Genomic DNA, 72,089 nt, shown 5'->3' on the forward strand with positions numbered 1-72,089 from the left:
CTCCTCGTCCGTGCCGTGGCCTCTTATTGTGTCGTCACCTCCACGGTCTTCCCTACCCGTGGGTATCGGGGGATGGCAGCATTGATGCCTGAACCTGGCGACGCCCACACATGGCGACGCCCACACTTGGCGATGCCCACACCTGGCGATGCCCACACCTGGCGACGCCCACACCTAGCGATGCCCAAAGCGGTCAACTCTGACTTTCCTCCCTGGAGCCCCCCTTGGTGGGTCCCGCCATATTGAGCTGACAACTGTTTTCAGCGAAAAGACTAAGGCCTCGCCCTACCGTCCACGTGGCGTTCTGATGACGTGACATTCTCTAAGCTGGTGACGTGACACTCTCTGCTGGTGATGTGACACCTTAAGTCATGCCTTAATCTCCTGACACGTGGCTCAATCTCACGGCCACAACTTAATGTCTCTCGCACTCTTCAAGTTTATGTTAAGTCTTTCAAAATCGCGCGCTTCAGTTACTGTTTTATCACTTTTCGCATTCCTCAACATTGTTCATCTTCTTGAAGCTTTCTCTGCGTTCTCTCTTCACACCTCAAGCCTTCATCATCCCGATCATTCAAAGGTATGATTTTTCTCCTTCGATGGCTCTTTCTCTTGACTTTTTGTGTTAATATTATTGCCTGGGTCTATTTATTTTCTTTGCACTCGCACTTTTCCTTCCTCATTTCTATGTTTCCCCTCTTCTCAATCTCTCACGTGGGTAGGGTTTTTCCTAGGGTTTCTTCCCCTTTTTCGCCTTAACTCTCATTTGCTAAACCTTTATTCTTCTTCATTCTTCAGTTTCCTTCATGGCGCGTACTAAAACGACTGCCAACCCTCCACCTCCACGGGTCAACTACAGAGCCCTATACCCTTGGGCCCCCGATGAGTTGTTCTCTGAGTGCTCAAGCTTAACCTCCCTGAAGGATTGGCGGGACCACGTAGGCGACCCAAACGTCTACCAGTTTAGTGCCTTCGCTAGGAGGCACGACGCATACATCTCTGTGCAGCACTACACTCCAGGCGAGCCTGTCTGCGTAGACGATAGGTCAAACAATGGGGTGCCCTTCTTCTTCTACCAAACGGTGTTCAAACGCATTGGAATGCGTTTTCCCTTTTCTGGATTCGAGAGGGAGCCTTTGACTGAGATCAACGTCGCCCCTGCCCAGCTACACCCAAATAGCTGGGCCTTCGTCAAGGCGTTTGGAATCCTTTACAGATACTTTGGCCAGCCCCCCTTCGTGGACATCTTCCTCCACTTCTTCGAGGTTAACAAGCAAGGGAAAAGCCTATGGGTGAGCTTCAGCGGTATTGCTGGAAGAGTTCTTCTTTCCCTGTTCCAGCAATCCTACAAAGGATGGAGGAGAAAATTCTTCAGGGTGTGCTGCACCGAGCATGACAGCGCCGCGTGTACCGCTCATCCCCGCACACCGGCTCCCCTGGGGTGCAAGGAAGCATTGCGATATCATCGTCGTGCCTTTTCGCGAAGGCATGGTGATCATAGGTGCTTGGGTCCCATACATGGTCCCTCCATGCTTTGGTAGAAACTAGACTCGAGCACTCGTCAAGTAGTTCCTCCGGAGCCCATGCTTAAAGGTCCCTATGATTAACTCCGGAGGAAGGAGGGTTGGCAGTCATCTTGGCACGCGCTGTCAACGAAGAAACTGAAGGTTGAAGAATAGAAGAAGATTCAGCAATACGGTAAAGGAAAAAGAATCGTCAAAGAAGAAAGCTATACCTTTAGGAGGTCGGGACAATGAAAGTTGAAGGTGCGAGGAGAGAATGCAGAGAAAGTTCTTTGGAAAGGAAGAAGAACAGTATGAAAAATGCGAAAGAATGAAAATAGAAAGTGGAGCGCGGGATTTCAAGGACTCAAATGTTGCAACTGAAGCGCAATGGACGCCGAATGGGCACTGTGCGATTGAGCCACGTGTCAGGAGATTAATGTACGACCCAAGACGTCACTTTTCTCGCTCAGAAAGTGTCGCGTTATCAGGGTCCTTGAAGGTACGTCGCGTCGGCGGCGCAGAGAATGTCACATCAACCGGTCAGAAAGTGACACGTCATCAAAATGTCACGAGGACAATAGAGCGAGGCCTTAGTCTTTTCGCTGAAACAAGTGTCAGCTCAAGACTGGGGGGCTTGTGTACCGTCCCGTCCCCGGGCGTTGACCAAAAGTGGAAAGTCAACGTGTGGTAGGACCCCTTGTGGGACGCAAGGAAGAAAGTCAACAGATTGACCACCTGAGGCATCGCCGGGTTAATACGTCGCCAATAGAGGGCGTCGCCTTGACCAGGCATCGCCTGAGAAAGGCGTCGCCGGGTTAAAGCATCGCCGAGTAACGACGTCGCCGGGTTAAGGCGTCGCCAAGACAAAACACCAAGCTAAGACATTGCAAGGAGGCTTCGGGCCTTGATAGTTCAGAACAGTAGCAAAGAGGAGAGAAAGGTGGCCTCAGGGCCATAAGTTCTAGTACCAGTAGGGGGTAACCTGACTCGTGAAGTACCCACGCCACTTGATGGAGGAGGGCCAAGCTCACCCCACCATGGAAGCCAAGACCCAAGACTAGACCGTCTAGAACCATGTGAGGAGCGTCTAGACTCAAGAGGAGAGCGTCTAGCACATGATAAGGAGCGGCTACAAGAGGAGCGTATAGGAGGAAGCCTAGACCGTCTAGGACCTATCACTAGGTCCATGACCAAGTCCCTTCACGCACAAATGGGTCTAGCTACGGATTGGAGGGAGAAAAACCTATACATGTTACATGGAGGCCCATTAGGGGTGGCTTAGTAATTAGTGTAGTGTTAGAAAGCACAAACTTGTCTTATATGTGATTTTCCCTAGATTTTGTGCATATTCTAGAACCTTGTCTCACATGGCCGGCCATGTGGTCCATGTGCCATGTGCCTTCACATTTCCATTTCATTTTGATTACATTTCATGTGGAATTAGCTTAGGATTTACGACCTCCTTAGCCTATAAAAGGAGATGCCTAGCTCTTGTATTTTCAAGATTAATGAGAGTAAAGTTATGCTGCCAACATTGTGCCATACTTTGTTTTTCCCTAGTTTCTAGGATCTAATCTTCATCTTCATCACCTACCATAGAGCTGGCCGAACCTCCCTCTTTCCATACACATCATGCACCTTGAAGATCACCATAGCTCCTATGAGGATCTTGCACATCTCAATCCATAGCTTCCGCACCCATTGATCATGATTCCGAGAAGAGCTCCATGAATTTGCCATCACCACTGCTTGGAGACCCTGGGACAGATACGACCCATGAAAGGGCCACATCCAGGGGTGAACCACGTGCATGGTACGAGAGAAAGGCAGATACACCCCAGGGCGTGTGACTCGAGTCTGGGGCGCATGAGTTGGCGCCCAGAAAGTCACCCCACGCGCCAGATGCACCCCAAGGAAGGAGGACTCACACAATGGATTAACCCTAAGTTGGGTTACGGTGCTGTGAAGCCCTCCGCACAGAATGACGATCAACTTAGAAGGAGGGAGTTTTAACCTAATTCTCGCAGTTTTACACAAAGCACTAACCCTAGTTGTTCTCGCTGCGCACCCACTGTGAGCACAAGGCAATTAGGGCAACACAGTTCTAGTCACTCAGTTATTTCTGACCACCTTCAGAGGGTGTGTCACATTGATGTTTCTCGCTAGCTGACTTGATCATCGGAGTGCAAACGGCCGCGAGGGCGCCCCGTTGCTCACTTCTTTTCAGGTATCGCAAACGGAGCATAACGAAGGTGCCCTAGCTCGCGAGGACAAGCCACGCACAAAGACGATCCCGATCAGCCGGCCGGAACATTTGGCGCCCACCGTGGGGTCGATTTAAAACATCAGTCCCACTACACAAGTTTTTCAGTTCCAGTTCTCAAAGCCCAGATAAGTTAAGAGGATTTCCAGAAAGCCATGACCACCAGACCTGCACGCGCCAGGAGTGAGGAAATGACCATGCAACAACTCATGGGCATGATGCAAGGGCTGCAGGAAGCAATGACGGCGTCAAAAGCGGAGCAAGAGCGCATGCAGGCAGATCTCGCAGCATCTCAGGCGAGAAACGATGAGCTCCACCGCCCCAATGAGGAGTTACGTCGTGGCTGGCGCGATGTAGACGAAACTGAGACTGCCTCCCCACCCAGAGAATTCACCACACCGTTCTCACAGGCGATCCTAGAGATAGAAATCCCCAGTACGTTCACGGGGCCCAAGGTAACCTTCACAGGGATGGAGGATCCTGAGGCGCACCTCACAGCGTTCTACACACAGATGATGTTGGTTGGCGGTTCTGATGCCGTAAGGTGCAAGCTCTTTATGAGCACGTTGACTGGGATGGCTATGGATTGGTTCACTAGCCTCCCAGAGGGTCACATCACGTCCTTTGCACAGCTCTCGCGACTATTCAGGGAGCAATATCTAGCCAACAGGGCCCCAACCCCAGTTTCGTACGACCTTTTCGACGTAAAGCAGTATCAAGGGGAGACCCTGAAAGAGTACATAAGCCGTTTCGGGGCACAGGTGGTGAAAGTGGGTACCACAGACGAGCCCATGATCGTGTACGCCTTTATGAAGGGGGTGTGTCCTGGATCTTTTAGTAAATCGCTTAACCACAGCCGCCCCAAAACCTTTGCTGAAGTAAGGTGTCGAGCAGTAGAACACATTGCCTCAGAGGGCGAGGCGTACGAGAAATGCACGACTGTAGCACCTGCGCGACCAAGGGCGCAGATACGCACACAACCCGCTAGGATCCACGAGGCCGCCACAGAAAGAAGAAACCCAGACAGGAAGCGCACCTACGAGACAAGGAGGACCCAGTCTAAGGGCCAAGCAGAAGGAAGGAGAGAGGGAAATAGACCACTAAGGCACAACTTTGTGGTAGAACTCAAAGACCTCATCGTTGTGCCCAACATAGCTGACAGGTTGAGGCTACCAGTGAAGTCTGACAAGGTGCTGGGACCTCACAAGGAATTATGGTGCGAATTTCACGAGGCATTTGGGCACCATATTAACAACTGCTTAGCGCTGGGATATCAGTTGGATGAGCTTGTGAAGAAGGGTTTCCTGAAAGATTATCTCGCTGGGTCCACCACGACCACAGTCTCGGCAACGCCAGAGGAGGGCCAAGCACACGAGGTGCCAGTCCATGGGGAGTTTCACACCATCTCTGGTGGATTTTCTGAAGGAGGGCTGGCTGCCCCTCAACGAAAGGGGTACGTGAGGTCAGTGAGACCAGTAGCAGAGGAATTTTCGGACGACCCTTGGGAATCAGACCTCGTGTTCACGAGGGCAGGTCTATGCCCAGGGCAGTGACCTGCCCACAGGACGGGATGCCATCCCACGTACGGGATGTCATCCCACACGACAATGACCCCGTGGTCATCACAGTGGTCACAGCAGGAAGGAAGGTGCATAGAGTTCTCGTCGACCAGGGCAGTTCCGCAGATGTCATGTTCTGGACGACCTTTAACAAGCTACAGTTATCCCCTGGCCTCTTGAGACCCTATACTAGATGCTTTTATGGATTTGCAGATAACCCAGTAGAGGTACGTGGTTACTTTGAGCTGAGGACGACGTTCACTGATGGAACGGCGTCGCGTACCGAAAGCATCCGGTACTTGGTGGTTAACGTCGACTCAGCTTACGACATTTTGTTGGGCAGACCCGCCCTAAACAGATTGAGGGCAGTACCCTCCACTCGCCACATGAAGATGAAGTTGCCAGATCTTAGCGGCAAAGTGATAGTCATCAAGTCGGACCAGAAAGAAGCCCGAAAGTGTTATGAGAATAGTTTAAGAACAAAGAGAAGCGTGGTCATGGTGATTGAACGACCACCTGTCTCAGAATCGCCAGTAGAATTAGAATCATTGGAAGAGGCGACACCCGCAGAACCCACACCTGTCGATGCCTTACCTAGAGGGGTGATGCCCATGGAGGATGCGCGTACAGAAGGAAGATGTCGTGATGCTTCGCCCGCAGAAGAAGAGCCAGAGGAGGCGATGCCCGATGAATCCGTTGTGGCGACGCCTATGGAAGAGGATTCCCCGGACGAGTCTCTTGCAGAGAATGTGCAGAATGAGCAACCCCGACCAGAAGGTAACATAGTGGAAAGGCAAATAGGGGGCAAGGTGTTCAAATTAGGGCACTTGTTGAGCCAGGGGAGCAAGAAGAGGTAGCTGCAGTAATCTCGTGCCACTTAAATGCTTTCGCATGGACTGCGGCGAATATGCCGGGTATTGACCCAGACTTTTTGTGCCATCGCCTCACCATGGACGCAAAGGTTCGCCCTGTGAGACAAAGAAGGAGGAAGTTCAACGAAGAACGAAGCCTCGTCGTGAGGGAAGAAACACAGAAGCTGCTCAGTGCTGAACACATCAGGGAGATACAATACCCTGAGTGGTTAGCAAATGTAGTTTTAGTGAAGAAGGCGAATGGGAAGTGGAGAATGTGCGTTGACTTGACAGATTTGAACAAAGCATGCCCCAAAGATTCGTACCCACTGCCCAACATTGACGCATTAGTGGATAACGCCTCGGGTTGCAAGATGTTGAGCTTCTTGGATGCGTTCTCAGGTTACAACCAGATCAGGATGCATCCCAGGGACGAAAGCAAAACGGTGTTCATGACCGAGACGTGCAGCTACTGTTATAAGGTGATGTCGTTTGGTTTGAAAAATGCAAGCGCCACCTACCAAAGGTTGATGGACAAGGTCCTAACACCCATGCTGGGAAGGAACGTGCAGGCCTACGTAGATCACATGGTAGTAACTTCACACGAGATAGGACAGCACGCAGCTGATCTTGAAGAACTGTTTGCTACCATATCGAATTATCACCTCAAGCTAAACCCAGAAAAATGCGTTTTTGGTGTGGAGACAGGGAAGTTCTTAGGTTTCATGCTCACGGAAAAGGGGATAGAAGCAAATCCTGACAAGTGCGCGGCCATCATCGCCATGAGGAGTCCAACCTCAGTGAAAGAAGTTCAACAACTAACAGGGCGAATGGCAACATTATCGAGAATCGTATCAGCCGGGGGAGAGAAAGGCCACCCTTACTTCCAGTGCCTCAAAAGGAATAGCCGTTTCGCATGGATAGACGAGTGTGAAGCAGCGTTTCTCAAACAGAAGGAGTACTTGGCGACGCCACCTGTGCTTTGCAAGCCACACGTAGGCGTCCCCCTCCGCTTGTACTTTGCGGTGACTGAGTGGGCCATTAGCTCTATACTTGTCCGGGAACAAGACCAGGTACAGAAGCCCATCTACTTCGTGAGTAAGGCCCTACAAGGCCCAGAACTGAGGTACCAGTCACTAGAGAAGGCGGCGCTAGCAGTGGTGTTCTCGGCACGAAGGCTTCGCCACTATTTCCACAGCTTCACAGTGGTGGTAATGACAAACCTTCCCATCCAGAAGGTGCTCCAAAAGCCAGACGTGGCCGGGAGGATGGTTCGCTGGGTAGTAGAACTGTCGGAGTTTGACATTCGATACGAGCCCAAGGGATCCATCAAAGGGCAGGTCTATGCAGATTTCGTGGCAGAGCTATCACCAGGGGGAGACCCCCAAGAAGGGGAATTTGGGTCGCAGTGGATGCTCTCTGTTGATGGGTCCTCCAACCAGCAGGGGAGCGGTGCTGGGATCATCTTGGAGGGGCCTAACGGAGTGTTGATTGAGCAAGCTTTACGCTTCGCCTTCAAAGCAAGCAACAACCAAGTGGAGTACGAGGTGTTAATCGCTGGTATGCTTTTGGCCAAGGAGATGGGGGCGCAAAGCCTCCTGGCAAAGAGTGACTCCCAATTGGTCACAGGACAGGTAACAGGGGAGTATCAGGCGAATGACCCACAAATGGCCGCATACTTGAGGTACGTTGAGGTGTTGAAGAGAGCCTTCGCTGCGTTTGAGTTGGTGCATGTCCCTAGGGAACAAAATGCCAGAGTTGACCTGCTTGCCAAGCTGGCCAGCTCAGGCAAGGGGGGAAGGCAGAGGACCGTAATACAGGAGACCCTCAACGCGCCGCGAAAGTTCGTTGCAGACAACAGGGTGGACGTCCTTCATGTTAGTACAACAAGAGGAAAACCAAGGAGTCATCGCTCTCTGAGTGAAGATACGGCGAGGGCACCCTGCATCAGTACTTATGCTGCCTCGCCAGAAGAAGAAGGGGGCACACAGGTATGTGCTTTGGAGGAAGGCGACACATGGATGACCCCCTATAGGCGGTACCTAGTGGACGGAATTCTCCCAGCAGAACCAGAAGAGGGCAAGAAGATTAAGAGGAATGTCGCAAGGTACACCCTGGTAGACTGGACATTGTTCAGACATGGGTTTACGCACCCTATCTTGACATGTGTAAGCGGCGATGAGTGCACCAGGATAATGGTTGAGCTCCACGAAGGTATTTGTGGGAGCACGTGGGAGGAAGATCCTTGGCATCCAAGGTAATACGCGCAGGGTTTTTCTGGCGAACAGTAAGAGAGGATTGGGTGCGGCACGCCCAGCTTTGCAAGCAATGCCAGAGGCACGCTGATTGGAACAAAGCGCCGCCAGAAGAACTGAGATCCATATACAGCCCATGGCCTTTCCATACTTGGGGGATTGACATCCTAGGCCCATTCCCATTGGCGATAAGGCAGATGAAGTACTTGATCGTTGCCATCGAATACTTCACCAAGTGGATAGAAGTCGAACCAGTGACACAGATCACCGCGCACAAGGTACAACACTTTGTTTGGAAGAACATTGTGTGTCATTTCGGGGTACCAAGGCGTCTCATTTCAGACAATGGCACCCAGTTCGCGAGCCAACAGTTGGGGAAGCTATGTGCGGAAGTAGGAATCAAGCAGGTGTTTGCGTCGATCGAACACCCCCAGACAAATGGGCAGGTTGAGTCAGCAAACAGAGTTTTGTTGAGGGGTTTGAAACACAGATTAGAAAAGGCTAAAGGGGCGTGGGCAGATGAAGTACCAAGGATTGTATGGGCTTACCACACCACGCCTCAATCCTCCACCATGGAGACACCTTTCAGCCTAGTATATGGATCGAACGCCATGATCCCAGTAGAGATCCACGAGAGCTCGCCTCGTTTCCTGGGTTTCGTGGCGGAAGAGTCCAATGAAGAAAGGAGGGTGAACCTGGACCTGATAGATGAAGCTAGAGAAGAAGCGAAAATCAAAGCCGAGGCCGTAAAGAGAAGAGTGGAGCGTCTGTACACCTCCAAGGTAAAGCTGCGACAGTTCCAGGTTGGTGATCTGGTCATGAGGAAGGCCCACCCCTACGAATTAGAAAACAAGTTGTCTCCCAAGTGGACCGGACCGTTCAGGATAACCAAGGCCAAAGGGATGGTTCGTATAAGCTAGAGACTTTAGAAGGGGTCCCATCCCACATAGCTGGAATGCGGCGAATTAAAGTTTTATTTCAATTGATGTTATTCCAGTTGAAGTTTGTAAAGGGGACACTCTTTTTCCCTCCCGGGGGTTTTTTAAAGAGGTCACCCAAATAAAGAAAGGAGAAGTTTAAGATATTTTTGCTCTAGTTTTTCTCTTATCAGAATGTAAGGTCAAAGGTTAAAGAAACAAAGACGAAAACTTGGGGCACCATCGAGACGAGACGTCGCCAAGACAAGTTGTTGCTAGGATGAATCGTCGCCAAACCCAGTCGCCGCCCAGATAAGGCGATGCCAAGATAAGGCGCCGCCGAGATAAGGCGTTGCTAAGACAGGGCATCGCCAAGATAATGATGCCAAGAAAAGGTGTCACTAGAACAGGGCGTCGCCAGCACAAGGCATCGCCAGATAATCGAGCAGAAGACGAGTTCAAGGCGAGATAACAGGTATGTCTAGTACGAGTTAAAATCCGGGCGCTTAGTCCTTGATCAGGGGTTAAGGGATTCCTTCGAGGCACCCCCTCCTCAAGTATGAACAACTAGCCCCGGTATCAGATATTAGTATGAGTTAAAATCCGGGCGCTTAGTCCTTGATCAGGGGTTAAGGGATTCCTTCGGAGCACCCCCTCCTCAAGTATGAACAACTAGCCCCGGTATCAGATATCAGTATGAGTTAAAATCCGGGCGCTTAGTCCTTGATCAGGGGTTAAGGGATTCCTTCGGGGCACCCTCTCCTCGAGTATGAACAGCTAGCCCCGATATCAAATATCAGTACGAGTTAAAATCCGGGCGCTTAGTCCTTGATCAGGGGTTAAGGGATTCCTTCGAGACACCCCCTCCTCAAGTATGAACAGCTAGCCCCGGCACCAGAGAAATTTAGAAAAACATGTGGGTATCTAGTCCCTGAGCATGGGTTAAGGGATTCCTCCGGGACCCTTCCCCCCCCAAGTATGAACAGCTAGCCCCGGTATCTGGTGTTCTAGACACCCTAAGGACGGTATGGCGCTGCTGCAGTAGGCCTCTGCTCAGGTGTGGGCACCAAACGCAGAGAGATAAGGTGATGTGATTCCACTAGCACATTTTGAATGATTCTTCACATTCTTAGGAATCATCTTGAGTTGGATATGAGATAGGCACTTTAATATAGATGTACCATCCCACCCCCGGGCGTTGACTAAAGTCAAAGTCAAAGATACGGTGGGACCCATTGAGGGGACCAAGGGAGGAGGAAGAGGCGTCGCCAAGAAGAAGAGGCGTCGCCAGTACAAGACGTTGATGGCGTCGCCAGTATAAGACGCTGATGGCGTCGCCCCCTGATGCCCATGGGTAGAGAAGACTGTGGAGGGGGCGAAATCGCCAGAAGTCAAGTTGGAGGGGAGAAAAAGATGGCTTCAAGGCCATAGTTCCAATACCAGTGGGGAGCACACCGAATCGTGAAGCCCACGCCACCTCAGGGTGCTCCCTGGGATAGATACGACCCAAGAGAGGGTCATGCCCAGGGACGAACCAGGGGCGTGGTACGAGAGGAAGGTAGATACACTCCCAGGGTAAGTGACTGAAACCTGGGAAGCATGAGTTGGCACCCAGAATGTCACCCCCTGCGCCAGCGACACTTCGAGAAGGAGGGAACTCACGCGACAGAATGTTCCTAAGATTAGGATACAGCGCCACGAGGTCCCTCCGCATGTGATAGTAATCAAGTCAGAGAAAAGATCGTAAGTCAACGAGAAGTTAGCAGAAAAAGTAAATGAGGAAACTGTTCCGGCCGGTTGACCTGGGAGGTCTTTGTGCGCAACCTTGCCCGTCAGCTAGGGACACCTTCCCTCTGGCTACATTTGGACACCTGCAAAGAAGGACAAAAAGGGCGCCCTAGCGGCCGTTTGCACTCCGACGCTCAAGTCAGCTAGCAAGAAACACCAAAAACTCTGCACCTCCGTATCCGAGCACCGTGAATGGCACTCTGAAGGTGGTAAACGAAACTGTGTATTCTGTCTCTTTTCTCCTTCTGGCAAACAACCTTTTTCTAGTCCCTTGTGCGTAGCCTCAAGACTCGAGCAAGCAACTAGAGTGTATTCTGGGAAAATTTACCAAAAGTTCCTACCCCGTTTCCAACATCCAAGGTTCTATTTAAACGCCCCTAGCATTTAAAGCGTCTTAAAGCGCATTTAATTATGAAACGTTCAGCGCCTTTAACACGTTTAAACCGCCTGAAGCATTTAAAGTACCTTAAAACGCTCGAAACATAAATTTTAATTTAAATAGCTTTAATTACCTTGTACCTGACAAATTGATGTTTCTGTTCTGACTTGGCTGCTATTACACGTGGAGGGCCTCACAGCACCGTGACCCTACTTGGGGGTATTTCCTCGTGTGAGTCCTCCTTCCTGGGAGTGCATCTGCGCAAGGGGTGACTTTTTGGGTGCTAACTCATGCCTCCAAACCTCTAGTCACTCGCTTTGAGAGCGTGTCTACCTTCCTCTCGTACCCTGCACCTGGCTACCCCTGGGCGTGACCCTTCTCATGAGTTGTAACTATCCCAAGGGCCTCTCTGGGCGACATGGGCACTTCACGAGTCAGATTGCTCTCCACTGGCGCTAGTACTATGGCCTTGAAACCACCTTTCTTTTCCCTTTATTGCTACCCCGGGTTATCGGGGTTTGAGGCCTTCCCATGGCGTCACTCCCTCCACGGTCTTTCCTACCCATGGGTATCGAGGAGCAACACTGTGGTTGCCTTGCTCTTGTGACATTTTACCTTGGAGACGCCCTACCTTGGCGACGCCTGCTCTAGGCGACGTCTTCTCTTGGCGACGCTTCCTCTTGGCGACGCCTTGCCTTGGCGACGCTTGCACTTGGCGTCGCCTCACCTAGGCGACGCCTTATGTTGACTTTGACCTCGATGCTGACTTTGACCTTGACTTTGTCAACGCCCGGGTACGGGACGGTACACAAGCCCCCCAGTCTTAAGTTGATGACTTGTTTTCAGCGAAAAGACTAAGGCCTCGCCCACGCCATCCACGTGGTATCCTGGTGATGTGTCATTCTTGCTGACGTGACACTCCTCAAACTATTGACGTGACATTCTCTGAACCATTGGGGTGCTCTTAATGGCTGATTGGACATCCTCTGAAACGGGGAAAGCAACACTTTTTGGGGCCACGCTTAATCGCTTGCCACGTGGTTTATCACGCGGTCAGCCTCAACAGTCTCTTGCGCTCCCATTGAGCGCCTAATCCTACGACATGTGGCCTCATCGCACAATCACTATTTGTTGCCCCTCGCGCTCCTCTTAATGTTTAAGTTACCCAAACTCCGCGCTCGAAACCACTGTTTCATCCACTCTCTCTGCATTCTCGCACTGTTCATCTCCTTTGAGCTCTTTCTCTGCAATCCCTGCTCTCTCCTTCGCGCTTCCATTCCTCCCTTACTTCGACACTCAATGGTACGATTTTTCCTGCCCTTGCTGACTCTCCTTCTCCATTACATTGCATTGCTGTGTATGAACTGCCTGGGACTGTTTATTTTCTTGTGTTCTCGTGATGTTCGTGTGTTTCTTTGTTCCCCCTCGTTCTTCTTTTTTTACGTGGGTAGGGTTTGCCAAGGGTTATCCTTTTTTCCCCTTTTTCTTTTTCAAACCCCTTTTCGCTGAACCCTTTCTTTTTTCTTCACTCTTCAGCTTTCGATCAGATGGCGCGAGATAAAGCCACTGCCGATCCTCCGCCCCCCGTGTCCCACTACAAAGAGGAGTATGGATGGGCCTCCGATGGCCTCCTCGCGGAGTGCTCTACATTGAACTCCATCACAGACGTGGAGGCCCACACGGGAGACCCCCAGTTTACAATTTCAATGCTTTCCACAAAACCCACGATTCCCACGTCCTAGTGTGCCGTGTGAAATCGGGGGAGCCTATTTGCGTGGACTCGAGGGCCACCAGGGGAAGTCCCTTCTTCTTCCTCTACCAAATGGTATTCAAACGAGTGTGCTTGCGTCTCCCCTTCACTTCCTTCAAGAGGGAGCTGCTCACCGAAGTCAACACCGCCCCTGCCCAGCTCCATCCCAACAGCTGGGCCTTCGTGAGGGGTTTTCAAATTCTTTGCGGGTATTTGGGCATCCCCTCCTCCGTGGATGTCTTTCTTCATTTTTTCGAGGTGAAGAAACAAGGTAAAAGCCTTTGGATGAGCTTTTCTGGCGTCGTCGGGCGTATCATCCTCACCCTCTTCCAAAACTCATTCAAGGGGTGGAAGGGGAAGTTCTTCAAAGTGCGTGCGACCAAATACGACCCTAGTGCACTGGAGGGCTTCCCCCTGTACTGGACGGACAAACCCATAACGATCAAAGCCCTGGCTTTGGATCAACTCGCCCCTGCTGATCGGGACGTGTGCAAAGCTTTGGCTGGGCTCGGGGTGGTCTTTGACACCGCCAAGCTCATCGCCAATGAATTCAACGCAAGCAAGGTTTCAACACCTTGATGATCAAATTGAAAGAGTTCAAGCACAGCTTGCAGAGCTATACTACAAGGATTAGAAGTATTTTCATGCTTTCTTTATCAGTTTAAAATTCTGTAATGTTGAACAATTTGTCTTTATTTTTTGGACTATTATGGTTGTGTTTCTGGTTTATCTTCCCTTATGCTTAAATGCTGTTTGAGGAATCCAAAGGGGGAGAATAGCTCACCATGCTAGGTGAAGCTAGTTGAAACAGGAAGTTAAATTCTGCACCTTGAAACCATTTTACATGTTATGCAATGTTCTGTTTTTCTGGTTTAATATTTGGTGCAGTACAGGTTCTTAAAGGAACAGAGCTATGGAAATTTGTCTCCATCAAACAGGGGGAGATTGTTGAAGATGGTTGTTGCCCCTTCAAGACATGTGTTTGTTGAAGACTTTTATGTACAATTCATGTATATTTCCTTTTGCTTTAAGTGTGTCTTAGGTAGTATTTAGAGGTTGTTTAAGAGTAGGCTTTTTTGCTGAGTAACTCACCTCTGGACCACTGACCATGTGATAAGAGCAAGCACAAAATTTCTTAAACTGCTTTTCACATATTTTACAAAAAACACGTTTACTGCATAAAAATAAATCTGTTCTTTTCTAAATAAACAGATTCATTTTTAAACTGATGTCTTGGCTAAGTCTTGTGAAAATTAGATTTTGTGCATCAAGTATTTTGACTAAGTCTTCTACCTTTCAAAACGACTGTGTTTTAAATAGTTAAGCTTTTTCTGTTTTCGTTTTGAAAAATAAATCTGTTCATCTGTAAATGAATAGATTCTTTTTTACTCTGGTGCCATGGCTATCTTAAACGGTTTTCAGTTTTGTCCCTGCACCAGAATGGCTGACTAAGTCTCCTCACATAACAAATTCTCTAACTGTTTTTGAAAATAAATCTGTTCATTTTATTTTCAATCTGTTCATTTTATAACAGCTTTAACTGTTTTTCAAAAATCTGTTATAAGTTGGTTTTCTATAAAATGAAAACTTGTTTGAGTTTAAACAATCGATCATACAATTGAGAAAACAAGTTTTGCATCAGAGAATTAAAGTTTTACAAAGAATTAGCATTTATTCTTAAAAGATTTCGAAAATCAAAATGTGTTTATTCTTGTTTGGCTCTAAAAGCTTGGTGAGAGGTGTTGCTACTGTTCTAGCAATTTATTCTACTGGTTTAAGGCAGATTTCTGCATTCTCAATCAGGTGTAGTTGTTTCATATTTCTTTTTTTGTAAAAGTTTGGTTGTACACTCTTCTTGATAGGGTTTCTTGAAGAGTGTGTGTGCTGAAATAGGGTTTTTCAGCAAGTGTACCTAAGTTCTTGTAGGTTTCTAGAACAGTGGGATTTGTGTTTGTTTGAAGTGTGATTTAGTGAATTTCACCTTGGTTTAGGTGAAGACTGGATGTAGCTCAGTTGAGTGAACCAGTATAATTGCCTTGTGTTCGTTCTCCCTTAATCTCTGCACTTAAATTTCTGCATATGTGTTAAACTGTCAAGAAATAAATCTGTTCAATCAATAATAAATCTGTTCTTTCTGGGCTCGGTTCATAATGTTCTTAATTTCTGGAAAAACTGGTTGATTCTGAAAAGAAGATCTATAATCTATTAAAAGCCACTGGAACAAGTTGATTGTAATAGGTTTCTCAATTAAGTGTCAAGCTATCAATTGAACCTTAATCACTTGCTTAAAATTGAAGCTTGTTGTTTTGCTATTCACTGTTTTCTTCCTAATATCAGTGTGTGTGTGTGACTTCCAAATTAATATGCATAATCTTGTGATCAACTTGACTGTATAAACGTTTTTCAAACACAAACAGTGCCAAAATAAATCTGTTCAATTTCAAATAAATCTGATCCTGCCGGCAACTCAAACGTGGAGGAATCGCTTCGTGGCACTCTCTGCCCTGTCTTCGCGACTACGTCTCCTGAAGAATCACCCTCTGAACTTTTCTCTCAGATGTCTTCAAATGTGACCTGCAAAACACACAGACGGCGCCTCTAGCGGCCGTTTGCACTCCGACGATCAAGTTAGTCCAACAGAACCACCAGAAACTGGAAACTAGTAATGTGTGTGTGTGAAAAACTTGCACTCTGTTTTTCGTCTCTCTTTTTTCTCTCCCCCCTTCACTCTCCCTCTGATTCTGCCTTTTATCTCTCTTTTTCTGTTTCTGGGCATAACAGAATTCTGTTATGCTTTTCTGGCATGTGTCAGAACCCTGTCATGCTTTTCAGAGAAAGCGTACCTTCAGAATCAGCAATGGGGAGCGTGAGAGTCTGCGCATGTTTGCGCCTGTCTGTACCTTTAGCGGTACGGAGTGCTCTTTTGTCTGGACCGCACCCCTCTCAGATGATGACACGTGGAGGCCTGCAACTCACATCTAACCACACACGTGTCACTTACTGGAAGGGCTCTAGCGCCTCTCTTTGTCTGCCTAAGTTACGCCCTTGCGGAGTAACTTAGGATGCTTCTCTTATCTGGGTAAATTGCATACTCTTAGGAGAACGTCGGGTGTGGCTGGTCTAGGCGCCCTCACCAAACGTTACTCTCTGCGTAGGCGACTTACCCTTCAGGATGACACGCACGTAATGGGTTGAGGGAATCACCAATCACCGACTGGCTTACTAGTTCCTTCAGGCCACTCTCGTGCATGATTCCTTGAGGTGTGCTCGTGCGAGGTCCATGCGTAACGCTCTCGCTGGGAACCTTAGTCCCAGTTTAACTGCGCGTAACACGAGACCCCGATGACAATACACCCGATGACTGATCAGTGTTTATTCGCTACTCGCGCTCTGCCTCCAGGCGCGAGTCTGGGAACTGGTCTGCTGGTGGTCACTTGGCTACTGACCACCGATCACCATTCTGGGTGATCTATCCCCCGACCTCTCTGCCGCCTGATCTGTCGGTGGTAACTTGGTTACTGACCACCGATCACCTCTCTTGGCGATCGTCCCCCTACCTCTCTGCCACCTGGTCCACGTGTCACCCTGCGAGTGGTCCACGTGGTTCTCTGATGCTGACGTCATCGACTACCGATGACCGATCGGATCACAAGCCCCCCAGTCTCGAGTCGTGAACTCGTTCTCGGCGAAGAGACTAAGTGGTCGTGCCCTCAGTCCACGTGGCAAGTGGGACCGCATCACGTGCCACCTCTCTCGGGACATACACCAACTCAAACGCAACGATAGCTCCCCTCAACACTTCGACGTACCTCAGATACACAGCCATCTGCGGGTCATTTGCCTGATACTCCCCGGTCAGCTGCCCCGTGACCAGCTGCGAGTCACTCTTTGCTAAGAGGCTTTGCGCGCCCATCTCCTTGTCTAAGAGCATTCCGGCAATCAAAGCTTCGTACTCTGCCTGGTTATTGCTTGCCTTGAAGGCGAACCGCAGGGCTTCCTCGATCAACACCCCGTTGGGCCCTTTCGAGACTATCCCGGCACCACTTCCCTACTGATTGGAGGATCCATCCACTAAAAGCATCCACTGTGAATCTCGCTCCCCTTCCTGGGGGGCGCCTCCGGGTGAGAACTCTGCAACGAAGTCTGCATAAACCTGCCCTTTGATGGATCCCCTGGGCGCGTACTGAATATCGATCTCAGACAACTCTACCGCCCACCGAACCATCCTCCCAGCGACATCTGGCTTCTACAACACCTTCTAGATCGGGAGGTCCATCATCACCACCACCGTAAAACTATGGAAATAGTGACGGAGCCTCCGGGCTGAAAACAGCACCGCCAGAGCCGCCTTCTCCAGCGCTTGATATCTCGTCTTCGGGCCCTGCAAGGCCTTGCTCACGAAGTATATAGGCCTCTGCACCTGATCCTGCTCTTGAACCAGCACAGAGCTGATGGCCCACTCCGTCACTGCGAAGTACAAACGGAGGGGCTTGCCTACTCGCGGCTTGCACAGCACAGGAGGCATCGCCAGGTATTCCTTTAGCTTGAGGAAAGTTGTCTCGCATTCTTTTGTCCACACGAAACGGCTGTTCCTTTTCAGGCACTGGAAATATGGGTGGCCATTGTCTCCGCCAGCAGATACGAACCTTGACAAAGCCGTCATGCGCCCCGTCAACTGCTGCACTTCCTTCACTAAGGTTGGGCTTCGCATGGCGATGATTGCTGCACACTTGTCGGGGTTCGCCTCTATTCCCCGCTCAGTGAGCATGAATCCTGAGAACTTTCCCGCCTCGACCCCGAAAACGCACTTCTCCGGGTTCAGCTTGAGGCGGTACTTGGCTATCGTGGCGAACAACTCTTCTAAGTCAGCCGTGTGTCGCCCTCTCTCTTGGGAGGTCACCACCATGTCATCAACATAGGCCTGCACATTCCTACCCAGCATAGGTGTGAGGATCCTATCCATCAGTCTCTGGTAGGTGACGCCTGCGTTCTTCAGCCCAAATGGCATGACCTTGTAGCAGTAGCTACAAGTCTCGGTCATGAACGTCGTTTTTCTCTCATCGCGTGGATGCATCTTGATCTGATTGTACCCCGAGAATGCATCCAAGAAGCTCAGCATCTTGCAGCCCGAGGCGTTGTCCACCAACGCGTCGATGCTGGGCAGTGGATACGAATCTTTGGGGCACGCCTTGTTTATGTCTGTGAAGTTGACGCACATTCTCCACTTCCCATTCGCCTTCTTCACTAAGACGACGTTAGCCAGCCACTCAGGGTACTGGATCTCCCTGATGTGTCTGGCGCTTAGCAGCTTCTTCGTTTCTTCCTTCACGACGAGGCGCCTCTCTTCGTTGAACTTCCTCCTCCTCTGTCGTACAGGGCGAACCTTGGCGTCCATGGTAAGATGGTGGCACAAAAAATCTGGTTCGATGCCTGGCATGTCCGAGGAGGAGATTACCACCGCCACTTCGTCCTACTCTTCTTGACTCAGTAGTCGCCCCAACTTGAAAATCTTGCCACCAACCTGCCTCTCAACCACATTTTCAACCAGCTCGGGTCGCCTATCCCGAGCACTCTCAATCCGAGACTCGCTTATGCGGCCTTCTCTTCGAGGCGTTGCCTCGTCTGCCCCTTCCTCCATGGGTGAAGCCTCCTCGGATACTTCTTCCATGGGCGAGGCCTCCCCATACGCTTCTCCTAATGGTGCGGCCTCCCTGGGCGTTTCCTCCGCGGGTACAACCTCGACAGGCGTCTCCCCTGCGGGCATCGCCTCCTCCAGAGGCTCTACCTCCATAGGCGTATCTGAAACGGGCGGGCGTTCCATCACCATGATCACTCCCCTCTTTGTCTTTAAGCTATTCTCATAGCACTTCCGGGCCTCCTCCTGATCGGACTTGATCACGATCACCCGGCCACTAAGGTCTAGGAACTTCATCTTTATGTAGCGTGTGGAAGCCACTGCCCTTAGCCTATTTAGTGCAGGCCTTCCCAATAAAATGTTGTAGGCTGAATTGGCGTTCACGACTAAGTATTGGATGCTCTCGGTACGTGACATCGTCCCATCCGTAAACGTCGTCCTTAGCTCCAGGTAACCACGTACCTCCACTTGGTCCCATGCGAACCCATACAAACATCCAGTGTATGGCCTCAGCAAGTCAGGGGACAATTGTAGCTTGTTAAAGGTGGACCAGAACATTACATCTGCGGAACTGCCCTGGTCCACGAGAACTCGGTGCACCCTCCTCCCAGTGGTGACGACCGAAATGACCACGGGGTCATTATCGTGTGGGACGACATCACGTAGGTCAGCCTTTGTAAACACAAGGTCTGACTCCCACGGGTCATCCGAACCCTCCTCAGCTATTGAATTAACTGATCGCACATACCTCTTGCGCTAAGAGGCAGTGCATCCTCCTTTTGAGAAGCCACCAGAGATGGTGTGTACTTCTCCATGGATTGGCATCTCATGTGCCTGATCTTCCTCTGGTACCGCCAGGGCCGTGGCCGTAGAAGGTCCTGCCAGATAATCCTTCAGGAATCCGCTCTTTACTAGCTCGTCCAACTGATGGCCCAACGCCAAGCAGTTGTTGATGTGGTGCCCGAACGCCTGGTGGAACTCGCACCACGCGTCCTTGTGAGGTACCAACACTTTATCAGTCTTCACTGGGGGCCTCAGCCTGTCTGCTATGTTGGGCTCGGCGATAAGATCTTTCAACTCTACCATGAAATTGTGCCTCAGCGGCCTAACTCCCTCCCTTGCCGGCCTATTTCCCTCTGCTCGCCTCCTAGCCTGGGGCCTCCTCGCCTCGTATGGGCGCTTCCTATCCTGATTCTTCCTTCCAGTCGCAGCCTCGTTCACCCTAGCGGGTTGTGCACGCGATGACGCTCTTGGGCGTGCGGGTGCAACGCTTGTGCGCTTCTCGCACACCTCGCCCTCAGTGGCGATGTGCTCCACAGCGCGTCGCCTAATCTCAGCAAAAGTTCGGGGGCGGCTCCGGATGATTGACTCACAGAAAGGTCCAGGGCACATTCCTTTCCTGAACGCGTAGACGATCATCGGCTCCTCCGTGGTGCCAACCTTCACCACTTGGGCCCCGAAGTGATTGATGTATTCTTTCAAGGTTTCGCCTTGATGCTTTACATCGAATAAATCATACGATACTGGCGGCGGAGCCTTGTTCGCTATGTACTGTTCGCGAAACAACTGTGAGAGTTGTGCGAAGGACGTGACGTGGCCGTCTAGAAGGCTGATGAACCAGTCCATGGCCATTCCAGTCAGCGTGCTCATGAAGAGCTTGCACCTTACGACGTCGGAACCGCCTACCAACATCATCTGCGTGTGGAACGCAGTGAGATGCGCCTCGGGATCCTCCATTCCCGTGAACGTCACCTTAGGACCTACGAACGTATGAGGGATCATCGCCTCCATGATCGACTGCGAGAACGGTGTGGAGAACTCCCTTGGTGGCGTGAAACATTCCCGATCATCTGCTCTTGATGCGGCCATCTCCTCCTGTAGGCCCTGCATCATCTCCATGACCTGCTGCATGGTCATATCGTCACTCTCAACGCGCGTTGAACTTTGCCTTGTTGTCCTCATTTCTTGTAGTTTCTTGGAATTCTTCGAGATGTAACGGTGGTTCTTGATTTCGGCGAAAACGAACGGAATGAAGAAACGAACGGTAGAAACTCAAGAACACTGAAGAACGAACGGTTGAAAAAAAAAACCACGAGCAACGGTGGAACTGAACAAACTTCAACAACGAACATGAAAACTTGAACTGGACCGAAAGCAATCGGTGAAACTGCGTAAACTTCACAACGAACGGTGGATCTTGCAAGATTCTTGGAAAACTCTCTCGAAAACTGCTACTGAACTCCTGAACACTTGCAGTGGGACTGATGTTTTAGATCGGCCCCACGGTTGGCGCCAAATGTTCCTGCCAGTTGACCAGAACGTGCTTCTTGCGTAGCTGCAACTCGCGTAACAAGGACACCTTCGTCTTGGTTCTAGATCTTCACCTTACACCGCCGTGAGTACCTAAAACAGAGAGAACAAAGGGCGCCCTCGCGGCCGTTTGCACTCCAACGATCAAGTCAGCAAGCAGAAAACACCAAACACCTTTGTATCGGAGCACCGTAACTGAATGCTCTTAAGGCACGTAACTGAATTGTAACTAACTTTTCTCTCTCTCCAATCACTCGTGCGTACAGTGTGTAAGCGAGAAAATGACTAGATTGTGTGTGTGTAAACTATGTAAAGCGTACCTCACTAAGCTTTCAGAGAAGCTTATATACCTTGGGTTTCAACGCTTACTGCCACGTGGACTTTCTGACTTAATCGCAACTCCACGTGGAAGGTCTTACGACGCTGTAATCGCAACTCTACGTATCTATCCCAAGGATTCTCCAGAGCTGGCGTGGATACTTCACGAGTCAGGTTACTCCCTATTGGTACTAGGAATATGGCCTTGAAGCCACCTTTCTCTTTCCCTTATTACTGTTCTGAGGTACCGGGGCCCGAGGCCTCCTCGTCCATACTGTGGCCTCTTATTGTGTCATCCCCTCCACGGTCTTCCCTACCCGTGGGTATCCGGGGATGGCAGCATCGACGCTTGAACCTGGCGACGCCCACACATGGTGACGCCCACACCTGGCGATGCCCACACCTGGCGACGCCCACACCTGGCGATGCCCAAAGCGGTCAACTCTGACTTTCCTCCCTATAGCCCCCCTTGGTGGGTCCCGCCATATGTTTGACTTTGACTTTGGTCAACGCCCGGGGACGGGTCGGTACATACTTCATCAGCAAGGTGCTGCAAATGCGAGAGGTGAGATACCAGGCCTTGAAAAAGGCAGCCCTAACGGTAGTGTTCTCGACGCGAAGACTCTGCCACTACTTCCATAGTTTCACTATAATAGTGATTACAGACCTTCCAATCCGCAAGGTCTTACAAAAGCTGGATGTAGTAGGAAGAATGGTGCGATGGGCGCTGGAACTGTCTGAGTTTGATGTACAGTATGAGCCTAGAGGGCCCATTAAAGGCCAAGTTTACGCAGACTTTGTGGTAGAACTCTCCTCGGCCGCCATGCACCAAGAAGGAGAAGGTTTCAGATGGGTGCTTTCTGTGGACGGTTCCTCGAACCAACAAGTTAGTGGGGCTGGCGTCCTCTTGGAAGGACCAGATGGGTTGCTGATCGAGCAGGCTCTACGGTTTGCTTTCAAGGCCAGTAACAGTCAGGCAGAATATGAGGCCCTGATCACTGGAATGTTGTTGGCTAAGGAGATGGGAGCAAAGGGGCTGTTAGCAAAGAGTGACTCTTTGTTAGTTACAAGCCAAGTCACGAGGGAGTACCAAGCTAAAGACCCCCAGATAGCCGCATACTTGGAATATGTCCAAGCCTTGAAGGAGTCGTTCGAGGTGTTCGAGTTGGTCCATGTACCCAAAGAACAGAATGCCCAAGCTGACTTACTTGCAAAGCTCACCAGTTCGGGCAAGGGGGGCAGACAGAGGACTGTGATTCAGGAGACCCTGAAGACACCTCGAACCACCAAAGGAAAAAATGGCAGAAGTCCAATAGATTAGTACATGAGAAGGGATGAGGAGGAGTCATCGGTCGCTAACACAGGAAACGGTGAAAACACCCAGAGTAAGCAGGTACCCGGTTGCTGGGGAGATAGCGCCGCAAATCTACCAAGTCGAATTAGGAGAAACTTGGATGACGCCCTACCAACGCTATTTGGCTGGTGAAGTACTCCCGTTAGAACCTACAAAAGCTCAGAAAATCAAGAAAAATTCGAACAAGTACACCCTGATCGATGGGAAGTTGTTCAGGCATGGTTTCACCCATCCTATACTAGTATGTGTAGACGGCGAACAATGCACGCGCATCATGGCAAAGCTACATGAAGGGATATGCGGTAGCCACATTGGTGGTCGATCTCTCTCATCAAAGGCCATTTGCGCAGGATATTACTGGCCAACCACGAGGGAGGATTGCACGAGGTATGCCCAGCGGTGCAAGCAGTGCCAACATGTTGTTTGGCACAAGGCGCCTCCAGAGGTGTTGAGATCGATCTACAGCCCATGGCCATTTCATACCTGGGGGATCAATATTCTGGGACTTTTTCCTTTGGCAGTACGGTAGATGAAGTACCTCGTGGTTGCCATAGAGTATTTCACGAAGTAGATTGAGGCTGAGCCAGCAGCACAGATCACAGCCCATAAAATCCAACACTTCGTGTGGAAAAACATAGTGTGCCGCTTCGAAATACTGAAGAGGTTGGTGTCTGATAACGGTAACCAGTTTGCAAGCCAACAATTGGGCAAGCTATGTGTGGAGATGGGAGTGAAACAGGTGTTCGCATCAGTAGAACACCCTCAGACGAACGGACAGGTCGAGTCAGCCAACCGAGTTCTACGCAGAGGTCTGAAGAGAAGACTAGACAAAGCCAAAGGGACCTCGGCGGAAGAAGTTCCTAGAATCGTGTGGGCCTACCACACTACCCCTCAGTCCACAACCAGGGAAACACCATTCAGCTTGGTATACAGTTCGGACGCTATGATTCTGGTAGAAATCCAGGAGAACTCACCGCGTTTCCAGAACTTCGTGGTCGAGGAGTCCAACAAAGAGAGAAAGGTAAACTTGGACCTACTAGATGAGGTGAGGGAGGAAGCGGGGATTAAGGCTGAAGCCTTGAAAAGGAGGGTGGAGTACAAGTACAACTCCAAGCTGAGACCTCGGAAGTTCCAGGTCACCGACCTGGTGTTGCGGAAGGCCCACCCGTACCAGTTGGAAAACAAGTTATCTCCCAAGTGGACTGTCCCTTTCAAAGTAACGAATGCCCTCGGGAATGGAGCATACAAGCTCGAAACGTTAGAGGGTGGTGTGATCCCTCGTACTTGGAATGCGACCAATCTGAAGTTTTATTTTAGTTAAAAACATTTTGCATTGTACATGTTTAAGGGGGCACTCTTTTTCCCTCATAAGGGTTTTTTAACAAGGTCACCCGAATAAAATTCTAGTTATTCAGTTAAGAAATGTTCATTGCAGTTAAATGAACCTCTCCCTTGTAGTGATTAAGCCAAGAGAGGAAGTAGTATGGTTCCTCAGTGAACCTCCCTCTTGTGTGAGTTCACCAAGGCCGAGAATAGTATGGTTCGGCAGTTAAATGAACCTCTTCCTTCAAGTGATACACGGAGAGTAGAGGTAGTTTGGTTCTCCCAATAAGGCCCTCTCGTGTAAGTTCACCAGGCGAAGAATAGTAAGGTTCACCGGTGAAATGGACCTCCCCCCTTGAAGTAATGCGCCTAGGATGGGAATAAGTATGGTTCAATCATGAATCTCCCTCTTACGCAAGTTTACCAAGGCTGGGAATAGTATGGTTCAAACGTTGAAGGCTTGTCCCTTGACTTTTCACAAGCAAGTTCGCGGCTAGTTGTTCAAGTCTGCCCCTTGACTTTGTACAACAAGGATAAGGTCGGTAAGAGTCGTTCACCCCAGTTAGAGACACCAAGACGGGAGAAGCATGATTCCTTAAGGAATCTCCCTCTTGCGTAGTAACTCCAAGGTCGAACAACATGGCTCATCAGTTAAATCCACCCTTACCTTCGTGATGCAGGATCGAGATCGGGAAGGTACATGATCCTGCCGGCAACTTGAACGTGGAGGAGTCGCTTTGTAGCACTCTCTGTCCCGTCTACGCGACTGCGTTCTCTGCAAAATCACCCTCAGAACCTTCTCTTGAATCTCCAAGCGTGACCTGCAAAACACACAAACGGCGCCTCTAGCGGCCGTTTGCACTCCGACGATCAAGTTAGACCACACAACCACCAAATGAGAAAAACTAGTAGTGTGTGTAAAACTCTTGCTCTCTATTTTCTCGTAACCCCCTCAATCTCTCCCTGATTCTCTTTTATGTCTCTCTCTCTGCTTCTGGGCATAACAAAATTCTGTTATGCCTTTCTGGCATGTGTCAGAACCCTTTTATGCTTTTCTGAGACAATGTACCTCCAGAATCAGTAGAGTGTGGGTGTCTGTGCATGTCCGCGCGTCTCTGCACTTGGCTGCGCTTGTCTGTACCTTTAGCGGTACGGAGTGCACCTTTATCTGGACCGCACCCCTCTCAGATGATGACACGTGGAGGCATGCGACTCACATCTACCCACACACGTGTCACCTACTGGAAGGGCTCTAGCGCTTCTCTTTGTGTGCTAAGTTATTCCCTTGCGGGGTAACTTAGCATATTTCTTCCACCTGGGTAAACCGCATACTCTCAGGAGAACACCAGGTGTGGCTGGTCTAGGCACACTCACCAAGCGTTGCTCTCTGCGTAGACGGTTTACCCTTCACGCACGTAATGGGTTGAGGGAGTCACCAATCACGATCGGTTTACTAGCTCCCTCAGGCCACTCTCGTGCGCGATTCCCTGAGATGTGCTCATGTGAGGTCCATGTGTAACGCTCTCGCTGGGAACCTCAGTCCCAGTTTAACTGCGTGTAACACGAGACCCCGATGACAATGCACCCGATGACTGATCAGTGCTCTTTTTGCTTCTCGCGTTCTGCCCCCAGGCGTTAGTCTGGGAACTGGTCTGTTGGTGGCCACTTGGCTACTGACCACCGATCACCGTTCTGGGTGATCTGTCCCCTGACCTTTCTGCCGCTGTCGGTGGTCACATGATTACTGACCCCCGATCATCGCTCTTAGCGATCGCCTCCCTGATCTCTCTGTCACCTGGGCCACGCGTCACCCTGCGAGTGGTCCACGTGGTCCTCTGCTGCTGACGTCATCGACTACCGATGACCGATCGGATCACAAGCCCCCCAGTCTCGAGTCGTGAACTCGTTCTCGGCGAAGAGACTAAGTGGTCGTGCCCTCAGTCCACGTGGCAAGTGGGACCGCATCACGTGCCACCTCACGTGCTGCTTCTTTAACGTTTGGACTTCCTTCCTTAATCTCGCGACACGTGGCCCCATCGACGGCCAGCATGGTGTGTCGCTAGCGCTTCTCTTATTCAAATTGGCGCGCGCCTTCACTGTTCCTTCATCTTCTTCAATCGACTCTCAGACTTCTTGCGAACTCTTTCTCTGCGCACCCATCTTTCTTCAAGTTTTCTGCTTCCAAACCTCTTGCGATCATCCAAAGGTATGGTTTTTCTTCTTCCTGGGTCTATTTAGGTCATCTTTACCGATTGCATTTATCTTCCTCATTATCATGCATTCATCTTCCCTATTTTCCCTCTCTCGACCCGCGCTAGGGTTTTTTCGCGTTCTCGCTCTGACTTCTGCTTCTTCTTCTTCCTCTTTTCACCTGGGCATCTCTTTCTCCTTCCCCCTCTCTGTTTTCACCGAACCATTCATCATTCCCTCTTCTTCCATTCATTCTGACTTTTCGTTTTTCCTCCATTTGCAGTTATCTCGCGATGGCTCGCTTGAAACAAACCGCACGCATTATTGCCTCATCTTCTGGTGCACAGCCTTCCGCGAGTGCGCCAGCTCCGCCACCGCCTGTTGCCACCTCCTACCATGACAACGCCAGGGTCTACGACTGGGCCCCCCTGGCGTTGCTGGCTGAAACATCCACCCTGCTACCACAGGGTCATCTCACCTCTCTTCTGAGCCATGACCCGGATGAACCTTCGTGCACCATAGACAGGGAAAATGAACCTTCGAAGTCACTTCCACATTCCTCCTCGAGGGATGCCCATCTGCGCGGACGATAGGGCCACCAATGGGGTGCCCTTCGTCTTCATCTACTCCGCCATCTTCAAAAGGTTGAAGTTGCGCCTGCCATTCACCTTTTTCGAAAAGGAGCTGATGATGGAGCTGGACGTCGCGCCCTGCCAACTCCATCCAAATGCCTGGGCTTTCATCCGGGCATTTCAGATACTCTGCAATTACTTCGGACTCAATGCCTCCGTGGACATGTTCCTTTACTTCTTCGAGGTGAAGAACCCCGGGGACAGGTCCTGGGTGAGTTTGAATGGGGTTGCTGGACGGGTGCTCTTGGGCCTGTACCAGCAATCCTTCAAAGACTGGAAAGGCAGGTTTTACATGATATCTGCCACCCCACAAAGTCCAACCCTGCTCGAGGGGTACCCCCTCTACTGGGTTCCTGGGGTTGAGTTCAAGAAAGCCAAGGACCTTGAAGCCATGGCCCCCTACGAGCGCGAGCTATGTGGGTTGTTCCTGGGGGCCAAGTACAACTCTGCTCGCCTCATCAAAGATGAGTTTGATGTGGTGGCTCTGAAAAAATACATAGGTAGCTCTTTTTCTTCCACCTCTTAGGATACTTGCACCTTCTCACGCATGCTTTTATATATTTTGACTTACTTGCGTAACTTGGCCATCTAACTCTTCCTTTTCTCATCTATGTAGATTCAATGTCAGGGAAAGACAGGAGGCAAGCCTTGCTGGAGCTTGCCAAGCTTCGGGGGACCAAGGGAACTGGCTCCTCTTCTTCTACCACCAAGCCCATTGCAGCCCCCCCTCTCTCGGTCGCGCCAGCTGAGGGCCCCGAGCAGGGAAGGAAAAGAAGAAGATTGGTGAAGGCCTCTACTTCACTTGCTGCTGCTGCTGCTGCTCCTTCAACCGAAGAGGAAAGCTCTGGCTCTCCTCTTATACACCGCCAGAGGAAACTGCCAGTGGTTGAGGGGGCCTCGTCTCTTCAGCCTGGGGAGATCGAGGTGGTGGAGGTAGAGGAAGGTTCACCCCCTCCTCCCTCTACTCAACCTGCCCCAGAGCCCGCATGCCTTCCTTCTCCCTGCCAACAGCTGCCTCCAGCTTCTCGACCGTCATCCCCCTCCCAGCAGGCCAATCTCTTGGTCCATCTGCTTCTCCTGCTGGGGGCGCTTCCGCTCATCCGGGGGGTCTCCTGCCACCACTGCCAGCCTCCACTGCAACTGCTGAATGTGGTGGCTCCAGCTCGCGACCAAGCGCCTCTGGAGCTAGCCACGAGAACTTTAGCAGGGTCATCACCTTGGTTCGACAGCTTATCAGCAACCGAGAGCTCGTCGAATGGAACGGTGATGAGGTGGACATGCACCTGGCTAGGCAGATGGTGCTCTCTTTGGAGTTTTCCACCCAGCACCGCAAGCAAATAGCCCTGGAGAAGAGGGTGAAGGAGCTTGAGCACGACAAGGAGTCACTGCGAAGTGACTTCGAAGCTGCCCAAGGGTCTGTAGAGCTGATGCGGGGCATGGTGGAAAAAGCTAGGAGGGAGTACCTAGCGCAGGTCTAAGAGACCATCAAGACGGAGATCTTGATGGGGCAAACTGTTCGCTCTCTGGACTGCGCGGTGGTGGAGCTACGGGCCGAGACCTCCTCCCTACGCCAACTGAACTCTCAACTAGTGGGGGAGCTCGAGTCCACCAAAGAAGCGGCCGCTGCTGGAGAGAAGAGGCTTGAGGAGGTGGTGGGCAAACTGTCTGAAGCCAAGGGCCAACTGGAAGAAGCTGCCTCCTCCCTTGCTGCCCTTACCACTGAGAGAAATGCTGCGGAGGCCTCGAAGCAAAAACTGGAGGCGGAGAAAGCTGATCTGATGAACGTGGGTGCTGATGCCCTTACTGACGGATTCGAGCTGGCACTCGAGCAAATCCGATGCGTTCTCCCAGACTTGGACCTCTCGCAATTCAGATTTTATCACGAAGTGGTAGATGGAAAGCTCACCCCTCCTGCCCCTTAATCTCTTCTCTTTCTTGTAAATTTTTACTTCTGCACAACTTTTCTTAGTACTCAGAATTTGTATAAGACTTGGTTGTGAATATATACTCTCAATTTGTATAAGCTTCTTCTCTTGTATTTTTCTTGAGCTTCGCCTTTCTTTATGCACACGACTAACTGTTAGCTAGCTTAGGTTCAGCGCGATCTTAAGCTTTATCTTTCCCTTTGCACACGACTAAGTGTTAACCAGCTTAGGCCTAGCGCGATCTGCCTCCTTTGATCTTGGCCTCTACTTGATCACGACTAGCTACTCCCTTAGCTTTGTGTTTAACAGTTCTCGTGCGCTGCTTTGCACCACTAACCAATCACTGACGACTCATCAGTGATCGTTCTTCGATCTTTACTTGGCTACTCTGTCGCTCTAGCGCTAAGTGCATAGAGGACTTTGACATCGATCGCTCGAGGTGATGCCTCGTTTTGGGGAAAGAAAAGTGTTTCTCGCTAACCCCTCTTACTTTCCCCAAGGTCATCACCCTTCGGCGGATTGAGTCGTTCATTCCCTGCCTCACTCCTGGGGTGAGAAGGGTTTCGGGCTAAGAGCCTTACTGGGCCAATATTGGTGTATGCCAAGTGGGTAAGGACATTTGCCAGAATCTTTCCTTTCCTTCTCTTGGTCTTACTAGCACCCCTGGCTTTTCAAACCCTTAGCTGCCTGCGCTCAAACCTGGGGTGAGGAAGACTTAGATCAGTGCCAGTACTTGCGCCTAGGGCAAGTAAGGCCTAACCGATCACCTGCACTTGCGCCTGGGGCAAGGAGGATTTTAACTTTAATACTTGCGCACACTTGGCATGCTGGAAATTTTTTCTTTAATTGGGTGGCCTCGTTAAAAACCCTCCTTAGGGAAAAGAGTGCCCCCTTGTCTGTTCAACTGTTTCCACCACATACAAAGCATGTATCTTTGAGCGCGAGAACGCAACTACTTTACAACTTAACTGAAGTAAAATTTTAAATGGGTGGCGTTCCACGTTCTGGGGATCGCTCCTCCCTCCAGAGTTTCTAGCCGATAGGCTCCGTTCTCCAACGTCTCAACCACTCTGTACGGGCCTATCCACTTTGGAGACAACTTGTTCTCCATCTCATTCTGATGCGCCTTTCTCATCACTAAATCACCTTCCTGGAAGCGCCTGGGCCTCACCTTAGAGTTGTGCCTCCGCTCTACTCTTCTCTTTACGGCTTCAGCACTGACTCTGGCTTCTTCTCGCACTTCGTCCAGCAGGTCGAGATTCACCTTTCGTTCTTCATTGGACTCTTCAGCAATGAAATTCAAGAATCTGGGGGAGCTCTCCTGTATTTCCACGGGAATCATGGCGTCTGTCCCGTAGACAAGGCTGAAGGGTGTCTCATGGGTGCTGGACTGTGGGGTGGTATGATAAGACCATACAATTCTGGGGACCTCCTCTGCCCATCCTCCTTTGGCCTTGTCTAGTCTTCGCTTCAGCCCCCTGAGCAGTACTCGATTGGCCGACTCCACATGCCCATTGGTTTGTGGGTGTTCCACTGAAGCGAAAACCTGCTGTTTCTTTAACTCTTCACACATCTTCCTCAGCTGATGACTCGTGAACTGGGTGCCATTGTCGGAGACCAACCTCTTGGGTATTCCGAAGCGGCAGACGATGTTCTTCCAGACGAAGTGCTCGACTTTCTGTGCGGTGATGTGTGCGACTGGTTCTGCCTCCACCCACTTGGTGAAGTACTCGATGGCCACGATGAGAAACTTCATCTGCCTTATCGCCAGGGGAAAAGGTCCTAGGATGTCGATCCCCCATGTGTGGAATGGCCACGGGCTATGGATGTACCTCAACTCCTCACGGGGTGCCTTGTGCCAGTCTGCGTGCAGTTGACACTGTTTGCAGCGCTGAGCAAACCTTACGCAGTCTTCCTTCAACTTTGGCCAGTAGTACCCCGCGCGGAGTATCCTACTTGCCAAAGCGCGACCACCTACGTGGCTTCCGCACACCCCCTCGTGCAGCTCAGACATGAGTCTGGTGCATTGCTCGCCGTGCACACAGATCTGCACAGGGTGAGAAAATCCAAATCTAAAGAGGTTTCCATCTATTGGAGTAAACTTACTTGAACTCCTCTTTATCCTTTTTGCCTCTGCCACGTCGAGTGGGAGTACACCATCTTCTAAGTATAACTGGTATGGCGTTATCCAGGTGTCGGGTTCCTTCTCTGCGCGGACCTCCATCGACTCATCGGTCTTCGACGGTCGCGATCTCACCCTCGGTGCTCTCAGCGTTTCTTGGGTCAACGATCGATGACCGATCGTTAGGCGCTCCATTGATTTGTATACATGAAGTACCTGGTTGTCTGACACGAACGCACGCGGTACCTTCAAGGTCTCCTGAATGACGGTCCTCTGCTTCCCCCCTTTGCCTGAGCTGGCCAGCTTGGCAAGCAGGTCTGCTCTGGCATTTTGCTCTCTTGGCACGTGTACCAATTCAAACTCGGTGAAGGACGTCTTCAGGAGCTGTACATACTCCAGGTAGGCTGCCATCTGGGGATCCTTTGCCTGGAACTCCCCTGTAACCTGCCCCGTGACCAGCAAAGAGTCGCTTTTGGCCAGCAGGTTTCTTGCTCCCATTTCTCTTGCCAGCAACATTCCTGCAATCAGGGCTTCGTACTCCGCCTGATTGTTGCTAGCCTTGAAGGCAAAGCGGAGGGACTGCTCGATCAGTACCCCGTTTTGGCCTTCCAAAATGACTCCAGCGCCACTCCCCTGCTGATTAGAGGAACCGTCCACCGATAACACCCATCGGAAACCTAAACCTTCTGCAGGTGTCGCGATCGACGACAACTCGACTACAAAGTCCGCGAACACCTGCCCCTTGATCGGTCCTCGGGGCTCGTACTGAATGTCAAACTCTGACAATTCCACCGCCCACTTGACCATCCTGCCTGCTACATCAGGTTTCTTCAGCACGTTTTGGATAGGCAGATCAGTCATCACCACCACTGTGAAGCTGTGGAAGTAATGCCTGAGTCTTCTGGCTGAAAACACCACCGCCAGGGCAGCCTTCTCGAGGGCCTGGTACCTTGTTTCAGGGTCTTGCAGCACCTTACTCACGAAGTAAACAGGCCTCTGGGTCTGGTCTTGCTCTTGCACCAGGACTGAGCTGACTGCTCTCTCCGTCACAGCGAAATATAGACGAAGAGGGATGCCTACCTGAGGTTTTCGCAAGACTGGTGGGCTCGCCAGATACTCCTTCGGTTTGATGAAGGCCTCCTCACACTCCTGTGTCCAAAGGAATCTGCTGTTGCGTTTAAGACACTAGAAGTATGGATGACCTTTCTCCCCTCCAGCGGACATAAACCGGGACAAGGCTGCCAAGCGACCGGTGAGCTGCTGCACTTCCTTCACCGTCGTTGGGCTCCTCATTGCCACGATTGTTGCACACTTCTCTGGGTTGGCTTCGATTCCCCGCTCTGTTAAGAGGAAACCCACGAACTTCCCAGCCTCCACACCAAAAATACACTTCTCCGGGTTGAGCTTCAGCCTGTACTTGGCGATGGTGGTGAATAGTTCTTCCAGATCAGCTGCATGATGCTTCTTCTCTCGGGACGTAACCACCATGTCATCTACATATGCATGTACGTTCCTTCCCAGCATGGGCGAGAGTACCCTATCCATGAGCCGCTGGTAGGTGGCCCCCGCGTTCTTTAGCCCAAATGGCATGACCTTGTAGCAATAGCAAGACCGTTCCGTCATGAACGCGGTCTTGCACTCATCCACGGGGTGCATCCTGATCTGGTTATACCCTGAAAAAGCATCCAAGAAGCTGAGTAGCTTTCCCCCTGATGCGCTATCAACTAGGGCATCTATACTGGGTAAAGGGTAAGAATCCTTGGGGCACGCCTTGTTGAGGTCAGTGAAGTCCACGCACATCCTCCACTTGCCGCTTGCCTTCTGAACCAGTACCACGTTCGCTAGCCACTCGGGGTACTGGATCTCTCTGATATGCCCTGCAGCAAGGAGCTTCTGCGCTTCGTCGTGGATCACCTTTCTCTTTTCCTCGTTGAATTTCCTTCGCCTTTGTCGCACAGGTCGAACCTTCGGATCCATCGATAGACGGGGCAAAGGAAATCAGGGTCGATTCCTGGCATGTCGGACGCTGACCATGCAAAGGCACCCATGTGCTTTTCGATCACACCAACGATCAGCTTTCGCTCTTCTTCAACGAGGGATCCCCCCAATTTGAACTTTTTCCCCCTGATGTCCACTTCGACCCATTCTTCAGCTGGGTGGGGCCTTCTCTCGCTGGCGATGACCGCCCTCGCGATCCCTGACTCGCGAGGAGCGATCGCGCCTTCCTCTTCTTCTTCAACTTGGGCTACCTGGAAGCCCCCCACCGCAGCGTTCTCCATCCTCTGAGCGCCCTGTGTCTCCCTAACCACCGATCGCTCTTCACGCACACCTGGTGGTGGTGTCGTGGTGACATGACATACACTTCTCTTCTGCTTCAGGCTGTTCTCATAACAGTGTCTAGCCTCAGCCTGATCCGACTTGATGGTTATTACGGTCCCCTCCATCGACGGCAGCTTCAACTTCATGTGCCTCGTCGATGGTATTGCGCCCAACCTATTGAGTGTTGGCCTCCCCAACAAGATGTTGTACGCAGAAGGGGCGTTCACCACCAAGTACTTTATCCTTTCGGTGCGGGCTGTCGTCCCATCAGTGAACGTTGTCCTCAGCTCAATGTATCCCCGCACTTCTACCTGATCTCCTGCAAAGCCGTAAAGACACCCGGAATACGGCCTCAGTTGATCAGGGGACAACAGCAACTTGTTAAACGTCGGCCAGAACATGACGTATGCCGAGCTTCCTTGATCTACGAGCACTCGGTGCACTCGTCTTCCAGCCGTGATGAGGGAGATGACCACAGGGTCGTTGTCGTGCGGGACAACGTCCCGTAGATCAGCTTTCCTGAAGACAATATCTACTTCAGGGTAATGGCTCTCATTTACCGCGTCTACCACCATAACCGACCGGGCGTACCTCCTTCTCTGTGACGCTGTGCATCCCCCACCAGATAAGCCTCCCGCGATTGTTTGCACTTCCCCGTGCACAGGAACTTCATGCTGCTGTTCTCCAGCCTGAGATCCCGACGCGCGATCACCCTGCGGCTCACGCAGGTAATCTGCTAGGAACCCAGACTTCACCAACTCTGCCAGTTGGTGTCCCAGCGCCAAACAGGAGTGAAGTGTGTGGCCAAAGGCCTGGTGAAACTCACACCACTCATTCTTCTTTCTACCAAGTACCTTATCAGTCTTCTCTGGTACGCGTAGTCTTGCTGCTACAGCAGGAAGGGCGATGAGATCCGCCAATCCCACCATGAAATTGTATCTTGGGGGCGCATTGTTCTCCCTTGCACGCCCCCTGCTCTGATCTTTGCCTGGTGCATAGGGACGAGGTTTTTCCCGCACCTTTTTCCCCTCCTTGGCCTCATGCACCCTTGCTTGCTACAGTTTCCCTTGCCCTCCACGCGGTCTTGGTGGTGCAGCACTTCCTCTTTTCTCAGAAACCTCTGTTTCTGCCACTATGTGCGCCACCGCGCGTCGTCGGATCTCTGCAAAGGTGCTGGGATGGCTCCTGATGAGAGACTCGCTGAAGGGGCCAGGCAGCACTCCCTTCTTAAACGCGTGCACCAGCATATCTTCATCTTTGTTGGGCAGTCTAACCACTTGTGCTCCAAAGCGGTTGAGGTAGTCTTTCAGCGACTCGCCTTGGTACTGACGCACGTCGAACAAATCGTATGACACCACTGCAGGTGCTTTGTTGACGATGTATTGTTCAGTGAAGAGCTTTGAAAACTGAGAGAAAGACGTGATATGCCCTTCTGGTAAGCTCACGAACCACTCCATGGCGATTCCGCTTAGCGTGCTCATGAACATTTTGCAGTACACAGCGTCTGAGCCCCCAGACAACATCATCTGGGTGTGGAACGCCATCAGATGCGCCTCCGGGTCTTCTACCCCCTTGAACGACGCCTTCACCCCCACCAGGTTGGGAGGCATCATGGTTCCCATGATTTCAGGGGAGAATGGCATTGGGAACGCTCTTGGAGGTGATGGCTGCCTAGACACCCTTTCGTCAACCACGTGTTCCCTCTGCGCCTGCAACGTCCTCCTCAATTCTTCATTGACGCGATTCAGCTCGTCGTTCCTGCTTTGCGACGCGGCCAACTCCGTCTGCATCCTTTCTTGTTCAGCTTTTGACGCTGCGGCGTTATCCTGCAGCGTGCGCACCATCTCCAGGACCTGCGCCATTGTCACAGCTCCTTCGTCAGCAGATGGCGCAGGTGATGGTTGTCTGTTTCTTGGCATTTTTCCCTAGCAAAGAACTTGGTAAAACCTTGGTAAGCTTCAAAAACTGTGGTGTATATGGGACCACGATTCACTCGGGCCCCACGGTGGCCGCCAAATGATCCTGCCGGCAACTCGAACGTGGAGGAGTCGCTTTGTAGCACTCTCTGTCCCGTCTACGCGACTGCGTTCTCTGCAAAATCACCCTCAGAACCTTCTCTTGAATCTCCAAGCGTGACCTGCAAAACACACAGACGGCGCCTCTAGCGGCCGTTTGCACTCCGACGATCAAGTTAGACCACACAACCACCAAATGAGAAAAACTAGTAGTGTGTGTAAAACTCTTGCTCTCTATTTTCTCGTATCCTCCTCAATCTCTCCCTGATTCTCTTTTATGTCTCTCTCTCTGCTTCTGGGCATAACAGAATTCTGTTATGCCATTTTGGCATGTGTCAGAACCCTGTTATGCTTTTCTGAGACAATGTACCTCCAGAATCAGTAGAGTGTGGGTGTCTGTGCGTGTCCGCGCGTCTCTGCGCTTGGCTGCGCTTGTCTGTACCTTTAGCGGTACGGAGTGCACCTTTATCTGAACCGCACCCCTCTCAGATGATGACACGTGGAGGCATGCGACTCACATCTACCCACACACGTGTCACCTACTGGAAGGGCTCTAGCGCTTCTCTTTGTGTGCTAAGTTATTCCCTTGCGGGGTAACTTAGCATATTTCTTTCATCTGGGCAAATCGCATACTCTCAGGAGAACGCCAGGTGTGGCCGGTCTAGGCACACTCACCAAGCGTTGCTCTCTGCGTAGACGGCTTACCTGTCACGCACGTGATGGGTTGAGGGAGTCACCAATCACTGATCGGTTTACTAGCTCCCTCAGGCCACTCTCGTGCGCGATTCCCTGAGATGTGCTCATGCGAGGTCCATGTGTAACGCTCTCGCTGGGAACCTCAGTCCCAGTTTAACTGCGTGTAACACGAGACCCCGATGACAATGCACCCGATGACTGATCAGTGCTCTTTTTGCTTCTCGCGTTCTGCCCCCAGGCGTTAGTTTGGGAACTGGTCTGTTGGTGGCCACTTGGCTACTGACCATCGATCATCGTTCTGGGTGATCTGTCCCCTGACCTTTCTGCCGCTGTCGGTGGTCACATGATTATTGACCCCCGATCACCGCTCTTAGCGATCGCCTCCCTGATCTCTCTGTCACCTGGGCCACGCGTCACCCTGCGAGTGGTCCACGTGGTCCTCTGCAGCTGACGTCATCGACTACCGATGACCGATCGGATCAGTACACTTTACCTTGTTGGTAAGCCAAAGTCGAGGACGGTGTGGTTCACCATCATTACTAGCAGGTTATTCTCGTCTATCCAAGGAGGGTAGGGGCGGGATCGACAAATTGCCTGCTTCGCAAGAAGAAGATCAAGAACAGAAAAAAGGGGTTTATCCTCAAACCAAGGTAAGACCAATCAAGGGACTCACGCACACAAGATAAAACATACAAAGTTAAACGTGCTACCTAAAGGGCGAGCCTAGGTCCAGAGCGTTGTTAGTCGAAGTAGATACAAGCAAGGGCAGAAAAATATAGAGCAAAGCAAATGAAACTAACAGTTAAACAGAAGTTAAATACTTATAAAAACATAGGTACAAAGGACAGATTGTTCCTCAGAAAGACGGAGTTACAGATATTACTCTCTCAGTACAAGTTGCCTATCGACGACGCACTTTGACTCACCAAAGGGGTAAAATCCACCTCAGGATGCACGCAGGCAAACTGAGCAATGGCATCTTGAAACCCCTCACGATAGGCGTCAGCGGCATCATTTGTGAGCTCCTCTTTCTGAAGGATTCAACCTTCTCGACCAACTCCCCCTCGACTTGCCCCAGCAAGACCTCGCGCTAGGTGGCCCTCTCCTCCAGCCTGGCCATCTTCTCCTTCATTTCCTCGACCAACCCTTCCAGCTCAATCACGTTGGTACGAAGGGGCAAGATCTTCGCTTCTAGTTGGAGCGCCTCTTGGCTCTTATCTTGAAGAGCTTTCTTGGCGTCCTTCTCAGTTTTGCGAAGGCTTGCCATCTCCACGTACATTGTCATCTCGCGGTTGGCAAAGGTCTTGGCGTTAACGGAAATCTCCTCCTCCAGCTTCACCACATTGGCCTTAAGTTCCTCCGCCTCTTAGGCTCTGCTCGGCGCCAAGTTAGAGGCAATCAGGAAGTCCCCGAGGCCATCAATGATGTGATATTGGGAGAGATTGCCGCTTAAGCTCTCCAACACTTCCTTGTCCTGAAAACAGTTGAATAACCGTTGGAGCATCACAGGAAGTTGGGTGGTAGAGGGCATCTCTTGGCCCTCGAGGGCACTCTTTCCTCCACCCTCGTGAACAACTAGGTGGAGTGGGGAGGAGGCGCTCAGAGGATGGTCTATGAAGGCCAGGGTCCCACCGGATGCAGAAGCAGAGGGCGCCACGGCCTCGCCAACCCTCTGCCTTTTGAAGACAAGGCTGGTGCAGGTGTCTTCGTCGCCAGATTCGATAGCCACCACCCCAGCTTTCCTATCAATAGCAGGGGCAGGCTCGGTTGGATGGGGAGCAGAAGTAGCTGAGGTTGAGGGGGCTACGGGCGTTGAAGGGCCCGCCCCAGCAGCAGCCGCCCTTCACTTGGACAACAGATCGGCCAGCTTCTTCTTCTTGACCTTATTGAAGCCCATATTTACGCAAAGACAACAAGTAAACACATGATATAATCAATAAGGCAAGTATGCAAGAGAAAATGAAATGAAGCAAGAGACATGGTAGCAAGAAAATACCGATACATGTTTTAAGACCCTTTGGGCTGAACTAACACTTGAGTAGCTCCAAAGTGCTGAAAGGAGCAGGGAGTCCAGAGAGGAGCTCGCACACCCCTCGCTCTTGAGGGGCAAGGTCTTCAAGACTTCGAGCCCTCTGAAGAATGGGTTTCTCTGTCCAGTACAAGGGAAACCCATCTAGGAGAGCGGGGTCACTCTGATTGCTCCTGACACAAGCCCCCTAGTCTCGAACGGGGGCATTGGGTAACGGGCGTGAAGAGGAATGAATGTTTTTCTTATGAGCTTCCTGATGGCCAGTAAGTCAGTGTTATTCTTATTAATTTAAACATGGATGAGGATGGAATGAATGTTGTTTTATCTTCTGTACCAACCAGTTCTCGGACATCGATGACCGCTAGTAATGGTGGGCCACGTAGGCTGGGTCCCACAGGCAGCATGAGCCAGCGTGCCGATTAGTGGTCCGATGTCTATCACTAGGATATGCCGATGTGTCCTTGGCATATGAGTAAGGCCGATGTGACATCGGGCATCGGTGGTTCAAACAGCTAAATTGGGCCACGAAAGGTGGGTCCCAGAAAACATATCAGTTATCAGTTAAAGCACCCAGAGTTAAGGGGAAGTACTAGGTCACAAAGAGTCCATGTGTGTGGTGTGAATAGCGCATTCAGGCGCATCACAAGCAAAGAACCACTGGAGGCATTGAGGCCCATTAGAGTTACGGTTTCCGGGGGCAGGCTGCATGCATGGGACGTGAACAGTTAGGGCATCCCCAGAGATTTGGTGCACAAGTTGGTACCCAGGTGGCCATTCGGTTAGAGGATGCACTCCTGAAGGGGAACCTTATGCGTTAGATTACACTAAGATTGGGTAATAGCAGCGCAAGGGCATTCCTTTAGAAACCCTAAGTGCGGGTAACGGAAACAGAAGAAACCCTAAACTATATAAAGGGTAGTAAGAAAACCTACAAGGTATGCAGTCTTTTGAGACTAGAACTATTACACTCACATACTGTTTCTTAGCCCCAGTATTGACTTGAACGTCGGAGTGCAAACGATCTCTAGGGCGCCCCCTTTGTCTATGCAGGTACAAAGTGTTTCGATCCAATTAAGCACAGACCTAGGAAGAGACGAGATGGCGTGTGATCGTCGTTAGCGTCAACCGGCAAACAAGTCAACCGGAAAAAACATCTTCAAAATATCTTTCATTTAATGTGCTACTATTTGTACTTCATAGCCTAATTGCTGCTTCTGGTTTTTAGTGTAACTTTTTGTCTATTGTTGTTTATAATGTGTTTATTTTTATCATGCAGGACACTTGAAATTGGAGCTGACATATTTAAGATTCCAAATGTTCTTTTCAATTTGTCCCTAGTTCAGGTACATGGCTTGCATGCATAGATATGATTAGTTTGTCATCGTCATTTAATATAAATCATTTATGATATTTCATGTTCTTAGAAATAGGCCAAGGATTTCTTGCAAGGTTAAAGGGAAAATTTCTTAATGTACTAAGGACTTTAAGCACCTAGAGGCAAGGTGCCAAAAGACATGTCCCACTGAAGATTGTTGTTAAGAATTAAATGAAAGGCATCTTTATCAAATTGTTAATCTAAATGTATGGTGACATGGAGTAATAGGATTCTTGTTCAATAACTTGCAATGTCATAAGTTTTTTTGTATATTAAAAAATTAAATATCCATCAGACTAGTAAATGGCAATGGAAATTCAAGGACAATCTTATAAACATTTGTTATGGGGAGCATGTAAAGGAGAGCTCGGAGCCTTCCCAAAATATCTAGATGATGCTAACCATTTCTGATGTCAGCACTGTTGAGGAATGGAGATTAGTGGCTGAAGACATTGTTCAACGTAATGGCAATGCAAGTTGCCATGCAACTATTGTTGATTTGCCGGGCCTAGGTTATTCTGATCAGCTAAAGATGGAGTACAATGCTGATGTCTTAGAAAAAATTCTGGTTGATTTCACCAATTCACCAAATAGTCCCACAAAACAACTAGGTACTTGTGGAGGGGAATTCTATTTTGTAATAATTTTCACTAAACAGTTATCGTTAGATTAATCTTTCTAGTTTTGAAATCTGGACTTGCAGTATTATTCATCTCTTTTAAGAATATTTTCTTATAATGAATTTCACGATTTACTTTGTTTTGGGCAATTTCAATTTGTTTATTTATACACAATTTTTTAGTTTAGTGTTGAGAATAGTATTTATGTGCTTGAAAAAATTTGCTGAGAAATCTACTGTCAGTGCATTAGATTATATATTTGACAAATTTTGTTTAAGCTATTCTTTATGTTGGTTTTTAAGATATAATTCCTTACTAGCTTGCGGCTTTTAAGGCTATTGGTGTTCTTATTATTCTTTTTTTATTGGAGAATTTTGAAGATTAAGGTTCTTGAGAGTGTTTGTTTTGTTAAGAAATGGACTTTAAGCCAAACTCAACTCCATAAAATCGGCTCATGAGGTGAGGTTTGCACCCACTTATATATAATGAAATGTCCTAATCTCTAGTCGATGTGGGTTCTCCAACACACCCCCTCACGCCGAGGCTACCAACTCGTGCGTGGAGATATATGTTATGGGTGGTCCGATAACGGCCCGATAGCGGGTGGCCTGATAAGCCCAACAAACACTCGTTAGGATAGACTCGAAATGGTTCTAATACCATGTTAAGAAATGGACTTTAAGCCTAACTCAACCCCATAAAATCGGCTTAAGAAAATAATAATTATCAAATTATATGCAATATTGTACGATATTGTACCCAATTATATGCAATTAATTTAATAATGATAGAATCTCATGATGTAATTTGGAGAGAGAAACTCCCTATATATTTCCTATACATGAAGTGATGTAACACACATGAGAGAATAAGAAACATCTCTTCTTCTTACCATTTTTTATCATTTTCTTATATGGTATCAGAGCACCGATCTTGGTGCCCTGACAGCCTCTCCATTTTTATCCCCTAAATAAAAAATCATGTCTGGCAAAAAGGCATCAGTAACGAGTCCGATAGAAACCTCGTACAAGGCTTCAGTGCCGAGCAAATTCAGAAATTGGCAAAGGCTATTTACTTGCTCAACAATAACAGTAAAAGTGACACGTTTGTTAGCTCTACAGGTCTGCTTGCCCATAACTCCTCTTCTAATCCTGCTTTTACGAAACCATGGATTTTGGATAGCGGAGCAACCGATCACATTGCATCAGATTCACAATTTTTCACACACATTTCATCATCATTTATTTCAAATGTTAATCTGCCCACAGGCTCAATTGCGCCCATCTCATCTACGGGCACAATTAAATTCAATGACAAAATCACTCTCAAAGATGTTCTTTGTGTTCCTTCTTTTAATTTAAATCTCATGTCTGTTAGTAAGATAACCAGTTCACTAAATTGTTGTGTCGTTTTTACTCCACATGGTTGCGTTTTGCAGGACTTGGCTACAGGGAGGATGATTGGCTCGGGTAAACAACACGCAGGCTTATACTACATGTCCCCTCTTCCAAACCAAGGCCACGCATCTCAAATATCGACTGACCCTGATTTATGGCACAAGCGCCTCGGACATCCTTCTCCGGCGTGTCTACAACTTGTATCTTCCTTACAACCTATCCCTATCAGTAAAAATCTCATTCCCATTCATAATAATTGTAGTATTTGTCCCAAAGCTAAACACACAAGGCTACCCTTTTCTTTAAGCACAATAAAATCTCCTTCTCCATTTAATCCATTGCATTGTGACATTTGGGGTCCTCATAAAACCCCAACTCATTTTGGAAAACGTTTTTTTCTCACTATAGTCGATGACTATGCTAGATGTACTTGGCTATTTCTTATGAATCACAAATCTGAAACCCAACATCTCTTAGAGTCATTCATTACATTTGCACAAAATCAATTTCAGGCATCTATTAAAACCATCCGCGTTGACAACGGACTGGAATTTATTTCAATGTATGCTTTTTTTCTCAAAAAAGGTATTGAATGTCAACGCACTTGCGTCTACACTCCTCAACAAAATGGAGTAGTAGAACGCAAACATAGACACGTTTTAAACACAGCACGAGCCCTCCTATTTCAGTCCAATTTACCATTAGAATTTTGGGGAGAATGCGTTTTAACCGCCACATATATCATTAATCGCTTGTCATGACCTTTACTAAAAAATAAATCACCTTTTGAGCTACTATATAATCAACCACCTTCACTTTCTCACCTAAAAACTTTTGGTTGCCTCTGTTACCCCACTGTTGTTTCACCTAAGCAAAAATTTGATCCGCGCACCCGAAAATGCATCTTCATTGGTTATCCTCACAGTCAAAAAGCATACAAATTATTTGATATAGATGCAGACACTTTTTTTACAAGTCGGGATGTCATCTTCCATGAAAGTGTTTTCCCATTCTGTCAACAGTCACAGACACAATCCTCACCTCCATTACAAGGTATTTTGCCCACTATTGACATTGACTTATCCACTCCTGTCCAACATTCACTTGATCAACCTTCTTCTCTTACTCATCACAATGCACCTGAACTTCCATCAAACCAACCTTCTTCTCCTACTCGTCACAATACACCTGAACCTCCATCAAACCAATCCTCTTCTCCTACTCGTCACAATGCACCTGAACCTTCATCACACCAACCTTCGTCTCCTACCGTCATAATACACCAGAACCTCCAGTAGACCAACCTTTTTCTCCCATGCCAAGAAGTCTAGCACCCATTACCAAACCTTCTCCAACCAACCTTCCTGTTCGACGATCCAGTCGCACATCAACCCCACCTTCCTGGCTTCAAGACTACGTAACGGGATCCCAAGCCAATCATTCGACCACTGCCAAAGACCGGTCGAATGGAACCAGGTATCCTATGCATCATTTTCTTTCTAATTCACGATTTCTTCTACACATAGTGCATATCTTGCTAACATCACAACCACTAAAGAACCTCACACTTATGCTCAAGCTATCCTTGATCCAAATTGGAAAAAAGCAATGGACGAAGAGTTTTCCGCCTTGCAGCTAAATCAAACGTGGACCTTGACACCGTTACCCGCTGGGCAAAAACCCATCGGATGCAAATGGATCTATAAAATAAAGTACAACTCAGATGGTAGCGTCGACAGATATAAGGCGCGCCTTGTCGCAAAGGGGTACACTCAGATTGAAGGTGTCGACTATTCTGAAACTTTTTCACCAACAGCAAAATTAACAACTTTGAGGTGTCTCCTCACCATTGCAACAACCAGAAATTGGTTTACTCACCAGCTAGATGTGCAAAATGCCTTCTTACATGGCACATTGCATGAAATTATTTACATGGACTTGCCACCCGGGCATCATCAACAGGGGGAGAACATTGTATGTCGACTCAACAAATCCCTTTATGGTCTCAAACAAGCATCTCGGACATGGTTTTCAACATTTTCTCATGTGATTAAGTCTGTAGGATTTCAACAGTCCAAGACAGATTACTCTCTATTCACAAGACAAAATAACTCATCATTTATTGCCATTTTGATTTATGTGGATGATATTCTTTTGACAGGAAATGATTTGACAGAAATTCAGCGTGTTAAAGATTTTTTATTACAACAATTTCGCATTAAAGATGTTGGAGACCTAAAATATTTTCTAGGGATTGAATTTTCCCGTTTCAAAGCTGGTATTTACATGTCCCAAAGAAAATATACACTTGATATTTTGTAGGATACGGGACTCACAAGTGCTCGTTCAGACAAATTTCAATGGAACAACACCTAAAACTCACACCAGACGATGGAGAGTTATTAAAGGATCCAGTCAAATACAGGTGACTCGTGGGACGACTGATATACCTCACGGTTACTCGGCCTGACATAGCATTTTCGGTTCGGACCCTAAGTCAATATATACAGGATCCACGGAAACCTCATTGGGATGCCGCAATTCGAGTCCTAAAGTACATCAAAGGATCACCAAGACAAGGATTGTTATTGCCCTCCGAAAACAATCTGAGACAGCTTATTGCGACTCAGACTGGGGAGGTTGTCAAACAACTCGGAGATCAGTATCTAGGTATTGCATTTTTCTTGGTTCTTCTATTATCTCATGTAAGTCAAAAAAACAGACAAACGTATCAAGATCATCAACGGAAGCAGAATACCGTGCGATGGCCAATACTTGTTTGGAGATAGTTTGGTTGCGATATCTGTTGCAGGATTTAAAGGTGTCATGTAACTTGCCAGCTCAACTTTTCTGTGACAATCAAACGGCATTACATATAGCAGCAAACCCAGTATTTCATGAACGCACAAAACACATTGAGACAGACTGCCACATTGAGTGAGAAAAATTACAAGCTAGGATAATCAGTCATTCATATGTACCGACACAGTATCAGCTCGCAAATATTTTTACGAAGGCACTGGGCAAGGAACAGTTTTTGACGCTACGACACAAGTTGGGGTTCATGATCTTCACCTACCAACTTGAGGGGAGTAAGAAAATAATAATTATCAAATTATATGCAATTATTGTATGCAATATTGTACGATATTGTACGATATTGTACCCAATTATATGCAATTAATTTAATAATGATAGAATCTCATGATTAGTATCCTACCTAATTAGATTGTAATTTGGGGAGAGAAACTCCCTATATATTTCCTATACATGAAGTGATGTAAGACACATAAGAGAATAAGAAACATCTCTTCTTCTTACCATTTTTTATAATTTTCTTATATGTTTTATTCTGTTTTTATGAAAATAAGAAGCTTTTTATTGTGGAGCTAGGAAATATTTTTTTCATTAAAAGTAGATATTCTCGTGGTACCATGTTTCTTCATTATATTATTTCGTTGGGTGGTTATTCGTATTAAATATTAATTTCTGCTTTCTTATTTAACAAAAATAAATTGAATAAACTTATACTGGATTTAATACTTTTACTTTTAGATGCGAATTAAATGACTTTACAATGTTTATGATACTCTCATTATTATAACTTTTATGAAATAAGTTTAAGATATTCTCTATGAATGAAAATCCATGAAGGAACAAGAAAAAAAATCATAATTAGAGATAGGTACAAAACTTTTGTCCTGCACGAAAACCTTTTCGAAAATATATGGGATTATTAACGAGTACGAGTCAAGTCTCGCACAATTATTTGAGATTTAGAACAAACTTTGCAATGTAAAACTTGATTATTTTCATTCAAAAATTATCTTGACGACAACCATGGTCAACTAGATTAAGCTTATGATATAAACATATATATGTTAGTACTTCCTATTAAAATAATAGATTCTTTATTATAATATTACTCATTATAAGAATGAATAATAATAATAAAAAAAAAGACAAATTGGAAGTCTTTAACATACAAGATGAAGGATTATTTTGTTTCATTATTTTTATTATTTGTCATCTATTTTTTTATATATGATCCCCTATAAGTAATAGAGGTTTCAGGAATAACGGGGTTCCAAACCGTAGGAAATAACGAGAGTTCCAAACCGTCGGTAATAACGAGGATTCCAAACTGCCGGGAGTAATGAGGGTTTTAACAAACCGTCGAAAAGTAATTATTTTTCATAGTTCATAAAAACCGTCAATAATCTATTAACGACGCTTGAATCTTTCAGGAGAAAAGTAAATTATGGGATTAAAATCGTCAAAAACACCAAAAAATAATTCTTGTTAAAAATAATTTTTTTTTTAGTGATTTAAGCATATCTAGATATATGAGATATGAGATTGAAGAAATATAATATTTTGTAATGTTAAAGAAAAGTTAAGTTATAATAAACTATTCTTCTAATTTTTTTTATTTTATCTAGTAAGAGAAAGTTTTCATATTTTCCCATTTGAAGTGAAAAATATGAAAAGATACGCTCTTTCAGTTTGTAAACAAACACATACATATTTGAAAATGTCCAATAAAATTTCCAATTGATGGACAAATTTGACAAATAAATATCATAAACATATTTTAAAATTTTAATCAAACCAAAAGGTGAATAAACCTTCTTTTTCTTATTTTTATATGATCCAAACAAGGGAGTTAAAATCTCACCCATCTCCATCTTTTCTACCTTGGAATTCACAAAGCATAAGCAGCCACATGTTAGGAACAATATGAAAATCATTATGAAATATTGATAAAACTTGTGATATAATTATTTTTTTAACACACGATTATTATTTTGTGTTTGGTATAAGCATGTCTTGAAACAAATACCAAGGATTGAAAAATATAGGAGGTATATTCGTAAATGTTGATAAGGGCATTTCAGTGGACAGTGGTCCTATGAAAGCATCACCATTCCAGAATGTGATAGGACCGTCCCACAACTAGAAGCCAAGTTTTCAGTTTTCGCTTTCTTAATTTATCATTAATTATTAGTATTAGGTAAATCAAGTTTTACTAGGTATACAAATAAAAAAGGCTTGTTTATAGAATAATTCTTGGCACATAAATGTAGCTTATGCCTAATCATACCATATTTGTTTGGAAGTAAATATTTTTAAAAGAATTTTTTTTGTATAGTTAAAATTAATTTATTCACAAGTTAATTTGCATAAAGTTATTTTGTATGATTCTTTTTTTAATTTTTTAACTTATTCATTACTGAATTTTAATTTATGAAGAAATTATTATGTTTTATTTTTTTAAATGTAGTCATGGGAAAAAATTATTTAAATATGTCTTATGAAATGAAAAAAAAAAGTAATATTGTTTGGTAGTATAAATTAAGTATGCATTTATTTTATTCTACTTACATGTTATGTTAACTTATTAATTTTGTAACAATTGGTTTGAGAATACATATTCCACATTTTTTTAGGAAAATAAGACCATTTTGAGAATTGTTTGGTCAAAGTTGTGTAGTGTATTATGACATAAAGAATGTCTCGTCTACTCATTCTGATCCTGTCGACAACTCGAACGTGGAGGAATCGTTTTGTAACACTCTCTGTCCCGTCTACGCGACAGCGTTCTCTGCAGAGTCACACTCAGAACCTTCTCTCGAGTCTTCAAACGTGACCTGCGAAACACACAGACGGCGCCTCTAGCGGCCGTTTGCACTCCGACGATCAAGTTAGTCCACAGAACCACCAAAACGAGAAAACTAGTAGTGTGTCTGAAAAACTCTTACTCTCTCTTTTTCCTCTCCCTCAATCTCTCCCTGATTCTCTTTTATGTCTCTCTCTCTGTTTCTGGGCATAACAGAATTCTGTTATGCTTTTCTGGCATGTGTCAGAACCCTGTTATGCTTTTCAGAGACAGTGTACCTACAGAATCAGTAGTGAGAGCGTGAGAGTCTGTGCATGTCTGCGCGTCTCTGCGCTTGGCTGCGCCTGTCTGTACCCTTAGTGGTACGGAGTGCACTTTTGTCTGGACCGCACCCCTCTCAGATGATGACACGTGGAGGCCTGCAACTCACATCTACTCACACACGTGTCACTTACTGGAAGGGCTCTAGCGCTTCTCTTTGTGTGCCTAAGTTACGCCCTTGCGGAGTAACATAGGATACTTCTCTTGATCTCTCATCTGGGTAAATCGCATACTCTTAGGAGAACGCCCGGTGTGGCTGGTCTAGGCACACTCACCGAACGCTGCTCTCTGCGTAGACGACTTACCCTTCACGCACGTAATGGGTTGAGGGAGTCACCAATCACTGATCGGTTTACTAGCTCCCTCAGGCCACTCTCGTGCGCGATTCCTTGAGATGTGCTCATGCGAGGTCCATGTATAACGCTCTCGCTGGGAACCTTAATCCCAGTTTAACTGCGTGTAACACAAGACCCCGATGACAATAAACCCGATGACTGATCAGTGTTTATTTGCTTCTCGCGTTCTGCCCCCAGGCGTTAGCCTGAGAACTGGTCTGTTGGTGGCCACATGGCTACTGACCACCGATCACCGTTCTGGATGATCTGTCCCCTGACCTCTCTGCCGCCTGATCTGTCGGTGGTCACTTGGTTACTGACCCCCGATCACCGCTCTTGGCGATCGCCTCCCTGATCTCTCTGCCACCTGGTCCACGTGTCACCCTGCGAGCAGCCCACGTGGTCCTCTACTGCTGACGTCATCTACGACCGATGACCGATCAGATCACAAGCCCCCCAGTCTCGAGTCGAGAACTCGTTCTCAGCGAAGAGACTAAGTGGTCGTGCCCTCAGTCCACGTGGCAAGTGGGACCGCATCACGTGCCACCTCACGTGCTGCTTCTTTAACGTTTGAACTTCCTTCCTTAATCTCGCGACACGTGGCCCCATCGACAGCCAGCGTGGTGTTTCGCTAGCGCTTCTCTTATTCAAATTGGCGCGCTCCTTCACTGTTCCTTCATCTTCTTCATTCGACTCCCAGACTCCCTGCGAACTCTTCCTCTGCGCACCTATCTTTCTTCAAATTCTCTGCTTCCAAACCTCTTGCGATCATCCAAAGGTATGGTTTTTCTTCTCCCTGGGTCTATTTAGATCATCTTTACCGATTGCATTTATCTTTCTTGTTAGCATGCATTCATCTTCTCTATTTCCCTCTCTCGAACCCGCGCTAGGGTTTTTCACGTTCTCGCTTTGACTTCTGCTTCTTCTTCTTCCTCTCTTCACCTGGGCATCTCTTTCTCCTTTCCCCTCTCTGTTTTCACCGAAACATTCATCATTCCCTCTTCTTCCATTCATTCTGACTTTTCGTTTTTCTTCCATTTGCAGCTATCTCGCGATGGCTCGCTTGAAACAAACCGCGCGTATTATTGCCCCTTCTTTTGGTGCACAGCCTTCCGCGAGTGCGCCAGCTCCACCACCGCCTGTGGCTACCTCCTACCACGACAATGCCAGGGTCTACGACTGGGGCCCCCTGGCGTTGCTCGCTGAAACCTCCACCCTACTGCCCCAGGGCCACCTCACGTCCCTGCTGAGCCACAATCCCGATGAGCCTTCCTGCGCCATCGACAGGGAGAATGACTTCAATATCCAAATCCGCATTCCTCCTCGAGGGATGCCCATCTACGCGGACGATAGGGCCACCAATGGGGTGCCCTTCGTCTTCATCTACTCCGCTATCTTCAAGAGGTTGAAGCTGCGCCTCCCTTTCACCTTCTTCGAAAAGGAGCTGATGATGGAGTTGAACGTCGCGCCTTGCCAACTTCATCCAAATGCCTGGGCCTTCATCCGGGCATTTCAGATCCTCTGCAATTATTTCGGGCACAACGCCTCCGTGGACGTGTTCCTCTACTTCTTCGAAGCGAAGAACCCTGGGGACAGGTCCTGGGTTAGCCTGAACGGGGTTGCTGGACGGGTGCTCCTGGGCCTATACCAGCAATCCTTCAAAGACTGGAAGGGCAGGTTCTACATGATATCTGCCACCCCTCAAAGTCCAAATTTGCTCGAGGGGTATCCCCTCTACTGGGTTCCTGGGGTTGAATTCAAGAAATCCAGGGACCTCAAAGCTATGGCCCCCTACGAGCGCGAGCTATGTGGGCTGCTCCTGGGGGCCAAGTACAACTCTGCTCGGCTCATCAAAGATGAGTTCGATGTGGTGGCCCTGAAAAAATATATAGGTAGCTCTTCTTCCACCTCTCAGGATACCTGCACCTTTTTCATGCATGCTTTTATATATTTTGACTTACTTGCATAACTTGGCCATCTAACTCTTCCTTTTCTCATCTATGCAGACTCAATGTCGGGGAAAGACAGGAGGCTAGCCTTGCTGGAGCTTGCCAAACGTCGGGGAGCCAAGGGAACTGGCTCCTCTTCCTCTACTACTGAACCCATCGCAGCCCCCCCTCTCTCGGTCGCGCCAGCTGAAGGCCCCGAGCAAGGGAGGAAAAGAAAGAGACTGGTGAAGGCTTCTACTTCACTCGCTGCTGCTGCTGCTGCCTCGACTGAGGAGGAAAGTTCTGGCTCTCCTCTTGTACACCGCCAGAGGAAGATGCCAGTGGTCGAGGGGGCTTCGTCTCTCCAGCCTGGGGAGATCGAGGTGGTGGAAGTAGAGGAAGGGTCTCCCCCTCCTCCCTGTGCTCAACCTGCCTCAGGGCCCACCTGCCTTCCTTCTCCATGCCAGCAGTTGCCTCCAACTTCTCAACTGCCATCTTCCCCCCCAGCAGGCCAATCACCTGGTCCATCCGCTCATCCTGCTGGGGGCGCTTCTGCTCAACCTGAGGGTCCACCAACACCACTGCCAATCTCTACCGCCACTGCTGAATGTGGTGGGTCCAGCTCGCGCCCAAGCGCTTCTGGGGCCAGCCACGAGAACTTCAGCAAGGTCATCACCCTGGTTCGACAGCTCATAAGCAACCGGGAGCTCGTCGAATGGAATGGTGATGAGGTGGACATGCACCTGGCCAAGCAGGTGGTGCTCTCTCTGGAGTTTTCCACCCAGCATCGCAAGCAAATAGCCCTGGAGAAGAGGGTGAAGGAGCTTGAGCACGACAAGGAGTCACTGCGAAGTGACTTCGAAGCTGCTCAAGGATCTGTAGAGCTGATGCGGGGCATGGTGGAGAAAGCTAGGAGGGAGTACCTAGCGCAGGTCCTAGAGACCATCAAGACGGAGATCTTGATGGGGCAGACTGTGAGCTCTTTGGACTGCGCGGTGGTGGAGCTATGGGCCGAGACCTCCTCCTTGCGCCAACTGAACACTCAGCTAGTGGGGGAGCTCGAGTCCACCAAAGAAGCGGCTGCTGCTGGAGAGAAAAAGCTTGAGGAGGTGGCGGACAAACTTTCTGAAGCCAAGGGCCAACTAGCAGAAGCTGCCTCCTCCCTCGCCGCCCTTACCACTGAAAGAGATGCTGCGGAGGCCTCAAAGCAAAAATTGGAGGCGGAGAAGGCTGATTTGATGAACGTGGGTGCTGATGCCCTTACTGACGGATTCGAGCTAGCACTCGAGCAAATCAGATGCGTTCTCCCAGACCAGGACCTCTCACAGTTCAGCATCTATCACGAAGTGGTAGATGGAAAGCTCATCCCTCCTGCCCCTTAATCTCTTCTCTTCCTTGTAAATTTAACTTCTGCACAATTTTTCTTAGTACTTCAAAATTGTATAAGACTTGGTTGTGAACATAAACTCTCAATTTGTATGAGCTTCTTCTCTTGTATTTTTCTCGAGCTTCACTTTTCTTTGTGCGCGCGACTAACTGTTAGCTAACTTAGGTTCAGCGCGATCTTAAGCTTTGTCTTTCCTTTCGCACACGACTAAGTGTTAACCAGCTTAGGCCTAGCGCGATCTGCCTCCCTTGTTCTTGGCCTCTACTTGGTCATGACTAGCTATTCCCTTAGCTTGGTGTTTAACAGTCCTTGTGCGCTGCTTTGCACCACTAACCAATCACTGACGACTCATCAGTGATCATTCCTTAGCCTTTACTTAGCTTCTCTGTCGCTTTAGCGCTAAGTGCATCTTTGACATCATTCGCTCGAGGTGATGCCTCGTTTTGGGGAGAGAAATGTGTTTCTCGCTAACCCCTCTTACTTTCCCCGAGGTCATCACCCTTTGGCGGGTTGAGTCGTTCATTCCCTGCCTCACTCCTGGGGTGAAAAGGGTTTCGGACTAAGAGCCTTACTGGGCCAATATTGGTGTATGCCAAGTGGGTAAGGACATTTTGTCAAAACCTTTCCTTTCCCTCCCTTGGTCTTACTAGCACCCCTGGCTTTTCAAACCTTTAACTGCTTGCGCTCACACCTGGGGTGAGGAAGACTTAGATCGGTGCCAGTACTTGCGCCCAGGGCAAGTAGGGCCTAACCAATCACTTGCACTTGCACCTGGGGCAAGGAGGATTTTAACTTTAATACTTGAGCACACTTGATATGCTGGAAACTTTTTCTTTAATTGGGTGGCCTCGTTAAAAACCCTCCTTAGGGAAAAGCCCTTGTCTGTTCAACTGTTTCCACCACATACAAAGCATGTATCTTTTAGCGCGAGAACGCAATTACTGTACAACTTTAACTGAAATAAAATTTTAAATGGGTGGCGTTCCATGTTCTGGGGATCGCTCCTCCCTCCAAAGTCTCTAGGCGATAGGCTCCGTTCTCCAACGTCTCCACCACTCTGTACGGGCCTGTCCACTTTGGAGACAACTTGTTCTGCATGTCATTCTGATGCGCCTTTCTCATCACCAGATCACCTTCCTGGAAGCGCCTGGGCCTCACTTTAGAGTTGTGCCTCCGCTCTACTCTTCTCTTTACAGCTTCAGCACTGACTCTGGCTTCTTCTCGCACTTCGTCCAGCAAGTCTAGATTCACCTTTCGTTCTTCATTGGACTCTTCAGCAATGAAGTTCAAGAATCTGGGGGAGCTCTCCTGTATCTCCACGGGAATCATGGCGTCTGTCCCATAGACAAGGCTGAAGGGTGTCTCATGGGTGCTGGACTGTGGGGTGGTATGATAAGACCATACAATTCTGGGGACCTCCTCTGCCCAGCCTCCTTTGGCCTTGTCTAGTATTCGCTTCAACCCCCTTAGCAGTACTCGATTTGCTGACTCCACCTGCCCATTGGTTTGTGGGTGTTCCACTGATGCGAAAACCTACTGTATTTTTAACTCCTCACACATCTTCCTCAGCTGATGACTCGTGAACTGGGTGCCATTGTCGGAGACCAACCTCTTGGGTATTCCGAAGCGGCAGACAATGTTCTTCCAGACGAAGTGCTCGACTTTCTGTGCGGTGATGTGTGCGACTGGTTCTGCCTCCACCCACTTGGTGAAGTACTCGATGGCCACGATGAGAAACTTCATCTGCCTTATCGCCAGGGGAAAAGGTCCTAGGATGTCGATCCCCCAGGTGTGGAAAGGCCACGGGCTATGGATGGACCTCAACTTCTCAGGGGGTGCCTTGTGCCAGTCTGCATGCAGTTGACACTGTTTGCATCGCTGAGCAAACCTTATGCAGTCTTCCTTCAGCTTTGGCCAGTAGTACCCCGCGCGGAGTACTCTACTTGCCAAAGCGCGACCACCTACGTGGCTCCCGCACACCCCCTCGTGCAGCTCAGACATGAGTCTGGTGCATTGCTCGCCGTGCACACAGACCTGCACAGGGTGAGAAAATCCAAATCTAAAGAGGTTTCCATCTATTAGAGTAAACTTACTTGAACTCCTCTTTATCCTTTTTGCCTCTGCCACGTCGAGCGGGAGTACACCATCTTCTAAGTATAACTGGTATGGCGTTATCCAGGTGTCGGGTTCCTTCTCCGCATGGACCTCCATCGACTCATCGGTCTTCGACGGTCGCGATCTCACCCTCGGTGCTCTCAGCGTTTCTTGGGTCAACGACCGATGACCGATCGTTAGACGCTCCATTGATTTGCACACATGGAATACCTGGTTGTCCGACACGAATGCTCGCGGTACCTTCAAGGTCTCCTGAATGACGGTCCTCTGCTTCCCCCCTTTGCCTGAGCTGGCCAGCTTGGCAAGCAGGTCTGCTCTGGCATTTTGCTCTCTTGGCACGTGTACCAATTCGAAGCCGGTGAAGGACGTCTTCAGGAGCAGTACATACTCCAGGTAGGCTGCCATCTGGGGATCCTTTGCCTGGAACTCCCCTGTAACCTGCCCCGTGACCAGCAAAGAGTCGCTTTTGGCCAGCAGATTTCTTGCTCCCAATTTCTCTTGCTAACAACATTCCTGCGATCAGGGCTTCATACTCCGCCTGATTGTTGCTAGCTTTGAAGGCAAAGCGGAGGGAATGCTCGATCAGTACCCCGTTTGGGCCTTCCAGAATGACTCCAGCGCCACTCCCCTGCTGATTAGAAGAACCGTCCACCGATAATACCCATCGGAAATCTAATCCTTCTGCAGGTGTCGCGATCGACGACAACTCGACTACAAAGTCCGCGAACACCTGCCCCTTGATCGGTCCTCGGGGCTCGTACTGGATGTCAAACTCTGATAATTCCACCGCCCATTTGACCATCCTGCCTGCTACATCAGGTTTCTTCAACACGTTCTGGATAGGCAGATCAGTCATCACCACCACTGTGAAGCTGTGGAAGTAATGCCTGAGTCTTCTAACTGAAAACACCACTGCCAGGGCAGCCTTCTCGAGGGCCTGGTACCTTGTTTCAGGGCCTTGCAGCACCTTACTCACGAAGTAAACAGGCCTTTGGGTCTGGTCTTGCTCTTGTACTAGGACTGAGCTGACTGCTCTCTCCGTCACAGCGAAATATAGACGAAGAGGGATGCCTACTTGGGGTTTTCGCAAGACTGGTGGGCTCGCCAGATACTCCTTTAGCTTGATGAAGGCCTCCTCGCACTCCTGTGTCCAGAGGAATCTGCTGTTGCGTTTAAGACACTGGAAGTATGGGTGACCCTTCTCCCCTCCAGCGGACATAAACCGGGACAAAGCTGCCAAGCGACCGGTGAGTTGCTGCACTTCCTTCACCGTCGTTGGGCTCCTCATTGCCACGATTGCCGCACACTTCTCTGGGTTAGCTTCGATCCCCCGCTCTGTTAAGAGGAAACCCAAGAACTTCCCAGCCTCCACACCAAAGATACATTTCTCAGGGTTGAGCTTCAGCCTGTACTTGGCAATGGTGGTGAATAGCTCTTCCAGATCAGCTGCATGATGTTTCTTCTCTTGGGACGTAACCACCATGTCATCTACATAGGCATGTACGTTCCTTCCCAGCATGGGCGAGAGCACCCTATCCATGAGCCGCTGATAGGTAGCCCCCGCGTTCTTTAACCCGAATGGCATGACCTTGTAGCAGTAGCAAGACCGTTCTGTCATAAACGCGGTCTTGCACTCATCTATGGGGTGCATCCTGATCTGGTTATACCCTGAAAAAGCATCCAAAAAGCTGAGTAGCTTTCCCCCCGATGCGCTATCAACTAGGGCATCTATACTGGGTAAAGGGTAAGAATCCTTGGGGCACGCCTTGTTGAGGTCAGTGAAGTCCACGCACATTCTCCACTTGCCGCTTGCCTTCTGAACCAGCACCACATTCGCTAGCCACTCGGGGTACTGGATCTCTCTGATGTGCCCTGCAGCAAGGAGCTTCTGCGCTTCGTCGTGGATCACCTTCCTCTTCTCTTTGTTGAATTTCCTTCGCCTTTGTCGTACAGGTCGAACCTTGGGATCCATCGACAAACGATGGCAAAGGAAATCGGGGTCGATTCCTGGCATGTCGGATGCTGACCATGCGAAGGCATTCATGTGCTTCTCAATCACACCCACGATCAGCCTTCGCTCTTCTTCAACGAGGGATCCCCCTAATTTGAATTTTTTCCCCCCGATGTCCACTTCGACCCATCCTTCAGCTGGGTGGGGCCTTCTCTTACTGGCGATGACCGCCCTCGCGATCCTTGACTCGCGAGGAGCGATCGCGCCTTCCTCTTCTTCTTCAACTTGGGCTACCTGGGAGCCCCCCACCGCAGCATTCTCCATCCTATGAGCGCCCTGTGTCTCCCTAACCACCGATCGCTCTTCGCGCGAACCTGGTGGTGGTTTCGTGGTGACGTGGCAAACACTTCTCTTCTGCTTCAGGCTGTTCTCATAACAGCGTCTTGCCTCAGCCTGATCCGACTTGATGGTTATCACGGTTCCCTCCATCGACGACAGTTTCAACTTCATGTGCCTCATTGATGGTATTGCGCCCAACCTATTGAGTGTTGGCCTACCCAACAAAATGTTGTACGCAGAAGGGGCGTTCACCACCAGGTACTTTATCCTTTCAGTGCGGGCTGTCGTTCCGTCAGTGAACGTTGTCCTCAGCTCAATGTATCCCCGCACCTCTACCTGATCTCCTGCAAAACCGTAGAGACACCCGGTATACGGCCTCAGCTGATCAGGGGACAACTGTAACTTGTTGAATGTTGGCCAGAACATGACGTCTGCCGAGCTTCCTTGATCTACGAGTACTCTGTGCACTCGTCTTCCCGCTGTGATGAGAGAAATGACCACAGGGTCGTTGTCGTGCGGGACAACGTCCCGTAGATCAGCTTTCCTGAAGATAATGTCTACTTCGGGGTAATGACTCTCATTTACCGCATCTACCGCCATCACTGATCGAGCGTATCTCCTTCTCTGTGACGCTGTGCATCCCCCACCAGAGAAGCCTCCCGCGATGGTTTGCACTTCCCCGTGCACAGGGACTTCATGCTGCTGTTCACCAGTCTGGGATCCTGACGCGCGATCACCCTGCGGCTCACGCAAGTAATCTGCTAGGAAACCAGACTTCACCAACTCTGCCAGTTGGTGCCCTAACGCCAAACAGGAGTGTAGTGTGTGGCCAAAGGCCTGGTGAAACTCACACCACTCATTCTTCTTTCTACCAAGTACCTTATCAGTCTTCTCTGGTACGCGTAATCTTGCTGCTACAGCAGGAAGGGCGATGAGATCCGCCAATCCCACCATGAAATTGTATCTTGGGGGTGCGTTATTCTCCCTCGCACGCCCCCTGCTCTGCTCTTTGGCTGGTGCATAGGGACGAGGTTTTTCCCGCACCTTTTTCCCCTCCTTGGCTTCATGCACCCTTGCTTGCTGCGGTTTTCCTAGTCCTCCACGCGGTCTTGGTGGTGCAGCGCTTCCTCTTTTCTCAGAAACCTCTGTTTCTGCCACTATGTGCGCCACCGCGCGTCGTCGGATCTCTGCAAAGGTGCTGGGATGGCTCCTGATGAGAGACTCGCTGAAGGGGCCAGGCAGCACTCCCTTCTTAAACGCGTGCACCAGCATATCTTCATCTTTGCTGGGCAGTCTAACCACTTGTGCTCCAAAGCGGTTGAGGTAGTCTTTCATCGACTCGCCTTGGTACTGACGCACGTCGAACAAATCGTATGACACCACTGCAGGTGCTTTGTTGACGATGTATTGTTCAGTGAAGAGCTTTGAAAACTGAGAGAAAGACGTGATATGCCCTTCTGGTAAGCTCACGAACCACTCCATGGCGATTCCGCTTAGCGTGCTCATGAACATTTTGCAGTACACAGCGTCTGAGCCCCCAGACAACATCATCTGGGTGTGGAACGTCGTCAGAAGCGCCTCCGGGTCTTCTACCCCCTTGAACGACGCCTTCACCCCCACCAGGTTGGGAGGCACCATGGTTCCCATGATTTCAGGGGAGAATGGCATTGGGAACGCTCTTTGAGGTGATGGCTGCCTAGACACCCTTTCGTCAACCACGTGTTCCCTTTGCGCCTGCAACGTCCTCCTCAATTCTTCATTGACGCGATTAAGCTCGTCGTTCCTGCTTTGCGACGCGGTCAACTCCGCCTGCATCCTTTCTTGTTCAGCTTTTGACGCTGCGGCGTTATCCTGCAGCGTGCGCACCATCTCCAGGACCTGAGCCATTATCACAGCTCCTTCGTCAGCAGATGGCGCAGGTGATGGTTGTCTGTTTCTTGGCATCTTTCCCTATCAAAGAAGTTGGTAAAACTCTGGTAAGCTTCAAAACTGTGGTGTATATGGGACCACGATTCACTCGGGCCCCACGGTGGGCGCCAAATGATCCTGCCGGCAACTCGAACGTCGAGGAATCGCTTTGTAACACTCTCTGTCCCGTCTACGCGACTGCGTTCTCTGCAGAGTCACCCTCAGAACCTTCTCTCGAGTCTTCAAACGTGACCTGCGAAACACACAGACGGCGCCTCTAGCGGCCGTTTGCACTCTGACGATTAAGTTAGTCCACAGAACCACCAAAACGAGAAAACTAGTAGTGTGTCTGAAAAACTCTTACTCTCTCTTTTTCCTCTCCCTCAATCTCTCCCTGATTCTCTTTTATGTCTCTCTCTGTTTCTGAGCATAACAGAATTCTGTTATGCTTTTCTGGCATGTGTCAGAACCCTGTTATGCTTTTCAGAGACAGTGTACCTGCAGAATCAGTAGTGAGAGCGTGAAAGTCTGTGCATGTCTGCGCGTCTCTGCACTTGGTTGCGCCTGTCTGTACCCTTAGTGGTACGGAGTGCACTTTTGTCTGGACCGCACCCCTCTCAGATGATGACACGTGGAGGCCTGCAACTCACATCTACCCACACACGTGTCACTTACTGGAAGGGCTCTAGCGCTTCTCTTTGTGTGCCTAAGTTACGCCCTTGCGGAGTAACTTAGGATACTTATCTTGATCTCTCATCTGGGTAAATCGCATACTCTTAGGAGAACGTCCGGTGTGGCTGGTCTAGGCACACTCACCGAACGCTGCTCTCTGCGTAGACGACTTACCCTTCACGCACGTAATGGGTTGAGGGAGTCACCAATCACTGATCGGTTTACTAGCTCCCTCAGGCCACTCTCGTGCGCGATTCCCTGAGATGTGCTCATGCGAGGTCCATGTATAACGCTCTCGCTGGGAACCTTAATCCCAGTTTAACTGCGTGTAACACAAGACCCCGATGACAATAAACCCGATGACTGATCAGTGTTTATTTGCTTCTCGCGTTCTGCCCCCAGGCGTTAGCCTGAGAACTGGTCTGTTGGTGGCCACATGGCTACTGACCACCGATCACCGTTCTGGATGATCTGTCCCCTGACCTCTCTGCCGCCTGATCTGTCGGTGGTCACTTGGTTACTGACCCCCGATCACCGCTCTTGGCGATCGCCTCCCTGATCTCTCTGCCACCTGGTCCACGTGTCACCCTGCGAGCGGCCCACGTGGTCCTCTACTGCTGACGTCATCTACGACCGATGACCGATCGGATCACATTCATTAAAGAGTGTTTTGCATAGAAGAGCTGTTTACTCTACCTATTTAGTAAAAAGTAATTTATTTATTAAAGAGTATCTTATTTAGAAAAACTTATGGAGTCAAAACCATTTTCATTAACATGTTTATTAAAAAGTATATTGTATAGTAAAAAAATATCACGTTTATCTTTTAACTAAAGAGTGTCTTATCTTCTAAGAAACATCTAATATCTCATCTCACATAACTAGCTTTATCTATTATTATGTAATGTGTCTAGTGTATTTTCAATGAGTTTAAGTGTGGAAAACAAATGTATTACATGTCATATATTCTATTGAATTATACATAAACTAATTTTTAAAGGATTTATTATATCAAGATTCTTAAATAGATTTTTGTATAAATATATGGAAATTGGTTATTTGTTAGAGAGTTGTGAGGTTGATTATGTTGTGAACAAATATAACATTCATTGTATTGAGAATATAATAATTAAGTTGTAATATTTGAAGTTTTTTTTATATGTGTAAAGAAGAAAGATTTGTTAATTATTTTCTCATAAATGTATGATAGAGGTCATTAACATTCTAATGTGTTTAATTCTCTCCTTATCCTTATGCTCTTTATTAATTTTCTGTCTATTATGGTATTTATGTAAACGTTTATATTAATTCCACGACATATGATAAATATTTTTTTATGAATTTTTACATTAAGACAAATTGGTACGGTAAACATGGATTAGTATCATTCATTACTTTATTTTTTGTTTGATTTAAGTATTATTTTCATGCTTCTACATTCTTTTTTTCAACTTTAGTTCTTAATTTTTTTCCAACTATTTGATTTACGTTAAAAAAAATTATGTCATTAAGACTAAAATGAAAGATGATGCAATCACATGTTTTGGTCAGAGTAGTGTCTCGGTATTAGTGTCATGTTATATTATGTTATAAAGATATAAATGAAACATGTAATGGACCAGAGTGCGTAGAGCTCAATTCTTGAAGATCAGTCGATCATGCAATAAGTAGGTCAGCTCGGTCGTTGGGTCGAGAACAAGGGGGCTACATGTTTGGGCTCAGGTATGTCCATATTATCTCTCATTCATGCATTGGTATAATATTTCGCATATAAGGCCTGGTAGGTCTGAAAGTGTGTTAGATGGGCCTAGGGGTGCATTTGGGTCTAGTATAAGTAAAACATACTTTGTCAACTTAAGCCCAAGTGCACTAGGGTTTGATAGAACATTGACATACATGATACGTAATGGAATATGCATGGTACAACAACACGTAAAAGCGTGTAAATGTGCTTTAAAACAGATTTGAACCTGGGGAACGATACCCAAGTGTGTATCCAGGTGGTTATTATGTTAAGATTTGATACACTCATAGGAGATAAGATTATGCGCAACTGTGCTGTTAAGATTACACACACTGAAGCGGGATCTTCTCCCATTGAATATGTCCTTACTCGAGATAAGATTCTCGTAACAGGAGTTGCTATTGCAAGAGGTAACCTAGCGGCACTCTATAAAAGGGACTCAAGATCCCTAGTATGTTGTTTTTAACGCTTGGCTAACACTTTACTAAGCATTAAATTAGATACTTCTTGTTTATTATAACCCTATACTGACTTTTATGCTTGCAATCGTTACGAATAAGTTAAACATGAGGGAGTATATATCTGACTACCCCTGGCATATACTTTGATAATGATATTTGCTTATGAAATTAATTTTGTTGCATGTGGTATGATGAAACTGAAAGAAGAAGATAAATGACAAAGAATTCGTTTAAGAGGTACTATTCTATTTCTATTGTTTGATCTTATTTTAAACACGACAAGAATGTTAGAATTGACTAACTACTGTAAAATTAGGTAATATAAAATTTAGTTCAGGTATAAGGCCCGAGGGTGAAAGAAAAGAAGAAATCTTTTAATTTCCAAAACTTTTGGTTTAAAAAATTAAAAGAGTTATCTGAATAGCCTTTAACCATCAGATTAAGATGTTATAGAAATATTTTTCCACTTTATATGGTGTTTTACATTTAGAGGGGCAATATAACTTTAAATGTAATATTTTTATAAATTGCATCTCATTTGTAATATTGGTAAAATGAGGAAGTAGTCAAATTGAATTTAAATAATAAAATTTAGAATGTGTAGGAAATTGAAGTCCTTCGTAACAGTAGAGAGATGGAATCATTGAATAAGAAATTAACTCATCTGCAAATTTGTTCTTGTGGTGGTGAGTCTGAATTTATCGTTTCTTGTGGGTTTTATATGGAAAAGGAAGAAAATGCTTTGGATTTTGTCATAGTGGTTTACTCAATGCTAGTTTAAACCTTTTTTATTTTGATTCTTAATTTCACAATTCAAATTTTAGTTGTGATAAGTTCTTCGAAGAGAAAACTAAGAGAAAGAGGGGGGCATGCTATGAACCGAAAGATATTTTTGCAAAAATTTACAGGTGCATCATGGTGGAGCTGGAACCACGACTACATGATTAAAAGTTGGGGTAAGTAATTAATGTGAATATTACCTTCTTAGATGTTTTTCTTTTAGATAGTTCAAGGATTCTTTTGAATGTCTTATTATTTTACACAACTTTCTGGTCCAAACTACCACTACCGTGAAGTATAATTGTTTGAGAATGTGTTTGTCACATCACATGTGCTTAAGGATTACTTCTCTTAACTTGTGTGAATAGCGTGCAACATTTTTATACATTTATTTTTCATTGATTCTTATAATTTTGGTCTATTTGATTATCATGCAGGGGTCTAATCTTGCCACATTATCTCATCCAGATAGTGTTTTTAAAGTGCTTTTCATCAATTGTTAGTATACATTATTGTATTGGAGTTGTTTATATTTGATTTTCTTGTGTTTGTTTCAGACACTCATTTCAGTATTATGGACTTTTATTATAATACTATTTTCTTTTATCTTTTAAAAAGTTTCAATTAACTCTAAATATATTTTAACTTATTTCAGGCACAATATGATGTTGAAAGTGGTGCTCAATCACTAAATCAGAATATAAGATCAAGTGGAGGAAATAAGACAAATTAGGATGAAGAGTTTAGTTGTAATATGTTTAGAAAGTGAAACAATTTATATTTTAACAATTTAATTTACTTGTTGTTTGGATTAGATTGACATTATCAACTTTGTTTTATCAATTAATAAATTTATTCATCTTTTGATTATTATATTTATCAATATTAATTATATTATGAAGTATAATTATATTATGAAATATAACGGTGTGTATGGAAGTTTAATTATAATATAAAATTAATTAATATTATGAAATCAAATTATAAAATAGATTTAAATAAATTATTATAAATATTAAAAATAAAATTAATGTTTAATTATAATATGAAATTAAATAATATTATGAAATCAAATTATAAAATAGAATTAAATAAATTATTAAAAATATTAAAAGTAAAATTAAATACTTAATATTCGAATTATGATAGTTATAAGGGTATTTATAAACGTCATACTATGCTGTAGTAAGTGGCGTTTAAAACGACTACTATTTACACTGGAATTAGTTTACCCAGTTTGAAAATTACGACATTTATAACTGACGTAAATTACACGCTTAAAACCGCCACTTTATACAATGCATTATATGGCATCTCCTACAACGGTTCTCACTTGACCGCCACATTAAACTTTGTGGCGGCAAGAATGCTAGCGGTACGCGGTACCGCCACAAATATAAAATGTGGCGGTTATAAACATCAGGTTATACGAAAATAATCGTCATCACATACACGTTTTTTTGTAGTGCTTTGATAAACTATGATATTATACTTTATATTTAATTTATGTTTAAAATACTAATTTGTTTTAGTAAAATTAATTTAATTTATACACTATATTTAAAATTGTCACATTAATTTATTTGGTTCTCATATTAGGTCAATATATTTTATGTCAGATAGGGTTTTATAATCTTATTTCCATCTCTATTTGATCATTTTCTAATTCGGTCCTTAAATATGAGGGCTACGTAACTAACCAAGCCCCACTTTTTTTTATCGTCTAGTGTTAATTTTAACGTTTACGTAATAAAAAAAATAATGTATTTTAATAATACTATTAATTGAGCATAAGAAATAGACTTACCACCTTAATTTTCTTTCTGGATTTAATTAAGGAAAGCTTATTGGTTGGAGAAAATAAAGTAATATATAAGAAAAATCTTAATTTCACAATAAAAAAGACAACACTTTATAACCTTTCAAAGTTTATATACTTTCTCACATAATCTTACATTTTAATATTAATATGTTGAAAACCTTATACCTACAATTAGAAAAATAAATAATTTTTTCTGAAATATAAATTTCACCCAAAAAGATAAAATAATATTGAAATTACATTGTGTTACATCATAATTATAAATTGATATAGTTATCAAAGTAATATTTTTTATTTTCAGTATAAAATTATTTCTATTTTTTGATAATTATAATATGAAATAATTCATTGTTGTATTGTAAATTTATCATGACTGTATGTAAAAAAAACAATAAAGTAGTTCCATCTATTCTCATATAAAAAATCTGAAATAAAGTTGAAGTTTGGCGTATGAATTATAGTTGTAATACAATAATTTGAGTGCATGAAAGAGGAAGTGTGAATTGAAGAAGGATAAAGGTAAAGAAAACAAATATAGGCATTGTTTGTTCCAAGTTGCAAGTTGAAAGTGATGAAATGGAGGATTGTTGGTGCTATATAGTTGTGCATGTGCATTCAAGAAAAGAAGTCCAAACAAAGGAACTTCACCATTACAACACACTACACCATAAGAAAAGGAAGAAAGATGGGTCCAATGATAAAAAAGAGTGAGTGAGACACCAATTAACTAGTGATTGTGACTTGTTGTCTGGTGTGATGCATTGGAGTGGGAATGGACAATGACACATAAGGGCAACTTGGGTAGGACCCATTATCCCTAATGAAGGGTCACCATCTTAGGCTGTGACACGTGTACACAGATGGTACTCCTTGACCATGACAATTCATGTTCAACACTACTTTACCATATCATATCACAATTTTCATTCACTTCCAACAATTCACAATGCTTTTTCTTTCCATAGGTATCACTCTTTTTTTAGCTTTTTCCAATACAAATAATCCAAGTAATAAATTTCCCACAACACCAATTCAACAAGCTTTTTTTCTTCATAATATTTAATTAAACGACTTCTTTATTAATTTTGGATTTTATTATTTACAATTTAATTATGCTTTTAAGTTGATAATTTCTTTTACCGTGGTATTATGTTAAATATTTTTGGAGGGTGTTAAAAAATAAAAATAAAACATAAATACGAATACAAATACAATTAAATTAAAAAAAAATCAAGTCACATCTATAAGTTACACTAATTATAATATGTTTATTAATTTTCTGTAAAATATACCATCTTATAAAGTATCATCATTGATTTATAAACTTTATATTACCTTGATTATACGTGTCATATTTGGAAAAATAGATAATAGTAAGAAGGTAATAAAATTATTTTATTTATAATTTTAAAATTATATTTGTGTAATCTAATCCTTTTGCTGTTAAATTATATTAACGTGTTTTCTTTAGATTTAAGGAAGAAAACAAATAATAACATTAATAATAATAAATATGAAATTAATAATAATAAGAATAAGATAAATAAATTTATATAATAAAATAAAAATTAGTTCAATAGTAAATAATAATAATATTATTATTAAATAAAAACTACTATTAATAATAACAATGACATAATTTTATAAAATAGCAATAATAAATAATAAAATCACTAGTAAAATAATAAATAATAATAGTTAAAATAAAATCATAAAATAATAATATTATTAATAAAATTACAAGATAAATTAAAATTTAAATAAAGGTAATAAAGTTATTATACAAAAAATTTAATAAAAAAATAATTTTAATCTATTACACCAATATTATCACTGAGCATTTTTGACAATTTTTTTTGCACTTTCTATTATCTTTTCTTAATTCAAACAAATTCACTTTCTATTCTATTTCTTCTTATTTGTTTCTTTTTCTACTCTCAAAACACCTAGTAGAACTCTCGTGTCAGACAAAGGAATTTACCAATGTTACAATGGGACCCTCCTCACACCATAACGAGTATGAGAGAATGAGTCCTTCTTCACGTCACAACAACCAAATACATGAAAAAACTTCTTCCATTTTCAATAATCAATTTTCTTCAGATGATATAAAAAAAAATGTTATATAAAATAATTAATTAAATCTTTCTAAAATAATAATGAAATAAAAAAATTGAAAATAATAGAAAAGGAAAATAAACAAGATCAAAAGTTTCCAATAAGAATTAGAAAATACTTTGATGTTTCATAAAAAGGAAATGTTTATTTTTATCTATTATTTATTTCTATAATCTAACGTGTTTAAAGGAGAAGAAAATTAATCTAAGTTTAGAGATCATCCTAAGTATAGTGTAAGCTTTAACGTAGTCGAATATTATTAAGAAGTAATTTTTTAAGCCTAGACTAAGTTCTAAACATGTAAAGCCTTTATACCCCTAACATACATTTACAAATCTGCAATTTTAATTCTCATTTAGAACCATAAATATTTTTAGTTGTGTTGAGATTGTGGAAGATAAATTCAAGATATTTTTCTTCAATTTCCATAGATATGGAGTGTTCAAACCCAATATATATAGCTTTAATTATAATTTCCACTAGAAATATACTTTAAAGTGAATAAAAATCTCAAATTTAGTGTAGACTTGACCATTTTAACCTAAAAAATACTTTAATTAGGAATGAGGTTGATAAAATTAAAAATCCTTTTCTTTTTTCCATAGACATTTGAACCATTCAAACTCAATGCCTTTAAGTTTTATGTATAGCAATATTGACACATAAAGTAAATAAAGATCTAAAAATGAGTGAAAAATGCTATTTCCACTAGTTTTAGTTTTCTATTGGTGGATTGTTTCTCTTCTTATCTAGGCAAAACTATACAAGAAGTATTCTCCTCCACTTTGGAAAGAGAGAATACAAATTAATATATCCACATTTAAAATAGTACATTTTAGAAATTATTTCCGTTTTGCGTAAAAATTTGTTATATTTCTTGTTTAATCTTGAATGACTAACGTCTTTATATGTTATGTCCGTAACCTCCCTAGTTATATCACCTAAATATTATATTATGCAAGTAAATATCTAATTAAAACTGTATCGACCCGTCCTCGAGCGTTGACCAAAGTCAACACTTGGTAGGACCCATCAGGGGCGCAGTGAGGTGAGAAGGGGGTCGACTAGGCCTCGGGCGTCGGCTGGGTTCGGACCAAGAAGTACTTACAACTTAATGGTGTAGCCCCCGATACCCACGGGTAGGAGTGATCGTGGAGGGGGCGGCACGGTAGGAGGCGGCACGCTAGGGGCGTGGAGGCCTCGGGCCTCGGTACCCCGACAAAGTAATAATAGAAGAGAAAGGTGGTTCCCAAACCACACCCCCAGTACCAGCAGCGAGAGACCCAACTCGCAGAGTATCTGTGCATGAGGTGTGGGAATGCGGTAGCACGCGCCACCGTTAGAGAACCACTGGGACCGATACGACCCATGAGAGGGCGACGTCCCAGGGGGTAATATGCATGCATGGTATGCGAGGAGGGCAGAAACACTCCCAGGACGAGTGACTAAGAAGCTGGGGCGCATGAGTTGGCACCCAGGTAGTCACCCCCCGCGCCAGATGCACTTCGAGAAGGGAGACTTACACGCTGGGATTTCCCTAAGTTGGGTTACAACGTCGTAAGGCCTCCCATACCGAGTTACGCTTAAGTCAGAAGGAGACACGTGGCAGAAGCACTAGAAAGGTATATAAGCTTTCGCTATCAGCAGACTAAGGTACGTGTACCGCCCTGGAAGTCGGAAGTGATGACGTGGCACCAAGCCACAGAGTAGGCGTGTGGATAAGGTGCCAGAGTGGCAGAAGGGAAGGAAGTCGGGTGGTTCGTGTAATCGCCAGTTATTAAGTTGGCGTGCTCCGATCTTCAGCATGCCAGGCGATCGCCCAGTTGAGGATGAAGTCGCCAGATGTGAACTCAGGCGACCAAGTGATTGGAGATCGCCAGAACAAGCACATCGCCGAGGATGAAGGTAGTGCAGATTATGAAGGCGGCCGGCGAGACCACAGAGAAGGTGTACGAGAGCACCCTAACTCGCCCGTTCCAGTAGAGATCGCACTCTTAAGTTAGCTATGCACTGGGCAGAACCATGCATAAGTAACTTAGCCAAAAGGAGAGTCAGAAGAAGCGCCCAAGTCAAGGAGGCTCCAGATGATGGCACGTGTACGACTGGATGCGAGCCACGTGTCCAGGTCTGTAACTGCCAGGAGAGAGAAAGTGACCAGGTATATAAGAGTTCTCAACGAACTTTCTGAGGTACGCACGTTCAGAATATACTCTTTACGCTTGCGAGTTCGAGAGCTTACTGTGAGAGAGAATATTGCACGGTTCCTTGAGATTTCTTGAGTGTTCTTGCTCTTAGTATTTGGTGGTGCTGTCACTGACTTGGGCGTTGGAGTGCGATCGGCCGCAGCGGCGCCGCTCTGTTCTTTTGTAGGTTCTTGAGGTGGATCTCGAAGAAGAACGGAAGCTTGAAGCGGTGCACACGTCGATCCTTTGACGAGGCAGTTTCCAGCGTTCTGGTCAACAGGCAGGATCAGTACGTTTGACACATTCTTAGTCATTTGCACTTACGCACTCTAAGCACGAGTGACTTGAGAACGAGAGAGAATACAATTAGAATTCAGTTACGCACCTTCTGAACACGATGTCTGTGGTGTTCTGATACGGAGGTGCACGGTGTTTTCTGCCAGTATTGACTTGAGCGTCGGAGTGCAAACAGTCGCGAGGGCGCCCTTTGTTCTCTCTGTTTCAGGTATTCACGGCGGCGAAGGGTGGAGATTTGGAACGAAGACGAAGGAGTCCTTGATACGCAGCACGTAGCTACGCACAAAGAACAATCTGGTCAACCGGCAGGAACAAAAACATATAAATATATATCCATCATCCATAAAGTATCTCAAAATACATTCATTTTCATAGGGAATTTAAAATATATATATATATATATATATATATATATAAAAGAACACTCTATCTGCTTAATGCAGAGTTCTACCACTTACAACATCATCTGTTCTCATATAATATATGACCATCACATATTTTTGAAACAAACACAAAAAAGAAAGTAGGATAAACTAGAACTTTTTTTAAAACTTCCAATATAAATGTAACTTTCAATTACAAACATAAAATTTATTAATGTTCATACATTACATTTCAACAAAGCATTCAATTATATATAAATAATCCATACTCAATATTACTCATAAATAATCCACACTCAATATTACTCATGTAAGAAATTCACTGACCAACATACACATACACTTGACTCTATTTCTGGAAGACTCGTGCATTGACTTAGACTCAGAGATTTGTTCCTATTATACAACCCCATTGTGAAATCCACACAATTATGCGCATAATAATCTAAGTACCAAATCATCTCATATAATATGATTAATTCATATAACAGGCTTGATATGAGTTGGATTGAACATAGACACTTTTAAACTCTTAAACACAACATTATATGAGAATGAAAACAACAATTCAAGGATCAAAGAGTGCTTAAACAATGAAAAGGAAATTACATCAACAAAACAACAAGCTGAAAACAGAAATGGAATCAAGGAAGCTTAAGGAGTCATCAATGGAGACATAGCCTTCCAAAATGATGATCCAAACTCAATAAGAGTGCTATCTCCTTGTGAACATCCATAGAACAAGATATTAAACACAATTGAATTAAAAACAGAAAAGGTACCGAACAGAAAATGAAGAACAACACAAGGAACACAAAACCAATCGGTTGGAAAGATGAAGAACACTAAAGAGAAGCTAACTACCGAATCAAATTGCAAAAGAAGATGAAAGGAATGACACTTATGGAATGAAGCTCAGCTGGAATGAGAATTTGGAACTGCATCACGCCACTTGGAGTCCTTGTTCCAAGATAAGTGAAAAGAAGCCGCCACTTGAAGCTCTCCAATGGCACACAAGATAAGGCTATGGAAGAAGGAGAAACCAAAACTCACAATTCTCTCTCAATTTGAGTAGAGTTTCTCTATATCCAATTTCCAATTCTGAAATTTACAAAGGCATGCACCTTATTTATAGCCTAAGAGGTGCTGAAATGAGAAGCTAAATCAAATTCAAATTCCCCCCTAAATGACACTAAAATGACGCCAACTAGAGCATGAGGAAGGTGTGACTTCCTTCCTACTTTTGGCACCTCTTATATGACACCTACACCCCCCTACTAAGTCACATGGGCAATGTGACTCTCTCTAATACATTCACACCTATTTATTTAATATCCGCACCCCTACTCTATACAATAGAAATAAGAAGAGTCATCTTTTGATACTCTTGTCCCAAAGCTCTTGCCATGCTCCTAGTGATTCTTTGAGCTTGGGCCCTTTATTGGGCTTGGGTGTCATGGGCTTGGGCGTCCTCTACTTGGTTTCCATCAAGGCTGATCGATTATTTTTCAAACTGTAAATCCATTCATATGAACCTCTTTCTACTCTCACCACTTGATAATCTTCATCTATATGAGATAAACAGTAGAGTCGGTATACCTTCTTCTAAGTGAATCCCAAATCAATGCACATTATTTCAACACAGTATTTTCTTTCCTGAAAATACTATGTCTCAATCACATTTTCACGTTATTCATATTTCATATCACACATAAGTACCCAATTCAATCACACACAAGTTTAGACTTTTAAACAATCCAAAGATATCAAAGAAAATCACATAAACACATAACTAATTATTTTCAACTACATATATAAATAAAATTTTCCTAAAACTTAATTAAGATAATAAACAATTATCAAACAATCTTTCAAAAGAAAATTTCAAAGTTTTAAGTTTTTTTTAGCTTAGCGAATAATTTCGCTTGAGCGAAAATTTTGTCGTTTGAGCGAAATTGAGGTCGAGAGCAAGTTCAATTCCAGTACTATTTGTGCTTGAATAGAAGTTCTACCGAATAGAATTCAAGAAACAACAACAAGACATGTTTTAGAGTTTTGATATGGAATGAAAATGGAAGAAGAAGATGAAAGGAGAAACTTATGTGGTTGTAGACAAGGGAATGGTCACACCACTTGAAGGATGAATGACTTTAAGATGAGTGAAGAATGTCGCCACTTGAGAGTTCCCAAAAACCCACAAGATAATACTAGGAGAAGGAGAACAAGTCTCACAAAAACCCACTCAATTTGAGGAGAGTAACCTTTCTTTCCAATTTAATATGAATTGTTTCTTTTACAAAGAGCCAAACACCTCTTTATAGTGTATAGGCTGGTCACATGAAAAGGCATAAAAGGCATGGGAAGACAAATGAAAAGGTCGTCCAACAAGTCACATGTTCCATGAAAATGTGACTTTTGGTACTACTCTTCATAAGTCCTGATCCTGCCTATTGACCAGAACGTTGGAACTTGCCTCGTCAAACTTGGATCGACGTGTGCACCGCTTCTACCTCCGTCCTTCGTCGCGATCCACCTCAAGAACTTGCAAAAGAACAGAGCGACGCCGCTGCGGCCGATCGCACTCCAACGCCCAAGTCAGTGACCGAACCACCAAATACTAAGAGCAAGAACACTCAAGAACTCTCAAGGAACCGTGCAATGTTCTCTCTCACAGTATGCTCAAGAACTCGCAAGCGTAAAGAGTATAATCTGAACGTGCGTACCTCAGAAGTTCGTTGAGAACTCTTATATACCTGGTCACTTTCTCTCTCCTGGCAGTTACAGACCTGGACACGTGTCTTGCATCCAGTCGTACACGTGCCATCATCTGGAGCCTCCTTGACTTGGGCGCTGCTTCTGACTCTCCTTTGGCTAAGTTACTTATGCATGGTACTGCCCAGTGCATAGCTAACTTGGGAGCGCGATCTCTACTGGAATTGGCGAGTTAGGGTGCTCTCGTACACCTTCCCTGTGGTCTCGCCGGCCGCCTTCATAATCTGCACCACCTTCATCGTCGGCGATGTGTGATCTCCAATCACTTGGTCGCCCGAGTTTATCATCTGGCGACTTCATCTTCAACTGGGCGATCGCCTGGTATGCTGGAGATCGGAGCACGCCAACTTAATAACTGGCGACTTACACGAGCCCCCCGACTTCCTTCACTTCTGCGAATCTGGCGCCTTGTCAACACGCCTACACTGTAGCTTGGTGCCACGTCATCACTTCCGACTACCAGGGCAGTACACAAGCCCCCCAGTCTTAAGCGAAGACTTGTCCAGCGAAAAGACTAAAAGAGTCACGCCAATACCGATCTACGTGGCACTGGCGCAGAATTTCAAGCGGTTCTACTTTCTGCTTCTCTGACGCTCCACCAAACCCCTCACCCATCGCACGACACGTGGCTTCATCAACGGTTACCTTCAGTTAACGTTTGCGCTTCCCAAACCCATTTCGAAAAACCCTTAAACTTATTTTCGCTTCACTGTTCCATCACTTTCTTCGTATTCTCAGACGCTCCAACTCTCTTCTGCAAAAAAGCTCTCAGCGTTCTTCAACATTCTGAATCACCAACATCTTTCATCGCCTTCTCGATCGTAAAAAGGTACTTCCTTTCCTTCTTCTGCTGATTTTTCCTGCATTTTAACCGATTCGCATCATCCTTTAACTGTCTGGTGCATACATTGTGGGTTGTTTTTGCTATTTCTCCTTCTTCGTAACTTAGGGCTTCGTCAACGTTCACAACGAACATGCGTTCGTTCGTTTTTCACCCTTCCTTCATGATCGAGTCAGCCTCTGCGAACCCTGACCATTTTTCCTTTTCTTCTTCCTTTGCAGCTTCAACAATGACTCGCTCAAAGATCACCCCAAATCCTCCTCCTTCATCACGAAACCCTTCCTCACAAGCACACGACCCACCGCGAGCACGCGGCGCTTCATCTTCTCAAGCTGAGAGGCCTGCACCTTCCCGCCCCAACCTGGCCCAGGCTACTCCGCCTGTCACCGGAGGAGCCTCCGTCCCCCCACCAGACTTCAAAAACCTGTATCCCTGGGCCAACTCGACCCTCTTGAGGGAAACATCTTCTGTGAACACTGCTGGGGCAGTTTTGCGTTTGACGAAGGGGGATGAGCCTCACCCAACATTCCACAAGGAGCACGACGAGAAGATGACGGTGCTACCTTGCCCCCCCGACCTGCCAGT

At 46.4% G+C, this 72,089-nt stretch overlaps 2 protein-coding genes across 2 annotated transcripts; one reads left to right on the plus strand and one right to left on the minus strand.

Annotated features, from left to right (window-relative positions):
- Positions 1-19,658: 19,658 nt before the first annotated feature.
- LOC150024673 (uncharacterized) lies at positions 19,659-20,819 on the minus strand. The gene has a single exon (XM_090296087.1). It carries the CDS (start codon positions 20,817-20,819, stop codon positions 19,659-19,661), a length of 1,161 nt encoding a protein of 386 aa, XP_090152213.1.
- A 1,423-nt stretch (positions 20,820-22,242) lies between these two features.
- LOC150024674 (uncharacterized) lies at positions 22,243-39,565 on the plus strand. The gene is made up of 4 exons (XM_090296088.1): positions 22,243-22,704; positions 23,456-24,141; positions 39,412-39,478; positions 39,560-39,565. Exons 1-4 carry the CDS (start codon positions 22,243-22,245, stop codon positions 39,563-39,565), a joined length of 1,221 nt encoding a protein of 406 aa, XP_090152214.1.
- The last annotated feature ends 32,524 nt before the right edge of the window (positions 39,566-72,089 follow it).

Source organism: Phaseolus vulgaris, chromosome 10 (genome assembly GCF_051622355.1).
Source record: "Phaseolus vulgaris cultivar YP4 chromosome 10, ASM5162235v1, whole genome shotgun sequence".
NCBI lineage: Eukaryota > Viridiplantae > Streptophyta > Magnoliopsida > Fabales > Fabaceae > Phaseolus > Phaseolus vulgaris.

Coding starts and splice junctions, on each gene's coding strand:
- LOC150024674 (XM_090296088.1), top strand. CDS start 22,243: ATGGTGCGATGGGCGCTGGAACTGTCTGAGTTTGATGTACAGTATGAG. Junction 22,705..23,455: donor AGGTGTTCGAGTTGGTCCAT/GTACCCAAAGAA, acceptor TTCACGAAGTAG/ATTGAGGCTGAGCCAGCAGC. Junction 24,142..39,411: donor GGAGCATACAAGCTCGAAAC/GTTAGAGGGTGG, acceptor TTTATCATGCAG/GACACTTGAAATTGGAGCTG.
- LOC150024673 (XM_090296087.1), bottom strand. CDS start 20,819: ATGACCATGCAGCAGGTCATGGAGATGATGCAGGGCCTACAGGAGGAG.